General features: G+C 34.6%; 3 protein-coding genes across 3 annotated transcripts; 1 reads left to right on the forward strand and 2 right to left on the reverse strand.

Annotated features, from left to right (window-relative positions):
- Positions 1–4,165: 4,165 nt before the first annotated feature.
- Positions 4,166–26,247, reverse strand: LOC132544570 (uncharacterized). The gene is made up of 9 exons (XM_060208188.1): positions 26,158–26,247; positions 24,513–24,641; positions 22,701–22,796; positions 14,372–14,556; positions 9,414–9,460; positions 6,932–7,618; positions 6,212–6,386; positions 4,718–5,562; positions 4,166–4,378 (listed from the first exon to the last, which is right to left on the reverse strand). The coding sequence occupies exons 1-9, from the start codon at positions 26,245–26,247 to the stop codon at positions 4,194–4,196; spliced, it is 2,439 nt and encodes an 812-aa protein (XP_060064171.1). The 3' UTR covers positions 4,166–4,193.
- A 7,379-nt stretch (positions 26,248–33,626) lies between these two features.
- Positions 33,627–37,975, reverse strand: LOC132544550 (centrosomal protein 20-like). Its single transcript, XM_060208161.1, has 5 exons — positions 37,935–37,975; positions 37,215–37,412; positions 36,697–36,781; positions 35,167–35,285; positions 33,627–34,729 (listed from the first exon to the last, which is right to left on the reverse strand). The coding sequence occupies exons 1-5, from the start codon at positions 37,960–37,962 to the stop codon at positions 34,683–34,685; spliced, it is 477 nt and encodes a 158-aa protein (XP_060064144.1). The 5' UTR covers positions 37,963–37,975; the 3' UTR covers positions 33,627–34,682.
- A 277-nt stretch (positions 37,976–38,252) lies between these two features.
- On the forward strand, positions 38,253–52,343 carry LOC132544571 (transcription factor E4F1-like). Its single transcript, XM_060208189.1, has 14 exons — positions 38,253–38,307; positions 40,458–40,724; positions 41,129–41,234; positions 41,464–41,719; positions 42,187–42,313; positions 42,669–42,747; positions 43,865–44,156; positions 46,286–46,444; positions 46,788–46,864; positions 48,114–48,304; positions 49,088–49,305; positions 50,145–50,343; positions 50,728–50,867; positions 51,177–52,343. The coding sequence occupies exons 1-14, from the start codon at positions 38,253–38,255 to the stop codon at positions 51,672–51,674; spliced, it is 2,664 nt and encodes an 887-aa protein (XP_060064172.1). The 3' UTR covers positions 51,675–52,343.
- Positions 52,344–72,089: the final 19,746 nt, after the last annotated feature.

Below are 72,089 nucleotides of genomic sequence, written 5' to 3' on the forward strand. Positions count from 1 at the left end.
AACACAGGTAATGGATCTCGGGTGAAATATTTGGTTATTATAGAAATGACCATAACTGGCTTGCCATTGCCTTCATAAAGCAGCATCCTATTTTCTCTTAATAAAAGTTGGCAAATCAGGAACCTCCAATTTTTAAAAAAATCATGGACTTTTTGGCTTTTAATTTCACCTGTGACTTTGCAAGTGTGTCAATGGTCATTCATGTGAACAACTTTACCACATATAAGCATACTACATGCCTAATATCAGTATCCTGGCACATTTGGTATTAGGAAAAAGTTGCTTAAAGAATTAATAGGAAACTGACACACACCTGAACTTTTTAGATACATGGATAATTTCAATAATTTCAATCACTTGATCATGTCAGCACACACTTCATTCATAAAGTTATGTGGTCTTGTCACAACTTTTATTGTGTGTGAATGAGCCATGTTTGCTTACATCTCAATGAATCTAATGAATGACATGTAAAAAAAAATATATGTAATGTTACATAATATATGTATATACATATATATCTTTACAAAAAAAGTAAATGAAAACATCAATCTAATGACTTACTATTGGAACTATATTTTGTCACCAACCCATGAGGTGCCATTCACTACTTATTCAAAGTGTCATCTCAGTTGAAGCTGTCCTAAGCATTTGTAACGGGTAATTTGTTTCTACAAATTTTATGAGAATCTGTAATAATCAAATGAAAATATAAGGATTGTTACTTATTTGCTGTTCCTGCGTGGAAGCGAATTTACATTGAAGTAACTACACATTTACTCTCTGCATGTCAAACACCAAGCAATATATTCTTACTCCAATGTAAATACACTTATATAATATATAATAGATCTAAAATTTGTAAAAACATCGGAAAACCTATCAATTTTAATATGGCACAAAATATACACATACACAATCTATAGATTCAGTAGTAATAAGAACTGGTTAGGAGAATACCATCTCGAAAGACTTCACCAAATCCTTCATGATCAATTTTAAAGTAATGTACAAAAAACTGAATATTCAAATTTCAAAAGAACTCTAAATTTACAAAAGGGACGTTCAGTGCAAAACTATGCATAATGTAAATCATTCTTAAAACACAAGTCAAGAAGAAAGCCTGGTGTCTACCACTGAAAAACTTCAGTTCTCTTCTGAAAGTAAAGGAGTCAAACTGAAAATAAAAACAGCTTTGTCAGGCTGTATCAACTCAACTGAAATTCTGAGAAAAAAATCATAAAGGGAACTATGAATACCACATTAAATCATGATTGAGATGCAAAACATTTATTACTCCCTGTGGGAAAGAAATAAACTCCAGGACTTGTTTGGTTTGCTTTTTATACTATCTAACATTTTTTAACAGCTATGATAATTGAAGAATGGAAAAATGAGTGACTGAAAATAATGATTAGATCATTTTCAATACAGACAAAAATAATTTGATCATACCACCAACTAATTAACAAGGAAAAACATACCAATATAGTTTCACTATCTGAACTAGCACCAAAATGCATATTATGAATAACTACTTGACAATAAACTGTAATCATAGCATGTGTTGTTCAGCCAAACATATGTCCACAATACATAAACACAACAAATTTTGCTTTTGTTTCCATTTTCCACTTCTTAATAACATTCAAGAAAACATGTGATGTTAAGGACTGTGTGACTAAGTTAGGTTCATGTTTATCATGAAGACCCTAAGAGTAACAGCACATTATGTTTGTAACAAATTAAATTATAAAATTTTTATTCCAAATTCCCCAGCTTTGACCCACGTATCCAATCTTCTGATGCAACATGTAGCGGATGTCACAAATCTTCCTGCAAAAAATGAAGTTTATCACCAAGTGGCACCAGAATGGCCAAAACTGGCACCTACTCATCTTATACCTTCCATTTTATAAGGATCCATATATATATATAATGAATTTAATGCCCATCGAGCAATTGGGCATGAACTGTGCAACCAATTAATAATTCCATCTTCAACTGGAGTGTTTGCAATCAATGCTTCGTATTACAATATATAGTGTATCAATTTAATTTAAAAGATTTCATTTTTAAATTCTGGTATTTCTATCAATCATCAAAAGAGGAGAGACAGTACATGAGTATAAATGTTATGATACAAATACATCAACACTAGTCAAACTCTTATACAAGTGGATTACAAGAAGCAGCACAGTATATACTGTTTTTAGTCCAACTCCTATACAAGTGGATTACAAGAAGCAGCACAGTTTATACTGTTTTTAGTCCAACTCCTATACAAGTGGATTACAAGAAGCAGCACAGTATATACTGTTTTAGTCCAACTCCTATACAAGTGGATTACAAGAAGCAGCACAGTTTATACTGTTTTTAGTCCAACTCCTATACAAGTGGATTACAAGAAGCAGCACAGTATATACTGGTTTAGTCCAACTCCTATACAAGTGGATTACAAGATGCAGCACAGTTTATACTGTTTTTAGTTCAACTCCTATACAAGTGGATTACAAGATGCAGCACAGTATATACTGTTTTTAGTCCAACTCCTATACAAGTGGATTACAAGATGCAGCACAGTTTATACTGTTTTTAGTCCAACTCCTATACAAGTGGATTACAAGAAGCAGCACAGTTTATATTGTTTTTAGTCCAACTCCTATACAAGTGGATTACAAGATGCAGCACAGTTTATACTGTTTTTAGTCCAACTCCTATACAAGTGGATTACAAGAAGCAGCACAGAATATACTGTTTTTAGTCCAACTCCTATACAAGAGGATTACAAGATATAGCACAGTTTATACTGGTATGTCACCAGGAAGAGCAGTTAAAGGTTACAGTCATGCTTTATTGTTTAAAGTTACTAAAATGTCAAATGTATATCAAAGATATCGGTATGAAGGCAAAACAAATGTTAAATGTTTGCCTTGGTAATGCAATAGAAAGAAAGTAACAAAACAACCTATAATAAACATTCTATCTTTTAACACTCACATATCCACATTGATTTTACAAATGCAGTAGGTCTACATAACTGACAGTTTATTGAATTTTTCATATAGAAAGAAAAAAATTTACAGAACAATATCATAAATTCTTACCTAATGTTATGTCTGACTTTGACAATGAATAGGAATTAATAAAAATTTGTAAATTTTATCTTGGTATTAAATTTGGAGTGTATTGGGGAGACAACCATATTTTCTTTAAAAAAAGTCTAAGCCATAATTGCCTCCATTCCCATGCAAAAAGCATCTTTGTTTGATGAATTTGTGGAAGTTGTCAAATGTGTCCTTTTAACCTGTTAACATTCCCAAACATTAATGATCGCCGTGATATGTTCAGAGGTTCTCAAGACACTGATGCAATAGGATGGAATAGGATGGGATGGGATGCAACAGACAGACATGGGTAACACTGTATGCCTCCCCTAAAATGTTCGGGGCATAGAAACAAATTCAATGTTTTCCTTTGGTACCTTAAAGAAATGTTACTTAAAGGAGATATGTGGCATTTATCAATTTAACAAGAATTCTGCTGAATAATAAGTCTCAAAATATTTTTGACAAAAGGAACATTCAATACATTAAACCATTTTTTATCGAAGATGTATACAAAATTTCAAGCTAATTCAAAAACTTTTTTAAGACATCTTTCGTCCTGATTTAGCTTGTGCACCATGTATATAATGTTATGGAACCAAATGAAAAATTGGGTAGATGTGGTGCTTAAACAGCTCTTCTACCTGAGAAGTTCATAACCTATATGCAACTTTGTAAGATTGTTGAAAATTATGAAGTCCAACAAAGCAAAAATTCCCCATCCACACCATCTCCTTCCAATCTCTAACCCTCAAAATCATTCAAGTCAATATAAAAAATTATTTGATGAAGGAGTTCTAGACTGTTCTCAAAATCCATTAAATTTTCATGTCCACAAATAATATGAGACCTTGGGCCTAAACAATAACCTGTTATCAAGTTCCACCATTTACTTTTTATTTACTACACACTCTTTTACTTTTTTAATTTGGATTTGGCATAAAGTTAGAAAATTTGCCTTTTTTTCCTCATTTGTTATAATTAAAATCAGTCATCAATCATCCTTTTATATGTATGATAAACATTTATATTTAGTTAATTGATTCTGTTCACATTTATCACTGAAATTTAAAGAATACCCTTAATTTACAGGTCTAGTACCCTGCGTTTCCGCTTTGAGCTATGTAAGGTTTGATCAGTGTTGGAGCGCTGGTCAGGTGATGATGCTGGGCAGCTGGTATCACTGGAACTTTCACAGTGATATCTCTTCTTTGATGTTTCTCTTTTTCCTGTTTCTTTTTCAGAACTGCTTGATGCTGGTGATTTCAAAGCTGAAACACATATCAACTTTGATTATTTAACCAACCTGTTATCCAGTGAATTCACTCATGTAATATTTTTCCTTATGTCACTGGTGTAACGTACCAAGGAATAATCTTCGGCTGTGCCAGGTAGAAATTGAGAGAGCTGTTATTATATGGACATGATTTGAATTGAAACAGATTGGTATTTACTTATGAATGAGATTTGTATTTACTTATGGATGAACTCAAATTAGCATATCTAGGCCTGGATAGTCAGGGTATAATTTTTACTTTGAAATTGTTTTTTTCATGAAATTGAAATGAAAAAATCAAAATCTGACAAGTATTAAATGTAGTTGTTTTTACCTTTTGACATTCTATTCATCCTTCTTTGTTGGAAGCAGTTTTTGTAGAAGTGAAGAAGTACAGAAGACATGGTTTTCCTAGCTGGCGGATTTGCTGTGTATATATCAACTGTATAGCTGTCTTTTACTTCCTCCGGCACAAAGTCATCAACATCCTCAAACACTCCATTTACCATGTCTATGACAAATATGACAGGACTGTTGAGAGGTAGATGATTCAGAATACATTTGTGACAGAATTGTTTGTAGTTAACTATTTCAGTGTCCATCCTGCAAATACAAACAATGCATGTTTTGTTATTAGTTTCCTCTTCCTCTGTAGATGATTGGGCACTGTTTGTTATACACATCTGAAAATTTACCAAATCAGCAACAGATTGCACACTACCATCCAGCAGAAATGTCTCCTTTGGGTAGAGCAGCACCTGAGGCTGCTCTTTTAAAGTATTGTCTATCCAGCCTATGAGTTTTGAGGCCTCCTCATGCAGGTGAACAGATACAGCACTGAGTTGAGGTACTTTACCCGTCAACCTATGGAGGCAAATATTGGACATTTCTTCAATACCTAATGCTGATCGCAGTTTGTAATGTGGATCTATGTTATTGTCAATGCAAACTGCTATAGCTTCTATGTCATCATTTGTTGTAAGAAGCTGGCAAATCTGTTTGTTGTCAATTTTTTTTACTGTGTCAGCTATTGATTTCATGAGAGATCCCATCAAGATTTCAGCCATGTTCTTCTCCAATTTCTTGTGAAGATTCAAGGCATAGTTGTGTATCAAAAGACGTGAGGTAAGGTTGTTTTTATCTGTCAGCAACCCAATTAGGTCTGAAACACCATTATCACTGCAAGTAAATAGAAGTTATTTGTTAATCATGGACCTGTAATTGATTAGAAGGAATATATAATATCAAAGTGCTAGTATATTATGTGCAATTTCTACTAACACCTACATGAAATTTACTGAACCCAGACACAAAACTTGCAAATTTCAATTCCATCATTGGTCTAATGATGCATGTGTAACAAAAACTGTTTTATTACAGATCATATTTTCAATAAAATAGTTAAACCATCAAATGAAAAGCCTTATCATCTGCTGTGACTATAGTATGTTATATCAGATACAATTAGAAAGAATGAATTGTGCTTCATTAGATATACTTTACCTTAGAAAGCTGACAATGCATTTCATTAGATACCAATGAAAGTACAATTGATCACATACTATGCACGGTATAATGCTTTAACTAGTTCAGGGTATCGACACATAAGGGGGAGGGAGATCACACTGAAGAACAATAACATTAGCAGGACATACAACAGATATGGGCTTAGTGTAGTGTAACTATCATACTGAGAAGGCTACTGCTCAAGTGATACTGTGTCTACATGTGTACTGCGGCAGTAACACCTTAGAAGATTGAACTGATCCTCACTTTAGGTGTAACCTATAAATAGAAGATTTGTTTTATCACAGAAAACATAAAATACCTTAGAAAAGTGACAATGTCATTCATTAGATATGGCAAGTGCTCCTTGTTCAGGTCTGAGCAGACTTCCTCTTTGGGCCAAAATGCCACCCGACATGTAGCTCCAAGTTGTTTTACTATGTCATGTTTAGTTTTGTCTCCACATGGTAAGGAGTTGGTGATAACAAGTACACAATCTGTCATATAAATCAAGTTAAGTCAAAGAAAATGACATGCAGCAAAATGTTTTATGCAACTTTAAATAGCTTCATTACTTAATTACATTACTTAATTGCCCCTTTCTTTCCTTATTGTGCCCATCCCATGCTCTCCCTATTGGGCCCTGCCTCTTGTTTTCCCTAATGGACACTGTCCTTCGCTTCCCCAGTTGGAGAAAACATCTTTTTCTTTCTTTGAATTGGCACAGTGATGGAATGTATCAACATTTTCGTTTATAGCAGATGAATGCCTTTACATACCCAAATACTAGATCATCTATATCGGGCCACACTAACCTGATCTTTACCATAAATTTTAAAACATGTTCAACAATTTTCCAAGCTTCTAAGGAGGCATTAATGACTTTATTACCATGAAATACAACACCTAAATGCAAAACAGTTCACATAATAGATATTGATTATGTCAGGAAAGTGCATTAAAAAGCCAGTGAGAGTGATTAATGTTGATTTAAGTACATGTAAATTGTTTCATTACAAATAAATTAATGTTTTCTTCTTACCTGCATAATGTTTGCCAGTTGTAGGACTATCCTTGGGACTAAAAGAAATCAATCCAGGCTCATTACAATCCCTTTTCTTGGGTTGTTTCTTTGTTCTGCCTTTGTCTTCTCTTTCAGTGCCTTGTTCTGTGTTAACAGATTTCCCTTTATCCTTCCATCCATTTTTCTGACTGATCATTGCCTGTTCAACACTTTTTATACCTTTGATCAGGGATACCTTGCATTCTGTAAAGTTGGAATTGCTACCACTGTTGTTGTTATCACTTTGTGTATCCAAACATGTGAGGGCATTATGATTATCGTTAGTATCAGCAGTTGTATCAGAGAGTAATTTGGCTGGGCTAGAAAATTGAAACTTATTCTCTAATTTTTCACCATTGGTCAAGCTTTCTATGGACACAATTTCTGGCTGCCATTCAGCTGAGTTCATCTGAACAAGATGTTCAGGATCCTCTATTTCACTTTTACAGTCAATAGTACTTCCGCTGTAATTTTCATTGCTGTCCTGTTCATGTGCTTTGTCCTTGCTAAGAAATGGACTATGCAGTGTTGTCATCAGTATATTTGTTTGATCCAGGTCTGTTGTTTGATCAGATTCACTTTCATTCTCTTTACTATCATCGTCCTCATCAGATAGGTCATCACTATCACTACTTCCAGGACCTGACTGAGATTTGACCAGGTCTTCTATAAACATAGATGAAAATCAGACATTTAGAGAGTCAGGAAATATTTTAGCTTTAATGGTTTCATATAGAAGTGGATACAAATAGTCTGATGCAAGATCTAAAAACTAATTCAATTTTTAAAATCTAAACAAGCAAGAAAAAATTGCAAGCTACATATAGTAAAGAATGAACCACGATCCTTGTGCAAAAAGGAACATTTCGGTGATATTTTGTGGGTTTTTTTTATATCATGTCAAAATCTTTCAATACATTTATTGAAACTTCAGAAATGTTTATGGCATTTTTGGTTGAATTATTCATGTTGTTCCCAGTAAGATTATATCAAGAGTTACTTTTTGTAGGGCATGTTGTATTCACATTTTGGTTTACCATACATCTAACCAAAATAAGCTACAAACTTTAAGACACCTTGGTAATCTATGCATAACTTATTGTAAATGAATCAAACAGAAGCTTCTTAAATTTTTCTCTACCAACACCATAGTAGAATGTTACTGTTCTAACATGGTCATTCACACAATTGTGCATAAATTACAGGTAAACTGTTTACTGGCCACATGTACCAATCAAAGCCTTGATTAATTAATAATTCAAAAACGTTTTTAAATAAGGCATTCTCTCTTTTTAAATAAATTCATAATAAAAAATCTCATAATATCTGTGAGTAAGTGAGATAAAACTTGCACTCTTCATGTTTGGGGCTTGCAACATGTATGTAGCTTTGTTTAGAAATTCTCACCCACTTCTTATTAAATGAACAAATAAAAAAATCCAAATTGAGCAGGACCTCACATATACATACTCCCACTCCCCGATCTTGTTATTTTTTACTTATTTTGATGAGGTTTTTATGAGATGTCCTGGACGCAAGATTTAATTTTCAACATTCCTCTTGAACTGTAGGCTAGGGTCGTCATTTGTCAAAAGTATAAAGATCTACAGTGAGATACAGAGAGGGGAGATATAGTGAGGAGTCAATAGTGAGATAAAGAATTGGGAGACATTATAGTGATGAATTCTACAGTGAGATACAGAATGGGGAGATATAGTGAGATAAAGAATTGGGAGACATCATAGTGATGAATTCTACAGTGAGATACAGAATGGGGAGATATAATAAAGACTTTTAGAGTGAGATACAGAATAAGGGGGATACAGTGATGAATTCTATAGAAATGTGTTCTATAGTGGGATACAGAGTGGGAAAATATTGTGCACTGATCAATCTACACGCAAATCAAGAGTTCTGTACTCATAGAATTTTGATGGGACTAAGAGAATTTCTGGAAATACTTAGATTTCACATAGCATGACCAACTCGTCGTAGCAAGAAAATTGAAAAAGACTCATGAAAATGAATTGTAAACTGATCACTGATAGTGATAAGTTATATTAAGAGAAAAAACAGAATGGGGAGATATAGTAATGAGTTCCATAATGAGACACATGCTGAGAAGATACAGTGGTGAGTTTTACAATAAGATACAGAACGGAAAGATATAGTAATGAGTTCTATATTAGTTAGGTACACAGAATAGGGAAGGTATAGTAATGAGTTCTGTAAAGGGATACAGAAAGGAAATATATAGTAATGAATTCTATTATGAAATACAGATTGGGAAAATATAATCAGTGTTCTGTAATGAGATACAGAATTGGGAGATATACATTTGACATTAATTGACCAGCTATATTATAGTTAAGTGTTCAGGTTATGTTTAATGTGGATTGGATATTAATATGTTTGAGTGTGTTTGTGTCTTTAGTTCATATTTTAGCGCTTTACGACATACCTTTATGTTCTTTGAAATACTTTTCATGATCCTGACAGCAAAAGACTCTGCAATAAAATTAGAAACATTGCTATACTTGTGTAATATTGAAAATAATCCAAGCAGATTGAAAGAAACATTTTTTTAAAAATAACATACTTACAAGGTTTTTAAACAGGTTATGACAGTATATTTTAGATCAATGGTGAAAAACTTTGTGCACAAGTTAACAAAACCTTCAAATAGCCTCCATTCATCCAACACAATGGACAATGTTGTTAACTGATGTGACATGTGAATGATTAATTTGACCAACAACAACAACAACAAAGAAAAATTAGACAAATGACCTATTTCTCCCAAAGGCTTTGATTTGGAAGTAGGTGCACAATGCTTAAATTATTTTGACCAGTAATTTAAACCTGATCACAGTTTATCAGTCGAAAGATAAATTCTTATATCAACTAACTTAACATGTTTAACATGTAACTGGCTTTAACTTATAACCAAAAGCTAAAGCACAAAGGTCATAGTTAGCGGCAGCACAATGGTTTTGTTATCATGTCGTCCTTCTACCCCCCCCCCCCCAAAAAAAAAAGGGAAAAGTGGGTGCTGGTTGGTACTAGACTGTGATTGTGAAAAATATCAATATTTATCTCTTCTCAGTGATACTTATTTGAACAAAATTGGTGTACACAGTTTGTATTATAATATTAAACAATTGATTTATGCAAAAGTTTGAAAGGAAATTCTCATCACAGTAATTAGATGTATGTCATATGAATGATATCAATAAAAATAATAAAAATCAAATTACTAAAAGTATCGGCAATTAAGGTAATTTTCTCCAGAGGTGAAAAATCTTTACATCAAGAAATTATCAGTTTGTGAATACCAAAGCTAATATAATCACTCCAGATGTAAAATCTAGGCACCGAGTAATCAAAAGTTTGTGAGAGGAAAAAAAGCTATGGAATACGTAACGTATTTTCCGGATTATAAGCCGCGGCTTTTTCCACAGCTGCCGGGCCTATATACCGATGCGGCTTATATGTGGACAAAAATCGGCAGAATGGGGGTGGGGGAATGTAGGCCTAACGTATCAGTTCGATACGTCATAAACCTTTTTTTTCCGAGTACCACATGTTTGTGATTGACACATATCGCGAACAACCCATTGCAATCGTATACTTAATGATTTTCAGATTCCAATCGAATTAAATTCCCGCTGATTTAATTAGTCATATATGTCAATATGAAGCACAATATTATATTCTTGACTTTCGTGGTTTCTATACAGCAGTGTATGCAAACAAAGCGTAGCGGATGTTTACAGTCGACTATTGCATCCTGGGATCGATTGGTTGAGGGGCCCCCAACGGGGGCTACAAAAATAGACGTGTGTATAATTTTACTAAAACCGTTGAAAGTCTGTCGGCAGTTGCTGCGAGACTGTCGTCCTGCTTCTGATGGAGATGTTCTTCCGTCTCATGAACCGGGCACACCAGGAGGGTCCACCCACGAATTCGTCGATCTCATTCTCTTTGGCGATGGCCCGAGCTTTCAACCGAATTTGGATGGTGCTGACACTTCGACAGGCTGCTCTCTGCTCCAGTACCCACTCTTCAAGTTTGTCTTCCAGTTCCCCCCAGCGAGCACGACATCCTCGGTTGGCCTTTTTCGTCTTTTTGGTCAATAATAAAGATTCCTCTTGTTTTCTCCATTCTCGAACCTGCTTGTCATTTATTGAATAGTGACGTGCAGCAGCCCGACAGCCGTTCTCCTTTGAATATGTCAGGACCTCGATTTTAAAAGCGGCAGAGTAACTCTTCCGTGTTCGCATTATGTTTCGAAGTGATGATTTGTGTACATTCGAAATGTGCTTTTGAAAAGGATAATGTCCATTTGAGTAAACGAAGTATACTTATAGCACTTTAGCAACAAGCCGATCGAATTTTTAGTCTATCTCAACACAAGTTTTCATTGGTTGATAAATTTGTAACGAGCAGTCTGATAGGTCACACTATCCAGTTACCAATATATGTTTAGAAAACTAACTATGAGGGATTATGAAATTTTTGTCTGGATAGATCAAACCCAAGTCATTGACAACCTGTTGATGTTTGTTAAATCATGCCTAGCAGTATAGTTATTACAGCTGCTTTGGTACATCACAAGAATTTTAAGTATACCATTGCTGACTAATGAATTAGGAGTGAAGCTTGTGTGAAAATCCAAAGTAAAGAGAGAAGATCTCTATTGAATTATATCTCTATTTTAGGAATTTGATGCGATTTAATGAAATATTTTCAGTATTGTAAATATTGATGTTGATTCATGAAATCTCTGTTCTCAATTATTTTACGAGAAATTCAAAGTATCAATTTACCGGTATTTATAGCTCAATACTTCGTTCATAATTTATTTTTTTTTAAAGCCAAACACAGCACTTGCTATTTATGAAATAATGAAATAACTGGGCATCACCAGGCCCGCTTACACACTGATGCACTTTGCAATGTCTATTTCCACAATAACAGACACATACACCATCAATGAATGTGTAAATATGTGAACAGATTCCTTTATTTCATTGTTAAACTTACATGAGAGATAAGGACATGTTTCTAACATATCACAACATTATACAACAAAAAATTCATTCCTAGGTCATGGGGTGATGATATCAAATTCTAGAATGGGCGCCATTTTTGTTTACAATGGCTTTGATGCAGCTTACAAAAATTTATTACAGGGTTATAGGAACTTGATCAACATACGAAAGCCTTCGTTAATATTTAACAGTACAGACACTGGTGAAGAGGTTGTAATACTATCAGTCAGACCTTACCTGTGGTTGACAATCACTGTAGTCCCAAAACAAGTGTGACATCTTATAAATATTAAATGACCAGCATGATTTTAAAATACAACCATAAAATAAAGGATTATTTGTAAAATTCATCGGCAAAATGTTACAATGACGGTCTTCATAAACTGCTTCCCATTATCTGTTAACAGTTAACAGTAGTCATATCAAAGAAAGGGTGCAGCTTATAAGTAGATCAAATAAAAAATGGCTTATAGCATGGAGAATACTGTATATATATAGTCATTTTCAAGGTAACATCATCATTTTCATAATGGAGAACTATCAAGTGCAAGTCCAGTTTACTGCTAATAGACATGGTGGTTTGACTGCTGGTACATGGTGAAGAACAACTAGAGACACTACCTATTGAAGATGCTGTGTTCTGAAACTGTCTTGCAAAGATCAACACTACCGACATAGTTCCTGTGAAAGCTGGTCACCAACACAATCATCTACCCGATTATTCCAAGCGAGACATTCAGAAGATCATGAACAGCATAAAGAAGAACTCAAGCTCAAACCTGCCATCTACGAGCTCGCCAAACTATATACACATGCCAGGCAGCTGAGAGACAGCTGGTGGAACAGTATCCAACCTACACATTCTGCAAGACATTCCTCTACCACTCCAGAAGCAAGCTTGTACAAAAGCTACCAACACTCTGAACAGATCTCGTCTTGGAAGATGAATGGACCCTAACCAACAACAGCAACAAGTTTCTCCTATTTGATGACAACAGAGACGACTTCCTCATCCTGGCCTTTGTCACCAACATTAACCTCAGAGCCTTAGAAGCACACTAGACTGTGATGGGGTGTACTACACATGCCGTAAACTTTTCAATCAACTGTACACGATTTATGCCATGAACAACAACCAGATGTACCTGCTTGTATTCGCTCTTCTACCAAGGAAGTCAGAAGTCATCTACACGAGACTCCTGGAGAATCTGAAATCTGTGGAAAGCAACAACTACTACAGTTTTATCAGACTTTTGAGTCTGCTGTCCAGAGTGCCACCTTCACAAAGTGCATTTGGAGAAAACAACAAGGACTCCAGATCTACTACAGAGAGAACAAAGACTAATTCACCATGCTGCTGTACTCCCTCTCCTTCCTCCACATCATGTAGAAGACTGGTTCAACACACTGGATGATGTTGACCTACCCATCGACACCACAGTGCTCACCAACTATGTAACAAAACAATGGATAGCAAACTCCAGAAGAGAATCCCCACACTCACTCTAACATCTTCATTCAAGTACTGAAGGAAATCCAAACTGCGAATGACATCACACAGATTCAGCTTGATGCCAGAGGATTGCATGTGCCCATGAGAAGATCGTACTAATAAATAACTGCTTGATCCAACTGAAAACTCGGTTCGGAAACAAGAAGATTGACTACATCAACTAGCCAACCTATTTACTCCATATGGAATAGATAAATGCCGATAGAAAAAAGGCATTAAAATGGTTTAAAATATACGAGGAGTATTCTTAAATTTTTTGACATGTTATGATTTGTATTTCTGGAAGCATAACGTTTGAAATATTTAGGTATGTATGCAATTATTTCACTATAGATTCACTATAGTGCTTATGAATGATAGGTTTGAAATATTTTCTATGTAATGAAAATGTGGTGTAGGTCAAGAAATATATCAAAAATGTGTTGAAAGAATGATTGAAAATTTTTCAAATTTAAAATATATTTAAATGAAGATTAATAATTGTAGTTATTACTTGAATATCTCTGTTTATGTACAATACGCTTGTATGCAGTGTAGGTATAGGTTATTAGTATTGAGAATTTAAAATTTAATATTATCTAATTTAACTTTTATACTTGTCATGCCTTGACATATTCACCTGTACTTACCTGGATTTCTAATAAATAGTTTATAATGATCACCCTTTGTAATTACTTAATTTAATAATATAAACAAATCCTGTTTCTCCCAAGAATTTTTTACTTGGATTTTCAGTTTTGAGCCAAACAGGACTAACTAAACTGTTATTACCAAGTGATCGAAAGAAAATTTAGCAATTACTTATTGCTTGGCTAAGTATTGGAGATAACCAAACAAATCATTAAACTATACCTGTATAAAACTCTCTCTTCATCTGACAGTTTATAGCGAACCAGCATTCTCTTTGTAATGCATTTGTCACTTTTTTTGGCACAGTAATAATGGAAAGATTTTCGGCAAGTCTTGACAGCACATCCTGATGTTGCACGGTTGCATTTTCTTTTCCTAGTTTTGTCATTTTTACAAATGTGACATTTCTGAAATAAAGATTAAACAAAGAAAATATCTCACAAAATGTCAGTTATGAAATATTCATTTATACTTATTTTTTTTATCACATGGTATCTCCTTTAATATCTGAATAAGTAGGGGTTATTTCAGCAAGCTCTTGATGGAATCACAGAATTCATTTGCTACACTGTATTTTATACCAGATAAATCATATAATATGAAAAAGACAAAACCTAAAAACAGCATAGCTTTATGAATACCAAAACAGAGGAGTCAAACTGAAATGAGGCAAAATACTGTATTCATATACCTTGGACTAAATACTTTATACTCTACTTAATGAAATATCAGTTGGGAATATAGAAAATAAAAAGTGGGAATCATCCTGTGCTGACAAAAATGCTTGACTTATCAAAAGCTAACTTAGTATTAATTGGTTGATTTTTATAACATATTTTGGTCTGCATTGCTTTGTTGCAGTATTTGTTGATTTCTTTATTTATTTATGTCATTTATTATGACCTTTTGACCTTTCAGTGGACAACAAAACAATAGGAAAATAGTAGAGATGGAAAAGTATGAAGTGATGGGAGAGAGTGGGATAAAGAGATGAGGTAGATATGGGCAGTCTATATCACCTGGCATGTTCAACAAGCTTGTTGCATCAATAGGACCGAATTAGGGCAGCCATTATAAGTCTCATCCAACAGTCTGTGTTAGTATTTAATTGTAAGTAAGGTGCTGATGCTGATATAATTTTGGTATCAATACATAAATCTTCATTCCCTTTCTTTTCTGCCACTCTGTAAACAGCTCACTTGATCAATTACCACACTTTCTGTATTCCACACTGTTCCTGGCTTCACAAAACTGTTAACTTTCCAACATTTATATGTTTATGATTTGTGATCAAATGAGTTCTAGGGGATAACTTGAATTCTTTGCAATAAGGGGGTTGAAAGATAAGGAAGGAAGACTGTGGGTATGGTTATGGGATATAGGTCCTTCCAATATTTTGAAAGGGGTGGGGGTAGGGGATGTGGGTCCCCTTATGTTTATCTCTTCTCTCAAATGTGTTTGTCCAATTTTAACCTTTATAGCGGTCCTGTTGTGTTTATCTGACTGTAAGTATAGTGTATGCTTGTTGTTTGTGACATTAAAGTTCTTCACTTAAGATGGAATATAAAGGTGCAAAGGTGACAAGTCTGCTTCTCTATCAAGAGAGCAGTGAATCGACCCTTATCTGTAATGTTTGACCTTGAAGCCATTTCTCATATAACATTTAAAAAACTCCAAGCATAATCAAGAAAAGTACATAAAATCATTTCTCGAAGAATTTTCGAAGAGGCATGATGCATGACGTCGGACAAAGTGATCCCTAAGTGTCTGCCAGCTCTGCAGGCGACACAAAAATAAAGCAGAAAACTTCTCTTCTAGTATCAGAATAAAAAAAGAGTAGATTTACTTCTAAATTAGCATATATCTATTCTTTTAGTGATACAGTGTATACACCAGTTTGTTGTTTGTTATACAGTGTATACCCCTGTTTGTTGTTGGTGATACAGTGTATACCCCAGTTTGTTGTTTGTTATACAGTGTATACACCAGTTTGTTGTGTTATATAGTGTATACACCAGTTTGTTATTAGTGATACAGTGTATACACCAGTTTGTTATTAGTGATACAGTGTATACACCAGTTTGTTGTTTGTTATACAGTGTATACCCCAGTTTGTAGTTTGTTATATAGTGTATACCCCAGTTTGTTGTTTGTTATATAGTGTATACACCAGTTTGTTATTAGTGATACAGTGTATACACCAGTTTGTTGTTGGTGATACAGTGTATACACCAGTTTGTTGTTTGTTATACAGTATACCCCAGTTTGTTGTTGGTGATACAGTGTATACCCCAGTTTGTTGTTTGTTAGACAGTGTATACCCCAGTTTGTTATTAGTGATACAGTGTATACACCAGTTTGTTGTTTGTTATATAGTGTATACCCCAGTTTGTTGTTTGTTATACAGTATACCCCAGTTTGTTGTTGGTGATACAGTGTATACACCAGTTTGTTGTTTGTTATATAGTGTATACCCCAGTTTGTTGTTTGTTATATAGTGTATACACCAGTTTGTTGGTGGTGATACAGTGTATACACCAGTTTGTTGTTTGTTATACAGTATACACCAGTTTGTTGTTTGTTATATAGTGTATACCCCAGTTTGTTGTTTGTTATATAGTGTATACCCCAGTTTGTTGTTTGCTATACAGTATACCCCAGTTTGTTGTTAGTGATACAGTGTATACCCCAGTTTGTTGTTTGTTATACAGTGTATAACCCAGTTTGTTGTTTGTTATACAGTATACCCCAGTTTGTTGTTGGTGATACAGTGTATACCCCAGTTTGTTGTTGGTGATACAGTGTATACACCAGTTTGTTGTTGGTGATACAGTGTATACACCAGTTTGTTGTTTGTTATACAGTGTATACACCAGTTTGTTGTTTGTTATACAGTGTATACCCCAGTTTGTTGTTTGTTATACAGTGTATACACCAGTTTGTTGTTTGTTATACAGTGTATACACCAGTTTGTTGTTTGTTATACAGTGTATACACCAGTTTGTTGTTTGTTATACAGTGTATACCCCTGTTTGTTGTTTGTTATACAGTATACCCCAGTTTGTTGTTGGTGATACAGTGTATACCCCAGTTTGTTGTTTGTTATACAGTGTATACACCAGTTTGTTGTTGGTGATACAGTGTATACCCCAGTTTGTTGTTGGTGATACAGTGTATACACCAGTTTGTTGTTTGTTATATAGTGTATACCCCAGTTTGTTTTTGGTGATACAGTGTATACACCAGTTTGTTGTTGGTGATACAGTGTATACCCCAGTTTGTTGTTTGTTATACAGTGTATACACCAGTTTGTTGTTTGTTATACAGTGTATACCCCAGTTTGTTGTTTGTTATACAGTGTATACACCAGTTTGTTGTTTGTTATACAGTGTATACCCCAGTTTGTTGTTATACAGTGTATACACCAGTTTGTTGTTTGTTATATAGTGTATACCCCAGTTTGTTGTTTGTTACATAGTGTATACCCCAGTTTGTTGTTATACAGTGTATACACCAGTTTGTTGTTTGTTATACAGTGTATACCCCAGTTTGTTGTTTGTTATACAGTGTATACCCCAGATTGTTGTTGGTGATACAGTGTATACACCAGTTTGTTGTTTGTTATATAGTGTACACACCAGTTTGTTATTAGTGATACAGTGTATACACCAGTTTGTTGTTTGTTATATAGTGTATACACCAGTTTGTTGTTGGTTATACAGTGTATACCCCAGTTTGTTGTTGGTGATACAGTGTATACACCAGTTTGTTGTTTGTTATATAGTGTATACACCAGTTTGTTGTTGGTGATACAGTGTATACCCCAGTTTGTTGTTTGTTATATATTGTATACCCCAGTTTGTTGTTTGTTATATAGTGTATACCCCAGTTTGTTGTTGGTGATACAGTGTATACACCAGTTTGTTGTTTGTTATATAGTGTATACCCCAGTTTGTTATAAGTGATACAGTGTATACACCAGTTTGTTGTTTGTTATACAGTATACCCCAGTTTGTTGTTGGTGATACAGTGTATACACCAGTTTGTTGTTTGTTATATAGTGTATACCCCAGTTTGTTGTTTGTTATACAGTATACCCCAGTTTGTTGTTAGTGATACAGTGTATACCCCAGTTTGTTGTTTGTTATACAGTGTATACCCCAGTTTGTTGTTTGTTATACAGTATACCCCAGTTTGTTGTTGGTGATACAGTGTATACCCCAGTTTGTTGTTGGTGATACAGTGTATACACCATTTTGTTGTTTGTTATACAGTGTATACACCAGTTTGTTGTTGGTGATACAGTGTATACACCAGTTTGTTGTTTGTTATACAGTGTATACACCTGTTTGTTGTTTGTTATACAGTGTATACACCAGTTTGTTGTTTGTTATACAGTGTATACACCAGTTTGTTGTTTGTTATACAGTGTATACCCCTGTTTGTTGTTTGTTATACAGTGTATACACCAGTTTGTTGTTGGTGATACAGTGTATACACCAGTTTGTTGTTTGTTATACAGTGTATACACCAGTTTGTTGTTGGTGATACAGTGTATACCCCAGTTTGTTGTTGGTGATACAGTGTATACACCAGTTTGTTGTTTGTTATATAGTGTATACCCCAGTTTGTTTTTGGTGATACAGTGTATACACCAGTTTGTTGTTTGTTATACAGTGTATACACCAGTTTGTTTTTGGTGATACAGTGTATACACCAGTTTGTTGTTTGTTATATAGTGTATACCCCAGTTTGTTTTTGGTGATACAGTGTATACACCAGTTTGTTGTTTGTTATACAGTGTATACACCAGTTTGTTGTTTGTTATACAGTGTATACCCCTGTTTGTTGTTTGTTATACAGTATACCCCAGTTTGTTGTTGGTGATACAGTGTATACACCAGTTTGTTGTTTGTTATACAGTGTATACACCAGTTTGTTGTTGGTGATACAGTGTATACCCCAGTTTGTTGTTGGTGATACAGTGTATACACCAGTTTGTTGTTTGTTATATAGTGTATACCCCAGTTTGTTTTTGGTGATACAGTGTATACACCAGTTTGTTGTTGGTGATACAGTGTATACCCCAGTTTGTTGTTTGTTATACAGTGTATACACCAGTTTGTTGTTTGTTATACAGTGTATACCCCAGTTTGTTGTTTGTTATACAGTGTATACCCCAGTTTGTTGTTTGTTATACAGTGTATACACCAGTTTGTTGTTGGTGATACAGTGTATACCCCAGTTTGTTGTTTGTTATACAGTGTATACACCAGTTTGTTGTTTGTTATACAGTGTATACACCAGTTTGTTGTTGGTGATACAGTGTATACACCAGTTTGTTGTTGGTGATACAGTGTATACACCAGTTTGTTGTTGGTGATACAGTGTATACACCAGTTTGTTGTTTGTGATACAGTGTATACACCAGTTTGTTGTTTGTTATACAGTGTATACACCAGTTTGTTGTTTGTGATACAGTGTATACACCAGTTTGTTGTTTGTGATACAGTGTATACACCAGTTTGTTGTTTGTTATACAGTGTATACACCAGTTTGTTGTTTGTGATACAGTGTATACACCAGTTTGTTGTTTGTTATACAGTGTATACACCAGTTTGTTGTTGGTGATACAGTGTATACACCAGTTTGTTGTTGGTGATACAGTGTATACACCAGTTTGTTGTTGGTGATACAGTGTATACACCAGTTTGTTGTTGGTGATACAGTGTATACACCAGTTTGTTGTTTGTTATACAGTATATACACCAGTTTGTTATTAGTGATACAGTGTATACCCCAGTTTGTTGTTTGTTATACAGTGTATACACCAGTTTGTTGTTGGTGATACAGTGTATACACCAGTTTGTTGTTTGTTATACAGTATATACACCAGTTTGTTATTAGTGATACAGTGTATACCCCAGTTTGTTGTTTGTTATACAGTGTATACACCAGTTTGTTGTTGGTGATACAGTGTATACCCCAGTTTGTTGTTTGTTATACAGTGTATACACCAGTTTGTTATTAGTGATACAGTGTATACCCCAGTTTGTTGTTTGTTATACAGTGTATACACCAGTTTGTTGTTGGTGATACAGTGTATACCCCAGTTTGTTGTTTGTTATACAGTGTATACACCAGTTTGTTGTTTGTTATATAGTGTATACACCAGTTTGTTGTTTGTTATACAGTGTATACCCCAGTTTGTTGTTTGTTATATAGTGTATACCCCAGTTTGTTGTTATACAGTGTATACACCAGTTTGTTGTTTGTTATATAGTGTATACCCCAGTTTGTTATTAGTGATACAGTGTATACCCCAGTTTGTTATTAGTGATACAGTGTATACACCAGTTTGTTGTTGGTGATACAGTGTATACCCCAGTTTGTTGTTGGTGATACAGTGTATACACCAGTTTGTTGTTTGTTATAGAGTGTATACACCAGTTTGTTGTTTGTTATACAGTGTACACACCAGTTTGTTGTTTGTTATACAGTGTATACCCCAGTTTGTTGTTTGTTATATAGTGTATACACCAGTTTGTTGTTTGTTATATAGTGTATACCCCAGTTTGTTGTTGGTGATACAGTGTAGACACCAATTTGTTATTAGTGATACAGTGTTGCTTGATATGTGTTTTAATTCTATTTTATATTTTATAATTCTAATTATATTTCAATTAAGTGATGAATTATCAAAAATATTTCCAGGGCTCAGAGCTTCAGATTGACGGCGCACCCGGGGCAATCCCGCATAAATTTTGAAAATGATTCACCACTTTGTTTCCACAAGAGCCTGCTGGCGCATGGCAAATATATGCTAAAACGAAAGTAGTTTGCGTTCTGCAAGTTTTCTGCGAAACTGTAAGATCATACAACAGAACAACACATTTTGTGGGGAATATGTCAGATGGAATTGTGAGTTGTCATGGACAAACTCAAAAAAAAAGAATCAGTTAGTAAATACTTCGAATATAAGAAAGGTAGTGTTACTGTCGGTCACGTAATTGTAAAATAGAATGACATTTACATTACATCAATTTTTTTGGCTCGTCAACCCGGTCACAACAATAGAGAAATAGGTCAGTGGGTCTGGTGTAAAAATTGAAGTGTTAAACGGTTAATTACAATGAGTGTTGAATAAAAACAGTCTGTAATCAAAACAGAATCACATGACTGTAAATGTACATTGTCTTGTGCACAGGCTTGCTCTTGTGAGCAGCCAATGTACAGAAAAGTTTCCAACTTTGAAAGAGTTTTAACAGACACTTACTGACTTGTTTTATTATTTCAAACATGCATCTGCAAAAGTTCAAACTCTTGAAAATATCCAAAAGGTGCTAGAACTTCCAACACTGAAACTCATGGAAGTTCACCAGGTTTGATGGTTATCATTTTTTTAAGCACTTTCCTCTGTTCAAAGAAGTCTCCCTGCCCTGATCACATACTTCAAAGGAATTGATAAAAGGAAAGATCCGAAAGGTGAGGGCATGGCTAGGAAAAGTTGTACTTACAAATTTGAGTACCTCAACCATCTGATGTTGGATGTTCTAGCACCAATTATGATATTATCACAATCATTCCAGAAAAATAATCTTGATCCTGCAATGGTAGGTGTTTACCTGGAAAAATGTAAAGCTCAGGAAAATCCCTGAAGGTAAGCAGGACAATTCTTTTGTAAAACTGTTGGACAGTGATGTCGACAAAAATGACAAAACTTACAAAAACTGTAAGATTTCCATGACCAACTTGTCTTCAACACTTGTGTCAAAATTTGTTGAAAAACTAAATGAAAATCTGTCAGATAGATTCCCACAAACAGACATTCTAGCTGCGTATGGTTTGTTGAGCATGTGCCCAATTTCAAGTTTAGGCCAAGGGAAACAGTTAGGTGAGTGAGGAAATGAAAAATTGCAAGTGCTGATTGACCAGTTTGGAACAGAGAAGGTGCATGAGTGGACAGTGAATGATATGAATGAGAGAAAGGTAGTAGGACCCTATATAGAAGGAGAGGCAACGAAACAGGAATGGCAGGTATGCAAGCAAGTAGTACTAGCAGAAATTTTTCCAAAAGACATGATGGTGGATCTCTGGGCCCCCATCCATCAATACCACAAAGAAAAATTTCCAAATTTGATAAAATTAGCTGCCCTTGCACTCACCAGTCCCACATATACAGCTGATTGTGAAAGATCTTTTAGTGTTCAGAACTACATCCCCACAGCTAAAAGGGCAAGCATCTCCCCAGAGACATGTGACAAATTGATGCATGTTTGTGTGAGTGGGTCAGAGCTGGGGAAGTTTGATTTTGGATGGGCAGTCCAGCTGTGGAGGATTAAAAAACGAAGAACTATTTTCTCTGTTTGTAAAATGAATAAATGAAAAAAATATAGACAAAGGTTAAAATTATGTTTTTATTTATCATTCAGAATTGCTGGCCCATGGTTTTGAAAAATTACCCCTACTTTTTGGGCTAGATGGGCCCAATGACCCATGTAAATGCAAAATCGTCTGAAGCTCGGAGGGCTACAAATATATGTATACTTACAATGAAACCCCCTCTTTTGAGTTCACCCTGAACTTTATCAATCTTGAATCCACCAAAATGGTCAAATTTATATTGGACCAGGCCAGCTGAGTATTGCTGAAAATTCAATGGGAACAATGCAAATTAACAGTAAAGTATGTGGTATCATTATTCTAGCAATATGCAGATGGATTTCTTGCTGCAGTTACTTTCATGAGCTAAAAATGAACTTGTTTTCTCACTTCTAAATAGAAAATACTCTCATCAGAAGGGGAGTACTGGGCTCATATCATAGAGCAAGATATTACTTATTCTGTTGGGTGAAGAGATGCTCGGGGTGTAAAACTTTAAATCAAAAATATTTACAATTAGAACAGTTGAAGTCATAGAAAAGTTTCAGTTTGTAATATCATTTATAAGACACATTCAGATGAATAAGATAGCAATAAACATAAAGCAGATTTGAAACAAAGTTCTTATTTAAATTTCCATTACAATAAAAGATCAGTTTTTAAAGAGTTAAAATGATGCCACCTGATACACAATCTTAAAATAGGAAAGTTAAATCAAACATTTAATGGACCAAAATGGACGAGCTTATGGACTTATTTCAGGTTAAATAATAAACAAATATATATATCCATTAATTAATTATCAGATGGCCTGCTACAAAGGGAAGTCTTAAATTTTAAACATAGATTAGAGAATTAAACTTGAAATGTCAAAAACCAAAATGGCTTTTTCTTTTTCTTAATCAATCTGTAAACTGGCTACAGAACTGAAATTCAAATTTCTAGACTGATGAATTCAATTAATGTTATAACGAGAGCCCAGAGGGATCTAGGCGACCACCGTTGTTTGATCCTTATTTGCTCTTTTAAATTTGGATCTTTTCCTTTCTTTGCTCTTCTCTGTTTTTTTTCTTAATGATAAGACATTTGAACATTCCTTTGCAGAAATACTGATGATAATCTTTACCAGCCAAATCAAAAGTGGCTGTCTGGAAGCCATTTTGTTTCTTCAGATCAGTCTGAAAATCAAATGAGCATAAGGAGAGACCAAAGAGAGCACACATATGAAATTTGAGATATCCACTGGGTGCTTCTTAAGAAAAAGTGATAACAAACTTTTGAAGGCTATATCCAAAATGGCTACTTGTGGGCCATTCTGCTTTTTCTGATCGATCCCAAAATCAAATTGGCACAAATAGGGACCAAGGGAAACTTACATAGGAAATTTGAGAAAGATCCATCCTGTACCTTACAAGAAACAGCGATAGCAAACTTGCAAAGTCAAAATCCAAGATGACCACATGTCAGCCAATCGTTTTTCTTATCAGTCAAACAATTAAATGGGCACAACTAGGGTCAAAGTGGAACATATCCATGAAATTTAATCTACACAGCATTTCTTAAGAAATAGCGATAACAAACTGTCTAAGTAAAAATCCAAGAAGGACGTCTGTTGGGCGTTTTGCTTTTTTTGATCAGTACCAAAATCAAATGGGCATAACTATGGACAAAAGTGAAGCTACATACGAAATTTAAGAAAGGTCCATCCAATACTTCTCAAGAAACAGCAATAACAAAAATTATTTTACAGACAGACCACAGACACAGGGCGATTTGAAAAGTCCACCATCATCAGATCTACAGATCATGATATAATAGGTTTATACAGCATTTTTTATCAGAATATGCAATAAGATTTGTGTATGGAAGGACAGACCATGGGAGAATACATATGTAAATTTGAACAGCCTACAGTCTTATGATGATCAGTTGAAAAATCCTTATATAACCCAGCATAAGGAGTGAAAATATTTCTACTTACCATACACTTATGATGAGCTGCAACTATTTGACCATCACCAATCTTTTCAACATGTAGTTTGCCACATAATTGTGATGCTTCTTCATCACCTTGTCTGCAAAAATTGCAGACTGTTCCCAATTTGTTCATCTGTGAAGAGATTACTTATATATGCACATTGTATACAAAAAAATGTTATCCTTTTCAAACTTTGTAAATAATCATTGGAAACTTACTTTCATACTTAAAAAGAGGGATGCAAAACTACTGTTAGTTTTTGTCCACTTACCTTGGTTTAAATTAATATGAATCAGTTGAGCATGATAAAGTGAAACCCATGGTTAAGTGAACCTCAGTTCATTTCACCATTATGGTGAAATGAACCCCTAAATGGTAAAGAGAAGCCACTAGGCAAAACCGGAAGTGCATGAAGTAGCAAGAAATCGGCTTCTCCACTGGGATCCAACTTGGAAGAGTCCTTCAATGACGCATTGATGGAGGTATAGTATAACTGCAAGATAGGCTCGAAGAAAGCTAAGAAGTACATGAAGTGTGATCAATGCCTTTACTGCATCAGATGTCTGGATTTTTATTCAAAGAAATATGACAACCTATCAAAATCATATACAAAGTGGTTTTGTCCACCATGTAGAATGACAGTCAAAAAGAATATTCTCACGGACAGAAAAATAGAAGAGAGGGAATCAGGCAAGAATTTGAAGATAAAATTGCAGAACTTGAAAGAGAGGTAAAAGGGTTAATTGCTAAACTTGAAATGAACTTGAAATCTGAGAAATCTGCACCAAGTAAAGACGAAATAGTTGCTGAAATTAAAAAGCGAGCAGAGAGGGAAAACAACATAATTCTATTTGGAGTTCTAGAACAGTCCCATCACGACAGAAAGAAATGTATGGAAGAAGATGCTAAAGTTGTAGGAAATTTATTAGAAGTCTGTAGAGTGTCAAACAAAGATAGGCCTAGAAAAATTATATGATTGGGAAAGAGACCAGAGTCCAGTGACATAACCAATAACAGACAGCCTATTCTAGTTCGTTTTGAGTCACAACAACCAAAGAAAGGAATCTTTAAAAGTATTAGAAAAATAAGAAATCATAGTCAACTTTCCTCAAAGTGAATAAGAAATGACTTAACACATTGTGAAAGAGAAGCAGAGAAAGCATTATACAAGGAAGCAAAACAGAAAGAAAACAATGAAACGGAGGATTATGTATACTGTGTCCGTGGACCGCAATTGAGTAGAAAAATTGTGTGCCTTCCCAGGAACAATATATAAAGAGGAAACTTTAAATGTCATTTCAACTTGAAAATGGTGAAATGTTTTTACTATTTTAACACTTAATTGGCTATACATAAGTAATAAGTGAGAATCTTAAGAATTTTTATAGGAAACACCTCCTGGTCATCATATAACTTTAGATATGGATATAGAGGTATTTCTTTTGCCTGCGTCCATTGTTTACTTATTACCTCAGGATATTATACCGAACATAGGTCTAGGAGACCTCTCTATTCAGCTTCTTCTTTCTTATTGTTTTGGGTGGAGCAGCTCTATAGTCATAAATAAATCCTTTCCCCCGCCAGAACCTGTCGAGTCTAGACTCAAATATTTTGAGATTTGGAGCATTTGCAACATTTTCAGACAGACTATTCCAGGTGTTGATATATCGAGATATTTGCCAATGCCTTTCTTAGCTCTATGGACTGCTAGTTTATATTCGTGTGAGCTCCATACCATGTTAGCTTTATTAATTTTCTCCTGTATGTGATGTTCAAACGATAGGTTGCAGTCAATGCCATTGGCAATGGTTTACTCCTAACTAAGTCTGTTTCTCTATCAACTTGGCGTAGATTATTATTTACTTATGACAAAATAGTGTGCTGTGGTCCTCTCGAAAAGAGTAATCTATAAAAAGAACCGTTCACCGCTTATATGTTTATGATGGCGACAATTGTCTTATCTTTCAAGATGTTCGTCACTTACGTTACAGAAGTAGTAAAGTTGTATTGAAATTCATATACAGCGCTTCCTGGAGGTAGGTCATGTATAAACCAATAGTAGAATGTGAATTTGGTCGGATCTTCAAATCCGGATACGTTTATTACAGATTTTCCAATACGAAGTATCTCACAGGTCCTGAGATTCTGACGTATATTCAATGATTCAAAAATATGTTGTCACCTATCTTAATATCATAAACAATATATACGCAAGGGAATGTAGGTTTCATGTTAAATACAATACACGTAACGTGATACTACCCAAATCGATACCGTTCCCGAATTTAGACCTTTTACGGAAGTGTCCGTCGAGCATTGCGCATGAATTATACAGGAATTCACACTGATGAATTATCACGTGTGATATATACGTCTCTGCACTGATCATGTAAAAATAACAATATCTAAGTATTTGTTTAACGCTAATTTATTGTACAAAGCATCTACATTTCTCTGCAAGACCCTTGCGAAATGTGCAAAACTGTCAGAAAAGTTCCCATCACAAATCATACGGTCGTGCGACGGGTATTTTGATAACCCTTTTGGGTATTTTAAACATAACCAATGAATCTGTTACTATGTGATAAAATAAAAAAAAATCCAAAATTATCGCATTTGTGCGGTAAATATCTAAGTATTTATTCAGTGGTTCGATTTTGTATCGACGAGTCACGACTGTTGTCATCTCCGCCATCTTGTTTACACTGCTCTGCGCATGGCTCACTCGTCGAATGATAATACAATTTAACCCGAAAACTAACCTTTCAAATAGATCCAGGGACCTACATCTAGGCAGTCTCTGGTCAGAAGCTTTTTTTAATGTACAGTAGAGTTAAAGCCTTTTAAAACAAACAAGAATTTTATATGCACCATCGAATACCAGATAAACAAATGATTAAGATTTAGCATTACTTTATATTCTGTTGAAACTTTGTTTATTCTTATGTGAAGTTTTTATGTGTTTTATTTTTAAATGAGTATTTCATTGGAATAATTTACATACGTGTATATTTAAGATATACCTCTACATGACTTAATTCAATATAACAAGATTTAATGAAGGTTCCTATTTCTGATATACATTGGGATGCTTCTAAGCCAGTTGACCTTACCAGTAAAGGAAAACTCATCAGAAACATATACATGACTCCGACATCACACTTAGTGCAGTTTGATACAAAAATGTTTGAATTTTATTTAAGATTCTATTTTATTTTAAAGTATAAGTCATTCATCTCAATCTAAACTACAGTTTGTAGTAATCAATGCTATTAAATCACAAACTAAACAATAAAAAAACCGCAGCCAATGATAATGAAGAGCCATATGATTGTGGAATGTCAATCCAGGCACATTGTAACTAGCTGAGGATGAGCACCATGCTCAGATACACATGTTACACTCAGGGGACATCTTTGCTGCCAAGGTGGCCAAAATATGAAGTAATTCGTCGTTAGATAGTGAGGATTCTTTGCGAGTCATACCTCAAACCAGGGACTTACAAAACAGATAAACGTACTTCTCGAACTTAACAGCCAAGATATCTGTTATAGTTTGTGATTTGTATAATCTGCCAAGACAGAAAAAGCTTCCAGGTCATGTAATGGGTTTTCCCACAGAACAGTTGACATAAAAAGACTACCATTAACTGATAGGTTTTTACACATACAGTATCTAAATTCAAAATGTTGGAAACTTATACATCAAAGTCTATACACTGACAAACACTTAATAGATGGTATGCTTATTGATAATCTTCTAAACTTTTACTATATATAATAATTTAAGACAGATAAATAAGATAAAAAAAAACCTTCACTCAAATTCCACAATCTAATAACAGTTTTAGTCAAAAACACACTGAAATTAAAAATAAACAGATAACTTAATGAAAAACGAATCAATAATTCCTTACGGGTAGTTGTCTGCAGGAAATTGAAACGGAACTATATTGGAAGACCAACACTGAGCGTTATCCGTTTTACCAAACCTTTAATCATTTAAATAACAATAGCCTGTATGCATACCTTAAGTAAATATTCGTGATTGAAATTCTATAATTTTCTGAGTTATCCACAGGCGAATCATATATGCATACATTCCATGCCAGAAACTGGATAATTAATGCGTTACCCGATCTAAAAACCGTTAAACCGATACGTTTAAGGCGTTGAATCCTAACGCAATAAAACAGACCAACAGCTTTGGAAGTTTGTACTTGAAACTTGTTAAAATGACCTACTGAAGAAAATGAACAAATCGTTAAAAGCATGGTTAACGCGTTAATGCTAACGCGTTAGTTTAATCCACTTTTAATGTGAATTTTGGACAATTTTCAGATCGCTGTGGTCAAACGCGAAACTCGACTGCGGCTAAGCTACTTAACGGGAAATTTTCAATGATTCAATACAAGTTTATGTCATTGATTTTAACACCTGATTGTCTATAATTTTGTAAAATGTACAATAAGCATGTAAAATCACAACGTGGTATGTAATGTTTTGTAATAAATGTGTGATAATTATCATCTATTTGTGTGATAGAGCACGACTTTACCACTTATATAACTATTGTACGATGATGTTTTTTTTCTATTTAGATTTTATTTACAGTTCAAAATATACACAGTTATCACTGTGTATAAAACATGCACACACCACATTCTGTTACCACAAAACTTTTTAATTTCAAAAAACATTTTCCTTTTCAATTTCCTTATAATCAACTGCCAACCTCAATCGGATCAAGCCATATCATTTTCTTACTGATCTTTCTACTAATCTTAAAACAATTAACACCCACCTCACAGCCGACCAATGAATTTAAACTACTGGGTACTCCATTTGTCTTTCTGCCTAAAATGTTTCTCTCCCTACTATCAAAGATACACACACTGGATTCGTCGATTTACATTTACGTACGAGACTGAGTGTGGATGAGTATATTGGAACAGATGGTTGTTTACAGATGTCAAAAATGTTGTGGGTCTTGAAATTGTTGGATGTATGCTATTGAGAGTCAGAAGGGAGGTCAACTAAAATATCAGACTGCGGTTGTTGGTCTTTTGTTTTGTTTGTGTGCGAGGGTAAGGGGGGAGGAGGGGGGAGGTTGTTTATGTATGTGCTTTCATCGCTGAAGGTCGAATACTAATGGGTTGAAAGTCCGGCTGTGTCGAAGCGCACTGTGGATATTAAAAGTCGGGCATTGAAAAAGTTCATTCAGTGTTCAGACTAGTCAGGATGCATGCTAATTAAATAGTTTTTTTTTCGACGGGACCAGGCTTCGTAGGCTGAACTAAATCGTGAAACCCTGTCCATTATTTGAATATGAATATCAAGATACTTATGGATGCCGTTGAAAAGTATGCCAGAGAATGGTTGAAACGAGAACATATGCTGCAATGGTTCACTTTCTGAGTTAAGTCTATTCAGTTCATTATTCTTAAAATAAGTAAAATGAAAACAAAGCAAAGATCAGCATTCCCTGATCCTGATATTAAATCCACACTGCAAGATTTACACGACAGGTATGTTATTGTGCTTGCAGGTAAGGCATCAAATAACTCGATCCTTGTCTCCAAACATTATTACATTTCCTCAAACCGGGCTTTCTTGATAACGAAGGAAACCACACCTATACATAATGTTATATTTCTAAGGACAAAATACTGGCTAATCATGCTGCAGTATTGCAATAACTTAGATTGCTTAATAATGATGGGATGCGGACCTCTCTCGTTTATATTGGACTCCTATAAACTTCACAAGAATCTATGCAAACAACGTTTTATTGCTGACTTGTCTAGCTGTTCAACCAAGCCTTTGTCAAAACTACTAACCGCCATTCTAAATACTGTTTACTCAAGAAGTGAAATTGATAGTATGTGGATTTTAAAGAACTCAAAAAGTGCTTGACCAATTTTTAACACCTCTTTTCTAGAAACATTTCTTCTCTAAGGACATTTGATTTTCTACTCCGTACACCTCCATACATCATTATGGAAAGCAATATTACTGCATCCCCAACCTACGGTATTTACTTGTCGCAGTTGATTCGATATTCAAGGGCCCGTTTTTCATTATCACGATATTCGTGCAAGAAGTCGTAAGCTAACGGACAAACTCATAAGACAGGGTTTCAAAAGATCCAGAATGATTAAAACCATGGTGAAGTTTTATGGGCGTCATACTGATCTCATTGAGAAATACTCTATTTCAATGTGCGATATGAAGCTGGTGTTTCGTTCACGCTAGTTTGCCTGTTGGTCCCGTTAGGTTGTATACCTCATTCTCATGTTCAACCAGACATTATCCTGGCGAGTATCGTCGATGAAGCAGATGCTTGCTCTTCCGGAAAATATGGTCTTATCCCTCTTTTGCTGTTCAGGAGACACCGTTTAAATATTTCTTTTGTTAATTTCCCTAGTTTTATTGAATTTGAGTTTAGATTATGATTATGTTGACATTTTTTTTATTACTTAGCAAGTTTCAAATGTACCTGAAGGTAAGGATTTCGAGAATGAAGGCCAGTTGGTCTGTCGTTAATTTAACACGCTGTAGGATTGTAGGTCTGGTAGTGGAAATTTAGTCTGGAGGAGAAAGTGAAGTTAAGGTTATCAGGGATCAATGGTCAGCCTTTTAGAGGTAGGAGCCGTGTTTTACAATGCATGTGTTAAATTGTTAGTGTTAAATACTATGTCAGGGTTGATGTTCAGGTCATGGAATTAGAAAGACAGGCTGTGGATTAGGGTTGAAACACAGACAATGAAGGTTGGATAAAGTTGTTAAGTTTGGGTGTCGCAAGATATGATTCACTTCAGCTGTAATCAAATTTTGGCCCGATTGAGTATAAGTGAAGGCGTTGTTTCTTCTTTCAGGTAGCTTTATTATGTAAAAGCAGAGTCTGCCATAATTGTGAGAGATGGTGTTTCATTCTCCAGCGCTCCCCGGCCTTCTCTCCTAAACCCCAAAATCTCTCGTCTATTTAACACCCTGCCAAAATGACCGTTGTCACCCCCACTTAACCCATGTGTCTACGCTGATGTTAGCTAAATTATTGCTGACCAATACAATCCTTAAATCAATAGATATTGACTTTACATAGGAATATGTACATAGATAACACGTATATAGAAATAGATACACATACAATTGTATACTGCGTACTTTAATGAAAGGAAATCATCCTGGTCAGTTTGTAATCCTGCTTCCCCTATATTTAGTGTTTACTGTCCTGTCACATCAGCATAAATCTTATTAAGATATACTTCAAATGAAACCAATAGTTTTGTTTCTGCAATATTTTTTATTTTATAATTTGATGGAACACCATTTCCCTATAACCCATCTGGCTACAGAATAAATAAGTCATGCCTCTCTCTCTCTCTCTATATATATATATATACCTTTGAAATAACATCATGAAGAGTTTTATTATTGACACGTCTTAACTTCAAACTTACATTTCAATATAACATTTTTTACCTATATTTAGTCATTTTACTAGTTATTTTCAAGCACCTACATAATTAATTCGTAGAGAGCTATGTTTTGTAAGCATCAGCAAGGTTTCAAGCAGTGATTTGTGATATTTCAAAGGCTTTTGATTAAATTGAGTATAAATATTTGATGAAGTGAAAATTGTAAGGACTTTGCGGTAAACTTTATATCTGGTCAGAAAATTAATCATTTCGTAGATAACAGATATAAATAATTCTTACTCTCAGTTAGGTTTGAACTTAACTTTTTGAGGTTCCATTCTTGCCCTCTTGTTTTAAATATACATTATCAGCTGCTAGACCTTTCCTAGATGACACTTCTTTAATAAAGTCTTCTTCTTCATATCTTAAAATTCGAACAATCTTGAATAGGAATGCTGAGTCTGTATACTTCTGGTTTTAAACTTGATTATTAACATTTAATCTAGACAAAACAGAGGCAATATTTATTTCTAATTCTATCGAAATAGATGAAGGTATATAGTTGAACGTTGATGGAAAAGTTTTTATCACAAGGGTGGGGTGGGGGTCATATTAATTCCATAATCACAAGGGTGGGGTGGGGGTCATATTAATTAATATATTATATTCTGCTATATTATAGAGAAAATTCACGTCATACGAAGATGGAAATATTTGCTCTGTCGAAATAGTTTTTCCAAAATTTTTAAATTATTCATTTTTCCAGTTTAAGATTGTGCATACACACTAAACTGAAGCACAAATATGGTAATCTTAAAGACTGCATCTTGTCGTAGATCCAGTTTACAACTTTGGACATCCTTATGAGAATGCATGTCATATCTGAAAGGTGTCTTATTCTTCACAATTTGAACGATGTAGGTATAGACTTGTATTTAGAACTTCTTTTGTTTGGTAGTTCAGATTTTTCTGTGGACCTAAACTCCCATGTGTTCAGACATGTGCAAAATTTTAAAAAATCCAGCAATAGATTTTGAGAAATGTTTGTGTATTGATTTGCTTGTGTCTGTGTAGATTTTATATGTAAATGTGTCCATTTCATTGACGTCATTATGTCATTATATTTAAGACAAGTGATAGCGATTCGCCATATTGTATATATACGCCAACGTAAAAGAGGTATGAAACAAGAGTATCAGTGAACTACTGACGAATATTCTCCAAAACGTCTTTGTTGCACCAAAAATTCAATGAAGGGCAATAATTCTGTAATTAAAGGGTTTCATGCACTGAATTTTGTATACTGTACACCCTTTTAGTATAACCAAAGCAAAGTGATACTACGGACATGAATTTTTATATAAAGGTCACTAACTCTGTATTTAAGGGGGTGTGGGCCCTGAATTTGGTACAGTACATACCTGTTGTATGACACCAATTTGTTACTGAATTATAGAGATTTTGTATCTTCCCATCAAGCTTTGCCATTTCTTTTGACCACTTTGAATTTTCCTCAGTAACTTACCTTGCATAGTTTTACGATTAAGGCCCTTAGCATTAGTCATGTGATGCAGTTAAACTTTTATTTTAGTTTCACTCTATCTAAATCTAAATTCGTATTGAAAGGTGCTGTTCATTTGTCTTACTGTGCATAGTGAATGTAATTTGAATCTAATGAAATAATAGCAACAATCTAATACTTTTAACATTTTAATTTTAATTTTTTAAGCTACCTCTCACATACAGTTTACCTTTACCTTTCATACTTGTCTTGATGTAAATACACATAGAATGTACACCAACATAATGATACATTTTGCATGGAATGTGAGTTCCTAATTTATATCTAGTTTTCCTAAACTACTCTTAAAATAATGTGTAGTAGAACATAAAGCATTTAAACAAAATATGAGTCTTGTGTAGCTTGTTTTTCTGGGAAGGATTCTAATGTGTCTACCCTTATGATAAGATCCAATAACATGTATTGCATTTACATATACATTCTTGTATTACTTCATTATATAGATATCATAAACATGTACATGTTGTGTTTGAAATATTGATATCGATGCTTACAGAAATGTACAATTCTTAATAATGTAGTGAATTGTATATCTGGATGACATTTTCAACTTTTCAATACACAGATGATATGTGAAGTATTTAGAAGACAAAGATAAAAATAATTCACACTTGTGGCTTGACAAATATTATGATAGATTGTATAGGTGTATTTTTCACATTTTCAAAGGAACCAGAAATCTAGTAAAGCTAATTATTTTGTACAAACACTCTCGTACAATCATTCATCACTCCTCATTTTTGTATAAATATAAAGTATTACACAAATCTCTGGCAATTTCTAAAGCATGAATGCCTACAAATCTACTTGTGGAAACAATATGTTCTATACAGCAATAATCATAATAAAATATGATTATGAAATTGTACAACAAATATCATGTAAAGGTCTGACACCATATCAAAAGGACGGATTTGATATTGTTTTACATTTAACAGATTCAATACAGATCACCACTAGGGTTTACCTTCTAAAGTTTTTGTAACTAAAGATTTGCCATGCAGTGATATTAAATTTACTACATGTGCTTGGTGTTGAGGATGCATTCAACTATAAATCTTATTGAGAAATATACAATAATATCACACATACATCACACATTATTAGCACAGTTTATCTATCATGATGTTTCTGGCGATATAGTCAGCATCCCTATAATCCTATACCAATATCATCGTGCGCCACCTCTCACCAAAATACCCTTCTCGGTTTCCTCATCTGGAACAACAAAAAATGTTTAAATGTGTTGATACATTTTTTGCTTCACATCTTTGTCTCATTAGAACTATATCTAGATGTAATGGGTCATTTGATGAAACAAACAAATCAGGTATATACCAGTCCTCCCTCGATCTAATCACACTGTTGACTGAAAAGACAAGATAAAATGAAAAGAGAAGAGCCAAAAGCATTCAATAGGAATTAAAGATTGATTTTCATAACAGCACATAAAACCATGTTTTTTTTCATGTCTTTTTCACCAAACCGACATGGGTCTAAATTTGACTTATATATGAAGAGTATCAATTGGTTCCTTTCTATTTGGGCATACAAAGTCAAAACAATGGATCATGAAAGTGCTTCTTTTAGTTATGGTATGATATTTGAATATACACTTTATAAAAATATAGTAAAATATGTGTAACTTTGAATACCTTGGTCTCTGAAAGCTGATCCTATCTGAGGTGCCGATGATCTGTCCCTCACAGTTGATCTGGCTAATACAGATCTATTGTCTTTTATATAATGTGACACAATACTGTACAGCATTGGGCTTGAAAAAACAATAAGGATCAATTATAGAAATTACTTTTATAAGCTCTCCATAATGCATTCAGGCCACATGTACCATTACATTTCAAATGAGGATATGTTATAAGATTTTCAGATTATGACTGCAGATTGAAACAGACATATGAATTCAGTTATACATGAACACATATAGAATCTGTCTTCTTTGTAGTCAATCTGCATGGTAATAATCAACATCAGCCATTGTAAATCATACATACTTCAAAATTGTCTACAAGGTATAAGGATGATTTATTTATATATTACAGTATATACTGTTTCAAAAGCAAAAAGAATTTTCCAGTCTAATTAATCCAAAGTGGATAGCCATCTTTGATATTTGATCAATATACATGTACTGAAAATATGGTATGCATAACTAGAACCCAGACTGATACTTCTGATGGAGTTTCAAGAAATATCCCTTTCCTGGTCCTAGAGAAATAGTAACAAATGTAACAAGGGTATCAGTGAAACTGATAACTGCTCCCTGAAAATGATTTTATTGGACACATATTTTAAACAATGGACAATAATTCTTTAAGTAATGGGTTATAGCCTCTGCATTTGGTATACTGCACATTGTCTTTTTATGACCAATATATACACCAAATTTAATTATCCTAGTTTTAATGCAAGCAAAGTCATACTCATGACACATATCTTAAATATGGACAATAATTCTGTAACTAATGGGTTGCAGCCCCTGCATTTGGTATACTGCACATTGTCTTAGTATGACAAATGTATACACCAGGTTTCATGATCCTTGCTTATTTGTGGGCAAATTTATGCTTCAGACATGAAAGGACCGACAGACGAAGAAATAGACTAACCGGTGATTATATCCTCCCCTGAACATTTTCAGGGTGCATAAAAATCCAATCATGCTCGAAATACCACATGTACATCTAAGACCTATACTCTGTTTATGTTGATAAAATTTCAACAGAATCCCAATATGCATGCTTTCTTGAGATATAGCAATCACAAATTTAAAAATCAAATGCCAGATCTAAAATAGCTGCTGGCAGTTGTATAATATACTCAAAATGCAGGTGCAGAACTAGGACCCATACTAATTACATTGATTAGAGTTTCAAAGAAATCCTTTAAATAGTACTGGAGAAGGTATGATCACACAAAAACACTTATGAGATAGACTGCCAAATAAGCACAAGTAACTATGAATGAAAAGTGATTTGAAAAGCCTACCATTATCAAACAGTAAGCTGAAAAGGTAATGACTGTGAATATAACTGTTAGAAAACTCCAGTTTGGGATTCACATTTTTGTAATGTAAAGAAACTGAGGCAAAAATATCCTTTGTGGCACTAGGGAGTTCATAAGGTCCTGAATTGCCTCTCAAATTTTTCATTAGAACATACACTTACATTGAACTAGATGTGTGGTCTTCACGTATGTTTAACTCTCTGGCTAGAAACTCTCTGTTTAATGGTTCTTTGGGCTGACCTGATTCTGAAAATAGAATTTGGTTGGATATGGTTTAGAATTACATAAAAATTGTAAGTTAAGCTTGTAATACATGACTTACTTTACATCCAAATTATAATATTTTATGCAGTAGTTAAGTTCAGGAATACTGCATATGGATACTTGCGGCAATCCCTTGTGAAAAAAGCTATGATGTAGACCAAGGTACATCGAAAGTGCTAGAAGTTACAAAAGTGAGACATCAAGATTGCATCTCCGCTGCTATTGTTTTTTTTTTTATCTGAAAGCACTTTTTGGTTAACTTTTTAAGAAGAAAAATTTGCACGCATCTACATATTAGACAAATTTGAGTAAATGTACGAAAAATGAACTTGAATAAAAAAAGATTTCATTATATAGTTTTAATATCAGAATTTTTTAATACATGTTCATGTTCATTAAAAAAAACCATACATACCTGCTGTTAATACCGATGATGAATATTTGTATTTGTTAAACTCAAGATATTCTCGAATAAGTTCATTTATGATCATGTTTTCACTGCTCAGTTGAGGTTTTGTTTCCCCGTGGTCATCCAGGGAATTGAAAACTTCAGCTCTTATCCTAGCCTTAATCTGTCCCAGAGTTCCATGACTTTCTAAGGTTTCTTTGATCACTGAAAATAAAATAAACATTAAACAAACACTGCTTTTCAACCAAAATATGCAAAGCTTTCTTATGGTAAAGGATTTATTTATACTTTCGTGCGCTTATCTTTTCACGTATTCTTGAACGTGGTTAATTTCTTACGTATACATTTTCAGTATACTGTACAGCTAAACTGCACAAGTTCATCTCATCTACAACGTATAATCTTTAGAAAGTTTTACGATCTTTCTATAATAAAATATTAATGCACTGATCATGAATTACTTCTTGGTTATGATCGTTTAATAGTGTTGGTGGCACATAGAATACAAGCGAGTATAAATTGAAAGGGCCTTAAATTCCCCAATACATGTAACTCACACAGACAGGTGGGAACATGCACATCGGTCACATATTTCGTCAAAAAGTAGTTTTGTGGAAAACTTATCACATCTTACATAGTTCAAAACACAAAGAAATCGAATTGTAGCATATGCCGTTAACTGAATTAACACTAGAACTGTTGATGGCTTGTAGATTTGCTATTTACCGTCTTTTAACTCCTGTGTGGAAGTCATATCGAAGGAGCACTTGCGTGAAACGTCACGTTTTTGGTACATGCACAAGAAATGGTGACGTAATTATTGTTCATGGGTTTTCAATAAAATAATCGCTTGATGTTTTGTGTAAGGGCATCATTTTGCATCCTTAGAGAGATACATGAAGAAATCTTGAGACTCAGGATATAAGTAGATTGTAACTTTCAATTTTCTTTATTCATTTTGATCGTAATAAATACTCTTTGAGACGCCCCCCATTCTTTTACCGGATGTAAATGTAGGCCTTTTGTCGATAGTCGCAATCCGCCATGTCTGAAAAATCTAACGACACCACATCTGTCGTAAATACGTCTACAATAGAAGGTAAGCAGACGAAAAACCGTCGTAAGTGAAAATCTGCAACTTTTCCTTATCAATAACCTATTCAATTTCTTTGATTGTTTGTAAATCGCACCATGAATTTGAAGATACTACCTAATGGTCCGTTATTGTGAACATTGCAAATTAACCGTAAACAACACATAAAATGGTATATGGCACTACAGATGACTTACCATGTATGCATCAAGGGTTTCACAAGGCTTGCTAATCCATCTTCTTATCAAGTACCGCTTTGAGAAGCTAAAGACAGAAAATGAGCGTTTTTATCCACGGACAATATCATTGACAGTTTCAAACTATATCCTTCATGTCAAGTTGTTAATCCACATGCACGTGTCGGAGATGTAAACAAATCAAGTAAAACCCAGTCCACTATATATGCCCCATATATGATGCATGGTGGACTCATGAATGGAGGACTGGATTTTACTTAAGTTGTTTACATTCCATATACAGGTGCATGTGCCTTCTTATCTTCTTCGATTCCCCATTTAAATTTCGAGGAGAAAAGTTAGGTATATTGGGTCACCTCACAAACAAATAAGTTTTTTTTCCATGTACGCATTTCCTCCCATGGTACTTCCAGCCAGGGCAAAGAAAGGTTAACATAAGCTTTTAGCTTGTTTTGTGTTTTTGGTTAAATAATTTCCTGAAATGTGTTATATCATATGACCACTTCCAAGGCCAAGCGGTCATGTGCAATGTACCTGTTCTTTTTTCGGTACCAGTTGACATATATAGGACAAAGGGGATATGGGTTACTGGTAATGTACCCACTCCCTGAGTGAGACTTGCATTCCAATTCAATATGTTTACATTTCCTGACAACTCTCTGAAACAGAGCACCATACATACATCAGCCTTGTTGGATCCAGGTCTGGTGATGTTAAGATATCACAAATCTGTCATGGTATGTGAATGAATGCCAATGCTTCTATACTTTTTAGAAAAGTGAACACTAATTATAAATCAGGGAGGAAAAATCCATAAAAAAGTTATTTTAATTTAAAAAAGCAGATTGACTCCGTTTGTCAGGCATTCATCCAGAAACTCATCATGTTGTGAATATATTATTTTTAGTCACTAAAGCTTTGCAGTACAGGGCTCTCACACCCCATTTTGGGACTGGGGCCCAGGGCCCTTTGAATTGGGAAAAATAATGGTGTTTTCCTTAGAATTGAGAAAACTTGGGGTCTTAATTGGGATACTTTTTTGCATTCGGCCCCAAATCTGGCAGATCGAGAGCCCTGCAGTATGAGAAAAATGTTGCACTACATGATCTTTGGAAAGGTATGCTGTATAATTCATCAGTCACATATTGCATATTCCCTGTTAGAATATGGTCCAGTGTGCATGCAATTGTGACAGGGAACATGAACCTGTATACCCTGTTAATAATCAGTGTAACTTTTACCTAGCAGGCCTAGGGCATTCTCAGAAATAATTATATGTAACAAATCACAAATCTGAAGGGTCAAAATATATGTGAAATAGACTTACCCCTTCAAACTGAAAAATTAATGCTTTTTTAGAAGTGATTTTTGGGACTTGGATATTTGAGTTATGGGCTCATGCTCTGCTTGTAGGTCTCACTCAAGTTTTGAAAAATCACTATATCTCTTAGTATTGGGACTATCAAAATTTTTGAATTGGTGTTCTGGACTCATCAGAAAAAATACAAAAAATACTGTACTCTCTATAAAATTCCCAGTCTGGTAATTCATGTAAAGCATTGTTGGTTATATGTTTCTTATGTGTATGTGATATACATTGTACAATCAAGGTACAACATTAGTAACAACAATAAAACAACATTGTCATTTACTTTTTGGTATACTTACCAAAGTTTCCTCTGGCCTCATCATGAGATCTGAGACATTTTGACAGAAAGATGCCTGGTGTTATGCCTCAAGCATGGGGGTGGGAGGGGGGTTGGGGGTTGAGAAAAATCTCTAATTATCAAGGATAGCACAATGTCATTACACATTAATTGAAACCTAGCATTTAAAGTTGATATTGTTAAGTCACAATACCATTAGACTTGAGTTTTTTCTCTGAAAATTCCAAATCAAAGAAGTTAGTATTCCTACTACATAGTTCTGTAATAATGCTACTTGTTGATCTTTGTACAGGTTTTGAAACAGATAATGAGGGAGATGAAGATATCCACTTCTGTAAAAAATGTCGTATCATGTTCACAAGTCTGGAGGAATACCTACAGCACAAAGTCAAACATGATAACTTCAAAGTTACATTCTCGCGTTCCGGTCATGATAGACGAATGGTTGTCCCCAAGCTGATTCAAAAACAGACAGATACATCCACAGAGACTGATGGCAATCAGGCTGGAAGAGAAGGGGCAGAGAAAGAAAACAGTGGTACAAGAAAACAGAAAAGAGGTATAAATTTTTAATTATAATCTTACAGGTAGTATTACATGTACAAAGCAAATGTTGTCTTAGTTGATCACTTCAGGTGTGAGTGACCAGCAGATAAAGCTATAGCATAATACAAACATTAAAAAACATTATGAACTACATGTCAATTATAAATAATTTACTAGTATATATTTAAAAAAAGACCTTATCTCTTTTACTTTTAATATTTTCTGATCTGTTGAATTTGATCAATGACTGGTTGGAACAGATGATGATTTAGGTCATTTTTTTTGAGCCTAAGTTTATTCATGCATAATGAGGTAAGAACTTTAGGAAAAAACATGATGTTTAAATGCATTTGATTTCAAATAAAAAAAAACATAAAATATACAGATAATTATTTCCTATGATTAATCAATTTATAGGTCGGAAAAGAAAGAAAAAGGAAGATGTGGAAGAAGTAAACCAGGAATTAGTCATTACAGACAAGCCAGCTTACTACTGTCCTAAATGTGACATCAAATTTAACAGGTACAGTTAAAAATAGTTTTTGATTGAAGAGCATACAGTGTAACCCATGATGTTTATTCATGATCAGCAATAAGCTTAAAATCATGTTTGCTTCTTAGTCCTCACATTATCTATTGCTAGTTGTTGCTATGACTGTACCAACAAATGCTATTTTAATGCTAAATGTTAAATAAAGTGAGTAACAATGAGTCCTTTTGATTTAACTGATCTCTGCTTTGTTGTAAATCAGAGAGGCAACATTAAGGAGACATGTAGAGTATGTGCATGACTCCACTGGAGACTACACAACTAATGTAGGGGAGGAAGATGGGGAGGGGGAGGAAGTGGAAGCCAATATAGGACGTGTTGTCAAACGGGATGAACCAGAGCTTGAGGAAGAAAGCTGTGAGGACCCAGACTACAAACAAGTGAAAACCAGTCTACTGGTAGCAGACAATATTGAACGGCGATTTGAATGTCACATCTGTCAGAATAGATTTAAGGAGGTATGCTTACACCTTCATTGAGTGTACAGTTTTTACTTTTCTGAAAAGTTATTATGAACATTTAGAAATATGATTTTGGAATGCTTGGTTTTGTGTATCTGAGAAGGATTTTTTGAAAGTATTCACATACAAATGTCAGTGAGCATAGGAAGTTAGAAAAAGTGACCAACAATGTTTATAAGAAAACAAATTGAGCAAATATTTTGAAAAGTCCAATAGTGTATTTTACTGTATTGAAGTAAAGAATTAATGATGTGTATCCTGTAGGAAACAATCGATGCAGTTTTTTTCTGAGTTGGAAGAGAATGTTATTGCATGTTAAACTGTTGCCTGCTTACACAGTTATATATGTGATAACAGAAGCTGATTATCAAAACTTATTTCAAATGTTGCTATTGAGTTCAATTTCAATACATTCCTTATTTGATTGAAGAGATATAACATGTTTATTTTTCATAATATTTCAGATAAATATTTTGAAAAGTCATCTTTTGACACACAGTAATAAGAGAGATTTTCCTTGTGGTGTTGAGGGTTGTGTTTTTGCCTTCAAGACAAAGGGGTCCCTGAAGCGCCATATGAGGAGGCATACAGGTAATGGTTGTAACAGTTGCATAATTTTAGAATGGTTTAAAACATCATCAATGGTAGTTTATAAGAAACACCTTTAGCCAAGACATGTTAATGGAGCCGATAATGGTGTGGACCTTCGTTATTATCATACAGACTGAGTAATGAATTCCAATATTAAAGGGAAAACCAACTTTATTGCATTGGCATTTGTTGCAATATTATCCTGAAGATATGTTGTAAAAGCTGGCAAGAAATTGGGTCATATGAAAGAGATGATATAGTTAGTGTATACATTACAAGTCATTACAATTTTACATTCTTGTATATTCTCTAATACTTCGTATGATATTAAAGCAATGTGTTTATTTTCCCAAAGGAGAGCGACCATTTTCTTGTTCAGCATGTGGAAGATCATTTACTGAATCTGGGGCTCTGACTCGACACATGAAATCAAGGTAATTATTGGTTTTTATGTCAATATTTCATTACATGTACAGGTACTACCCTAATAATAGTTACATATTTTTGTGCCAGGCTAAATTTTGATTGTGACTGTTCATCTTGGAAATGCAAACTAAGAAGTGCTTGAATGATGTGTTACAAGTGTTGTGTACACTAAGGATTTTGTTTTGATATATGGATACAAATAGTTGAATATAGAAACACGAAGAGTTTGAATAGTAGAGTCTCCATGTGCAGTCCCAACATTACAGTCCTTTTTGGCACCTCTCTTTTAAATTGTTACACTGAATAAGAATTCTCTGTTATTTTAAGAAGACGGGAAAATTTTCAGAGGGAAGCATACAGTCACCACATTGTACATCCATCTATCTGTCCTTTTGTGTCCTGAGCTTAACTGCCCAGAGTTAAGCAAGGATCATGAAACTTGGTGTATACAAAAGTCATACAAAGGAGATGTGCATTGTACCATATTCAGGGACATTGACTCCCTCAATAAGAGAGTTATTGCCCTTTGTAAAAATGTTCTTGTGCAGAGCATAATTTTGCTTGCATTTAAGGTAGAATAATGAAACTTGGTGTACACATCATATGAAGACAATGTGCAGTGTACCAATGTTAGGGGCAGCAACCCCTTAGTTACAGTTATTGCCCTTTGTTGAAGTTTTGTGTCTGTAGCATTACTTTTGCCTGCAAATATACTAGGATATTGAAAGGTGATGTATACATCAGTCATACAAAATCAAAGTGCAGTGTAGCAAAGTCAGAGCCCATGAACCTTCAGTACAGAGTTAAAACCTTTGTTAAAATTTTGTATCATGAACATAACTTTGCTTGAATTAAAACTAAGATCATGACACTTGGTGTATACATTGATCATACTACAAAAATGCACTGTATATCAAATTAAGGGCCTTAGATCCCTTAATTACAGAATTATTGCCTTTTGGTAAAATCATGTTCAATAAAGTCATTTTCAAGAGAAAATTGTGTGTTTCACTGATACTCTTGTTTCATATTGTTCTTTAAATGATATGTGAAGGTGTCAGAAATCAGAAAAATGCAAGTTGTTTTCAAGTGAAATCCTAGGTGATTTTCCATGTACTTTTGCAGGATACCTTGTACTAGTAAAACTGACCAGGATCTACCTCGGTATGGGAAGCGATGGTCGTTTGTGGCTTCTCAGACCTCATCAGAAGAGGTCATTACTACAGTGGATGGGAGAGAGGCATGTGAACTAGAGGAGGGAGAGATATTGCCAGCTGATATTGCTAATATGGATGTAGGGACAGGTGAAATTATGGCAAATACACAGGATGTCTCCTGTTTTGAAGAAGTTGACCTCCCTGAAAAGGATACAACAGTTACAGAGACAGAAGAAAATGTTCCCTTGACGCAGTGTAAGGTAAAGTCTGTTTATTTTTTATACTTCCCAAAGGGAGAACATGTAATCACGGCTTTGTTCGTTCGTTCATCTATCTTTTTGTCCTTCTGTCCTGATTTTGTCTGAAGCACATTTCATAGGTAGATAGATCTCAGCAAGGAGAAGTGCAGTGCACAAGAACAATCACTCCCTTTTGCATAATTTCAGAGCTATTGACTTTAATTTTTCATACATAAATTGTCAGAAGTATTATTCTAAAGCTAAGTCAGGAATTAGCATGAAACTTTATAGGTAGAGAGAACAAGAACCGCAACTCACTTTTGTATGATTTAGGAGTTATTACCTTTGTTATTTTTCATATGTAAATTTTGTCCCTTTTGTGGAGCATTACATCAAAACTATACAAGATATCAACTTGAAAATTAATAGGTGGATAGATGTTCACAAGAAGAAGGGCAGTGCACTGTAACTCTCTTTTGTACAATTTAGGAGTTATTACTTATGCTGATTACTGTGTTATACATGTTCTATAAATTTTGTAGTCAGATTATTATGTAATTGTGAAGCGCATTAGAGTATTTTTTTCGAAATAGATAGTGCGCTATATAAATGTTGTATATTATTATTATTATTATTACCCTTTGTTATTTTTCATACATAAATTTTGTCCTATTCATAACCAATCTCTGATGAGTCTTGTATTACAAGACTACTACAATGACTGCTGTCAGAAAGCTGTCACATAAAGTAACAGGAAGCAGTTAATGAGCCTTTTTCTGAAGTTATAAATTTCAATAAATTTTAGCTAGGAACTGCTTCTTGTCATGAACACCTTACAGGAAATTTCACTTCTTGATGTGTAGACACAGATTTGAGACTTTCCATTTAGTATCCTCCAGTATAGTACCTACAAAGATCTTGTTCTGATGAATATGAAGGCCCCACATTATTTAGTTAAACCTGACTAGATCAATATCAGTGAAGACTTATATTTTTAATTTTAATAAAAGCCCTTATAATGGAGTAATCTAATAAACAAAACAATCACCTTGATATTGTTTACTGAGACCTAAAGTACATGTACAATACATATGTTACCTTAACTCTTGCTAAGTGGATAATTCATTATGAATATTTAGATGCATGGGAAGGAACTACGTCATGATATAATGCCAACAGGTAGCTTCTCTATATTTAATGAAGAATTAGAGCATTGTAAAACATACAATGCTCTTACTCTTTTTAAAGGTGACTTTTTCTGATAATACAAAAGGCTAGAATCTGAATATAAGATGGTAGATTTCTTAAATGAATCCTAACAAAGAGCATGAAGAAATAAAGATCTTGACCAAAATCCATAGTCAGAGGGGTTAAAGTTGTTAAAACCTTCAAATGACTTCTTCTTAACAACCAAAAAGCCTGGATTCTTGATATTTGGCTGGTAGATTCCAGGAATGCATACAAAAAAAATTGCAAAATTTGCAAAACCCCCTTGACCCATGTCTACAAGATCACGCAGGTCAAATTTGTTGAAACCTTTTAATTTACTTCTTTTTATAAAATAACCAGAAAGTTTAGAACACTGTATAATGATATTTTTTTTGATGTAGGTTCCTAGTTCGAAGCCCTAAATTATTTGCAGAAAAGGTGTTAGAGGTCAGATTTGTTAAAACCTTCATATGGCTTCTTCCCAATGACCCAAAGGTCCAGACATAGATATTTGACTGGTAGATATAAGTTCTTATTGACAATATGATAAAAAACATTATTCATAAAACATACTTTCATAGAGGAAGCAGCCTGGCCTTTATAGGCAGTTAGCCATTATATTGTGGTCAGTCACAATGAAAAATGCTCTGTATAAAACACAATCAAGTAGTCTAGATAAAATTGTTATACACATATGTATAATGTAGTGATTTTAGTGACTCAGAGTCCTGGATTCTGTCAAGTCTCTTAGTACATGTATTGGGACACATCAAAATTGTGGAATTGGTGTTCTTAACTTACCTTAAAAATCCTATAAAATTACTAATAACAGTGGCATTTAAAGCTGATTTGACTTCCTCAGATAACAAGATATCATGGATATCCATTCATGGTTTTTGTTTGTAGTTTAAAGGAAATATTGACATCTCTATGTTTAACAGGTGTGCAATGTAGATTTGACAAGTGTTAATGGTCTGAGGATACATCTGAGGACCCATCTGGCAGACATGTCTCTCCGCTGTGCATTGTGTCACTATGTCACAGAGAAACGAACAGATCTAACAAATCACATGTGGAGTATGCACAAAAGTCAGGTCAAGGTAAGTTGCTCACATTAACGTGGACTGCTCCAATGAATCACTTTATACGTTGTGCCTCATTTTTGTGTCCCTTGTAGGAAATATTACTTGTTTCATGGGTAATCGTAGGGGAAAATGCATTTGCAATTTAGCTTGTATTTATTTGTAACAATTCACTTTGCATAGTGTTCAGGTACCAGGTATCAAGTTACAATCATGGTATATATATTTCAATGCTGAATATGTCTATTTGTGGAAGTTCAGTTTATTCATGATGTGATTAAATTTTCAGGATTTCATGAATATTGCTATTTCCTCTAATTCCAAGTTTGTGTCAAAAATGCTTTCATGTTATATTTGCCAGCGCACCAAACCACCAGAGTCTGTATTTCCTATTAGCAGTTGGCCAGAAAGCAGATTGGACAAGGAAAAACAGTCACGGTAAGACGAAGGGACTTTTGTAAAGTAAACAAAATTATAGGAACTTTTAAGAAATTGAAATCATTTTGAAACCAAATTGGTTTTAAGGTGTCTGAAACAAAAATGGGTAGTTTGGAGGCATTGGTTTATTATGTATGTGCCTGACAATTTTCTGTGGATTATGCAGTCATAGCCTTGTCTGACTCTCCTTTCGTGTCCAGAACATAATTTTTCTGTTTCAGTTAAACAAGGATCATGAAAGTTTATGTATACATTGGTTATACTAAGGCAATGTGCTGTCTACCAAATGCAGGGCCCTTGACCCCTAAATTACAGTCATTTTCTTTGTTAAAATTTTGTGCCATGAACATAGCTTTGTTTGCACTATAACTAGAATCTTGAAACTTGGTGTATACATTGGTCATACTAAGATAATATGTAGTGTACCAAATTTATGGCCTGCAACCATTTGATTACAGAATTATTGCCCTTGGTTAAAATTTTTGTCCAATAAAGTCGTTTTTGTAGAGTATTCATCAGTTTCTCTGATACTATTGTTGATGGATGGAAAATGTTTCATATCTTTAGCTCTCCATAATCATCTCCCCCATCTTCCTGTTTAAATACTGTTTTTAAGTCACCTAAGACAAAGTCTCAAGTGACTTGTGGCGACTGCCGTTTGTCCGTCATCATGCATCATGCGCTGTACATCTCCCGCCAGAAGCAATTTACATTTTTGACTCCTTCTCACTAACTGAAAGGCCCAAATTTCTGATATTGGGACTGTAGCATGCTTGGATGAAGAGCTTACAAATTTGTTCCAGTGAATGAACTTGACCCATTTTCAAGGTTGCAAGGGTCAAATGTTTTAGTATTAGTATTAATTTTCTGTTGGAATTACACATCAGGTTGGATTTTCATTGTCAAGGAGGTTCGGTATTTTGGAAACTTTACTGCAGAGTCTTAAGAGTTGAATATGGTCACATTTCTGCAATTTCCTTTAAATCAACACTTACTACAAGCAATACTTTGCAGGTTTTAATATGTACGCTAGATATTGGATAAGGCTGTTTTTCTAAGTTTGTGCTTGTCATTTGTTAAAGACAAAAATTCAGCTCAGGTGACTGTTAAAGCCTATGGGCCTCTTGTTATAACAAATAATGTATTCTGTATTGATGACAAATATGTAAATACAAAATATTTATCGTTAAAGCAAATCAATGAATTCAGATTATATCTATTTATTCATGTATTTTCTGTTTATATATAGAAATGCAAAAACAGCAATCCGACAGATGTTACAACTGCCAGCAGATGAAAGCCTGGTTGGTGGTGGTGGCGATGCAACGACCACTGAAATAGAGACAACTGACATTATTAAGTCTGTGTACAAGTGTGCTGTCTGTAACAAGGCATTCAGAGCTAACTCCAACCTCAAATTACACATGAAGTCACATGTAGGTTAGTAATGACTGCAAATGATGCTACGATGCAATATTTTTTTTAGTGCAAGACAATAGTTCCTTTTCCAATGGTGAACCTCAAAAATGTTCGGGGAAAAAGGAAACTAATATTACTGAACCTGTTTGAATTATGTGAAATGTTACTTGTGATAATAAACTTAAATTTGAACTTTCTTTGTTAACATTCTGCAAAATCACTTCCAAGATTTTTGAAATGTGCAAGTAAGGTATGTTACTTATGCTTACATGGAAAAGATGTTTTATGACAAAAGGTTTTCATTGTCACATGTATCCATGTTTGATGTTGATTTGCCAGACGCATAATGATCACTATATATTGTTGAGTTTTCACTTTGAAACACTACTGCTAGATAAAATACTTGACATAAATGTAAAGGTCTAAAATCAACATCTTTTTCGAAACACTTGTGGTTAACTAAGTGGTTAGCAGATTATGAAATATTCTATCTCTCTAGTACTATAAAAAGGTGAATTATGCTGAAAATGAAAGCAATTCATTCTTAAAGATATTAGACTGAGGTAATTTTCGGAATGAGATTCATCAGTTTGGTATAACTGTATCTAAGAACATTAACTCAGTGCTTGATAAAAGAAACAGATGTTTCAAAAACTCACAAATATACAGTTTTTTGAATCCTTGTTTGTGTAGAGCTTATCAGTTTGTATCACGGAGTGTTTCAGTGAGCAAATGTTTACCAGTATTACACATATCATGTCCAGACAATTTATAAATATTTGACTCCCTTTTTCTGTGTTTTAGGTGACCGCCCCCATAAATGTCCACATTGTGACAAGTGTTTTGTGACCAAAGACACATTGTGTAAACATCTTAGTGTCCACAGTGAGGAGAGACAGTACAAGTGTGGGGAGTGTGGCAAACTCTTCAAACGTATCTCCCATGTACGAGAGCACCTTAAAATTCACAGCTCTGACCGACCCTTTCCCTGTGCCCTGTGTGACAAGTCCTTTAAAACAGGTGTAAGTAATAATTCAGTAATATTTTCACATGTATTACAAAGTACATAGAAGCATCATGATTGATCCTTCCCATTCTCTTAGCTTTTAGTGTGCCATATCAGATAATTAGCATGGACAATAATTTTCATACACTGACAACCATAATGTATGACCTTGGAATAGTTCTTGTTGTTATTGTTTCTCAAGATTAATTTATTAGAAAAAAGCAGCGAAAACACAGGTGTCAGAATAAAAGAAGGCATAGGATTTTTTTGTCTGTTTACCTGACCTTTATCTGACCTCAGATGGTGTCTTAGTTGGATTTTGTATCTCACGAGATCATCGAATGTGGCTACTTGGCAGAGTGGTATATTTCTATCATATTCTTAAAAGACCTTGGTTCCGTTTTGATGACATATGCATTACAACACTACAAAATATATTGTCATGTCAAGACTCATTATACAAAAGCATTCAGATATATTCATGATGCCTAATAGGAGAAAATGTTTTAGAGCTAGTTGTTGTGATTATAATGGATGGAATGTTTTAGATTTCTTTTTAATTTGAATTTAACATTGTATGGATCATATATCATGATAGAACAAACTTTGATAATCCCTTACAGTCTACATAAGTTAAAAGAAAAAAATTGACACTTTGCTGCTGAATATAACTGCTATACCATTGAAAAGCTTATAATTTATGTGTCATAAAAACCGTATATTGGTGTAAGTTGCTACTCTGCAAATAATATTGTCCAGTTTGCACAAAGCACAGCGCAAAGGGCTGTTTCTGCAGATGTTGCCTGGTTATGACAGCCTTGCTGATATTTGTTATTGTTTTTTAAAATTTCACAGAATGCAATGAAAGTACACATGAGAACACATACCAATGTAATGCCATATGTGTGTCCATATTGTCGTCGACACTTCAGAGAAAAAGGCTCTCTCAATCGTCATGTTCGAATGCATACTGGAGAGAAACCATATGTATGTAAACACTGTGGAAAATCATTCTCAGAGCATGGTACACTCAACAGACATCTCAGGGCTAAAGGTTAGTATACACACTTTGTAGTTACAAATCAAGCTTTTCTTCAGCTCAAAATATCTGCAAATTTCACAGTTTTCTTAACATAAAGAACAGAATATTTTGTCCCATGAGAGTACTGAGGACATTTCAGTGATGGCTTTACAATGAATGCTAAATGTATCAAATTTGTTGCCATTTTTTGTTTTACTTGAAGAAACATATTACAGTTTTCATCATGCTGACTTTGTTGTCTAAAAATTGATAGTCTTGTTCATATCCTAAGTTCTCTGTTAATTGAAGTTAGGAAATAAAGTAATCTGTGGTATATTTTCCAATATTTATGCCTTTTTACAATTTTCTTCACTAATGATGACCTAAATAGTCTACAATTTTGTATGTTTGTTGCAGTGCCATGTTCTCGCCAGGTAAACATTGATGATCAGGATGGATCTAAGACCACGTACCCCACAGTGCTTGCAGAGTTCTCATCAGTAGCAGACACACAGCAATACATCTCCACTCAGGATGAGGGAGAGGAAGAGCAACAGGTAAGTGGCAAGGCTGTTACATAATGCATAACACAGGAAGATTTTTTTTATCCTGTTAGAGCAGTTATGATGGATATGTTTTGATGATACTGTCAACACTTAATAAATGTTTTAGGTGCTATATATTTTAGGCACTGTTGTTTGTTGCTCATTTGCAGATATTGATTACATTTTTGTCAGTGAAATGTTGGAATTTATCAAAAAAATATTATTAAAGAAAATATTTCTGAATTTTGATAGTTTCTGGTTTCTGGTTTGATATATATTTTTGTCATACAAGTGAAATTTACCTTGTTTGTTGTTTAGCAGGTGGAGAGTCAGACAGAGTTTGAGAATCAGACTGAGTATGTAGTTTTACAGACAGATCTGAGGGATGAAAATCTACACAATGTGGAAATTGTCACAGAAGGTGAAGTGGACACTACCATGCTGGAAGGAATGCAAGTCACAGACGATTACATTGTTGTTACTGATAGTGACCAGGGAATGAAAATCCTCGATTCAAAAACAGGGGAGACAATTGCCATGATGCCACTGTCATCACTTACTGATGGAGACAGTCAGCTCATAACTATGACTTCTGAAAATGAAATTGAAGCTGTTGCTATGGCCCCTGGTTCAACATTGGACTTATCAGATTCTATTGTGGAGCAGGCAATGATGGTAGCAAATGTAGAGGAACAGGTTGAAACCACAGAAACTGCAATACAAAGTATTGTTGATGGTAGTATATCAAGCATTGTTACAGAAGAAATGATTATAACATCTGAGGCTGCAACAGGCATCACAGAAAATGTTATTCAATGATAGACTGCTTACTGAAAAATACTATAATATACAAGCCAATGAAGTGTTTACCAAGTAATGTTTGTGCAGTCAAATGAATTGTACTCTGCAAAAAGAATTTATGAATGAGTCTGCAAATTTCTATTATTACCATGTAAGTTAATGTTATTTCTGCATAAACACAAAATTAAGTCTTTAATAATGATTTATTTACAAACCTATGAATACAAGCAATTTTTACACACTCAGTTTGTGATTTTCGTTGCAAGCATACAGTAATCTTCACTCTGTTGCCTCACTTGACACATCAGATGAAATATTCTGCGTGTAATTTTACTAAACAGCCATTTGAAGTTTAATAAAAACGGAATAGAAAAACAAATTTAAGATGATCTTTTCTTGATGACCAATGTATATTATATGTCATTCCTTTACAGCTGTTTAAAGATGAGATTATTAATCCAGTCCATGAAAGTATGGTTGTCTTGGTACTTAGCCAATAATTTTAGGTCCCACTTTAGGAGAAATTATAACTTGGTTTTAAGGAATATTTCTAGATAGTCATTAGGTGTTGTCATGTTACATACATTTTTTTTATTGTGTGCCTTTATCTTTTAACAGACTTTTAAAGAATGACTATGCTGTTGTCACCTTGAAGTAATCGATCAAGTGATACTCATTTGGCTGTTTATGAACACTATATATGTCAATATATCTGCATAAAAAGAGATTGAAAAAACTTAAACTTGTTATTTGTGTGTAAATGTTAATTTGATAACCAAACATTATGTTCAACACCATCTACGATTCTTGTTTTATATGCCCCTACCATTTTATAGGGATGGAGTAAGAGGAGGCATATATTACATTGTTTTACCTGTGTCTGTCCCATTCTATCACTTAGTGTCCCATTTTGAATCAATCTCATAACTTGTATTGAGTTGGAAATCTCTCAACATATTTGATTCATATTTATGTCTTAGGATAACGTCAAGTTCTACACCTTATCCATTTATAGGTGGTCATGGTCAAAGTTAGAGGGTCAAAGAACCTAGTTGCCAACTAGTTGCATACATTGGAGGTTTGGCATTCACATCTTTCATTATCTAGTTTTCATTTTCTACTCTCCATCGTCTTGTGTTATTTCTCCATCAGATTGATGGCGTAACTTTCATTATATCTGGTTCTGATCATTCAGCCGTGGTTTGATTGACCTGTCAAAGTCAGTGTTAGAACATGAAGATTGTTTTCCTGTCAGTATCACCAGTGTATAAAACTTATCGGGGTATTAAATATAATGGTGATAAAAAACCTAGACAGTAAATAATTAGTCTTCCATCAAAGAAGAAATATCAGATAGTTTATGTTGGTTATACATATATTCTCTGTGGGGCTCTTGTACAAGGACATATGAAACAGCATGCAGATAAGGAAATGAATAAATCAAGATATATACTTTATCAATATGTTTCTCCTACTCTACAAAACGCCCCTGGAATCAAAACTTATTTGATCTTAGAAACGCAAATATCAAGAAACTGTAGGTAATGAGGTAAGTTTAAATGCTTAATCCATTTGTTTAAACAGACTGGTTGAGGTCGTGGCTCTAGCATATCACAAGGAGTTCTCTACGTCCCTAGACGTTAAAAAATCTTCACAATTAACTTGAATCAAGACCATATTCCTTCATTTATTTGCAATCGTATCATTAATTCCATTGTCACACACAAATCGAAAATTACGAGCGTTGACTCACACGTGTCCAACGTTCCTGGGCAGTGATTGGTTTATATTTTCAAACGACTAAAATATGAAAGTGTACAGGAAAAACGGAGAGTTGGTGACAAAGGGTAACCAATCAATAGAAATACCAGTAAGTACACTACATGATGCATATTTATTGATAAAAACAACTTTGTATCGTGGATGAAATAAAATTCGGAAAAAATTACTTTCTTCCCTCCAATCTGAAAACATTACCAATATATGTATAACTAACGTGTTTTGTACATGTATCATATACCCTGTTGGTTTTGATTTTCTTCAGGACATGCTCTATGTGATGGAACAAGAGCAGTTTGAAGCATCTTGCATGCAGCGTTTGTCATGCTTTCCTTTTTGAATTTTTTTTTCAAACAAATTAACTTCGTATTCTTTTCTGTTTCCAGACACTCCGACGTGATTTTGAGATAAAACTTATTCATACCACAAAAATATGTTGACCGGCTTTTGAACATCGATAGCTATATTGTAAAGCCTAAAAAGGCACAACTCTAAAAGTTCAACAACATTAAGACGCAGGAAAAAAAAAAGAAAAAACGCAGGCAAATTAACATGTGTTAATAAGGAAAGCAAACAACGGAGTTACGTACATCACTTATAACTAACACGCCGTTTACGCATGTCATGTTTTCACACGACTGGGTGTATATCCAAAGGGTTACTTGCATAAATATTAATGTGAGAACTCTGTTCTCACATTAGCCTTTTCTTTAATGTTACCGCAAGATAATATGTTTCGTGTCTTCTTTCTCGGTAGTGTCACGAAGTTGTGACTGTTACATCTTTTAATGTTTACCAATGAAAACCTCGCAATTAAGGAATTTTCGCGAAAAAAAGTCCATAACTTCTTTGAGCTAGATGTTCCGGAATGAAGGGTATCGGTTACTACATGTACATCAAAAACGCTATTCATTATGATCTGGACATTATAATGTTATTTTGAAGAAATTATGTATTATTAAATTCGGCCGATTGTCAAATGAGACAATTTCAGTCTCAATATACTTTTTAAAGTACAAGGGACATTGCGCCCTTGCAACATATGTATTCGGTTTAATATATATGAATACTGATTTGTCCTTTTAAAAATTATGTCTTGATCCGATTTTCACAAACAATTTAGCTTTAAACGTTTGCACTAATCCCAGATTAGTGTTGCTGATTAATTATTCTTTTACAAAACCAGACATTAAAGTACAAGACTGGTATTATAAATACAATGACTTGAAATTTAAATACATTTTGTATGTGTGAACAAAACAACGTTTCAAACTTTCTGCGGATGATCAACCGCTTGAATAATCAGCTACTGATTCTAGTATGTGATCAGTTATATAGGATACCAACACATTGAAATAGTCTCTATTAAATTTACTGAATTGAAGACACAGCACCGCTATCAACACTACTGAATTGAAGACACAGCACCGCTATCAACATGACTGAATTGAAGACACAGCACCGCTATCAACATTACTGAATTGAAGACACAGCACCGCTATCAACATTACTGAATTGAAGACACAGCTATCAACATGACTGAATTGAAGACACAGCACCGCTATCAACACTACTGAATTGAAGACACAGCACCGCTATCAACACTACTGAATTGAAGACACAGCACCGCTATCAACATTACTGAATTGAAGACACAGCACCGCTATCAACACTACTGAATTGAAGACACAGCACCGCTATCAACATTACTGAATTTAAGACACAGAATCATCTATCTGCATTACTGAATTGATGAAACCATCTCGGAGATTGGGAATGCTTCTGGAAAAACTTCAGATAATGAAAAAAAGTATTGTGTAATATGTTGCAAAGGAGAAGAGTAAGTTTAATTACATTTTAGCAGTGGTGGACACGGTACAGCGTAGCGCCGACGATTTACGGAGGTGTTGTCACCAATATGTCATCAGGATTACCAAGCGATGTAAAGTCATCCTCCAAGTCTGGCGGTGTAGGACTGGAAGGCCCGTTCACCACACTGGAGGAAGAGATATTCGATAAAAACATATATTCTGACGAGCAAACAAGGAAAAGTGATGATGATTCGGTGGGTACAGTAATTACAAACGATTCAATTACAGAGAGCGGGGAAAGTGAGAATGATGCCCTCGCTCCAAGGTTGGAGGCTGTTTGTGCGTCCGTAATCCAACAAAAGGAAAACAGGCAGAAAAACGCAAGTATTTTTGTGGAAAAGTTACAGCGCTTGAAAACAAGAATCTCTCTTTTAGATACGTCTCGACTGGGAAGGTTAGGTGCAGAAGGTACGCTACTAGACATGGACACAGGGGAGAAACGGAGTTCCTCTAGTGATTTCCTGACACCTCGGTCTATTCATGTTGTTCTGAAAAATGACACAGATGATAATGCCGCATCGGAAAATCCTCATATAGCAACAGAGAAGGGTACCAATTCTGGCTCAGAAAATATCAGCAATTCTAAGTTAGTTGAAAGCGTGAATGCTGAAGTCGAAATTTTAAATTCCATAAAGAGTAAACAAACGAAAAAACAAAGAGTGTCTTTAAAGGTTGGACTAAATACAAGAGGTAGAGGTACAAAAGGAAAACTGAACAATAAACATTCCAGTAAAAAGAAATAGTGATTATTAGAATGCGTCTGATCATACAGAACTACATCATTCGGTAATCAATGTTTGCTGAAAGGAAGAATATTCCATTAGTCAAAAGCAAAATAGTGAGTTTATAGCGATATTGCGATATTGAGTTTTATTGATCAATGTGTCTGGATATTTCTATTCATATTTCACATTTTATTAAATAACATATATTGTCGATTATTGGTTACTAAGTAGAATGCAATAAACATGTTTTCAGCTTTTGTGTTTTCAAGGAAACGTACACGTTTTTTAAATTTCTTTAAAGTAACTGCTTCCCACGCAGGGAACTGTTTGCAGTCAAATTTGGTATGCTCAGTAATAACAAGGATTAGTACATCAAGTTAATTGCTTTAAAAGAATCGCTCGTGCGTATTTACGCGGAGTTGATTATTATTTTCCTGACTAGTGATATAGATTCTCAGTAACAACTGCTGTGTCATAAATTACCTGATTGTAAAATATAGCATGGCCAAAGTTATATAGAATCAACATCAGGACTCTGATGTTTTGCATATTATTGTCACTTGATTAAAAGGGTTTTTTTTCATAGTAAATATGATTAGTTTTTATTTTTGGCAAAACCCAGACTTTCTGGCCAGTTCTATCTTAATTATGAATGTAAATGTGTTACTTTAGTAATTCGGCTTCTCAAATATAAACTTTTTATAAACGCGTTAAATATGCACTCTAATGCCATTGAAATCTCATCCTCAATAAGCCAGGGGTTCCGATCACATTCGCTCTCTGCACCCCTGGAACATGTTATGGGAAAATTGAAGGCACAAGCGAAGTAATTTGATTGGTTCTGGGAGAAGAAAAACAAGATGTGTGTATGAAACACTGTGCCACCGGTTACAACAAAATTCTGAAGTAGGGCATTAAAATTGTACTGTGTAAGGCATGTGCTAATTGCAGGTTCGCTTTGTGAAACATTAATGTCTTTATCATGGTGCTGATGTTTTCCCTTCAAGTGTTGGTCAGAGGTCACGGTCAAGGTCACATGATGAAAATTTTCGATACCACCAGAAAGGTCTTGCCAAAAGGAACAGCATACTTGCCAAATATGAAAGCCCTACCTTGTACGGTTTAATAGTTATAGACAAGGTTGAAATTGACAACAGACAAACATGGAGCACAAAACAATATGCTCCCAATCTTTTGAACTGGATGCTTAAAAACTGATCAATCAATGGCTAATACGTTCCTTTTGAAGATTACAGAGGAGCGACACGCGACTTCAAAGTCATCAAAAATATACAGTTATGCGAACTCCAGTTTCCATTGATGTACATAAGAGGATAAAACCAGTCTTTTCGTTTTGTCCACAAGGTGTCGCACATGGAACCTTCAGCTTTGTCATGACATCTTCCAGGGCTGTAGACAGTGATTGTAATCCCTGGAGTATCGAGGATGTTGAAATCTGTGCATACGTAAACTAGATATATTTTCTGTATGTAATTGTTTATTTTTTATTAGGCTATACAATGCAAGTTCCTCTAACGGTTTCCGTGCATGCAACTAATATTTGTCTTTTCGATTCCAACTCAAATTACCTGGACCTTTTCTTAAATGGAATCAGCCAGTCAAATTCGTGACGTTCCCGTCAATATTTAATTTTCAAAGAATACTTTACAAAGCCGAAGTTATCGTGAAAAAATACTGACATGTCAGCAAATCGAAAATTGATAAACGAGCACTATCTTTGAGCAAAGGAAAGATTTACACGGACTCCATCGAAAAAATACTAACATCGTCTATGCCTTCCAGTCATTCAATCTGGGCTATTTCGAGCAATTGTCTCAAAATGAGGAACCAAGATAGTACCAATTAAATACATACTAAGGAATACCGAACATAGTTTAACGTTTGTGATAAAATTCTTCATAATATTTCAAAATGCGCATGCCCAAGTGACAGTGGATGTTTTTACTATTGAACTCTATATGATGTAATTGCTTATTTTGCCATTCAAAGCGCTGCATTGCGGTTCCTCTGTTGTGATAAAGGATCAGAAAACATCGTCTTTGATACCAATCTATATGCATTATCTGCCATAATCTTTAATTTGTCTCCAACTTGCTTGTTACATGCATATTCATAAAACTTTCTTTAAATCATGTCTCTTCATGTCTATATTTGGCACGTGTTTGTGAAAATGGATAACAAAGATGTCGCTAACACATTCATTGCTGCTATTGTCCTATATCAAGAGTTGTCTTTCGTATGCCATTTTTAGTTTAGAGGTTTGGCAAATACATTTTGTATACCGTCATTTAGCTTTGATGAAGCTTACATTAGTCGGGAACAGTAGTCAGCAGGACGAGTACAGACACAATGATACGTGTTATGATAACATATTTTTCTTCCAAAACCCGCGAAGGAAGCCCGATTTGTTAGGGGCCGTATTAATGGCAAATGTATAATGGGGTTGTTAGTTCGGTGCGCTGCTTTTCATTTTTCAATAATTATGTACTTTGACAGACAGGACGTGTGAAATCTGTCGCTGTTCGATAGAGATGTTGTGTACTTTCCGATGGTTACTAATCCAACGAGAGATCTCTAAACATCATTGTACGAAGCCATTCTCAGGGAAAAATAAAGCTTGATAAAATATTCGATAGGGCTGTTACATTGATTACCTCATTACAATAAATAAAACAGTCAACATTTGTTTCTTTTGTTTAAATACTAGAATAATAACAAACGTCAAGATCAAACACTTGTTGTTGGTGTGGTCTGATTTAACACTGCATCGATGTTGTAATTATCACCAGCACCAAGCAGACGTCACATTTACTGGTGTGATCTGCACACTAATGCTTCATTAAACATGTATGACCAGAACGCGTTGATGTATGTGGAGTAACATTACCGTCACAATAAATATCAAAATTGGCTTTTAACAGCTAAACAAGGACAGCAATAGAACCCAGTCTAATACCAAATATTGTCACGCCTGATAACTGATCGCTATTTGTTTACAAGCTGTTTCAGTTGACTTCAATGGTAGTAGGATCAATTGAATTATCAGCATAACACATAAATGAATCCGGTTATTATCAATTATATACTTTTTACAAATAGATATCTTTTTAATATTTTCCACAATATTAAACTGTTTTGAATTGAATGTGCGCTTTAAAGACCATTTTGTTACAACAGTTCAGAAGTGCATCCAGACAGGGTCGATTGGTCGGGTTGCAATGGTAACACCCAGCCACCTGTCACCAAGACAATCGTAATAGTGAGGGATCACTTGCTCTAGGTGTACAACGGTTTCTTCCAACTATTAGACACTTCAATCAGAACCAACAAGTATCAATATATGTTGAAATAACATTTCACCATATGTTCCAGATTACCGCATATGAGGATTTGACTCCCCCTCGACACCTGAATTTCACATTTCTCCCATATAGATATGAATACATTGTTAGGGGTACCCGCAGTTTCACAAGGCAAGAGAACGCTGAAATTTCACTCTTGTAGTAAAACGGAAAGCTTCAGCTTTTCTCTTATTAGGATATATATACACTGAAATTTAAACTGTACAGACGGTGATAAGTACACTTCTTTGTATCTCCATTCTTTATCTTTTCATTTCCTCCAGATCAAAATGCAATCTTCAGATGGTGGCTAATGGAAGGCAGGAATTGATTTTTGCATCTCCCAGAGGTACTATTTTGTGAATTTTTAGTTGGATGTTATCGGTAAACATCTGCCAAATGGAATTAAGTAATTTGTGGTGAAAGCAGGTTGAGGCCATACACCACTTCTTTGCGTCTGATGACCTCTTCATACTAGAAAATCAACGAGGCATATGCAAAGAATTATTCAAAAGAGAAACAAGAGTGAATTAAATTGCACCATGCCGCCGTTTCGTCATTCTAGGACTCGTCAGTGATGCATAATGCTAAAGGCTAACATTTTTGAAACCTTGTATTCATGCATCATTTCCTGAATAAATATCACTTGATTATTACAAATTAGAAACCTAATACTGAGCAGAGAAGCACGCTCATCCCGCGGTAGTCATTCTCTGTTTTTTGGAAATCGTGGTCCATTTTGTATATCGATTAAATAGATGCTAATATTAGGAGCGATCATTTAACGCTGAAAAAATTTATTGTGCAAATTAGTGCTGATGTAATTGGTCTATGTAAATTAGTATCTAGTACTCATGGTGACATAATTAACTTTCTTCACGACAATGGTTCAACAGGTAGTTTATTAACTAATTTAAATTTTGCACATAGTTATATAAATGTTGTTTGTTGTTTAATTTTGTTTCTGGCTTTACTTTTTCTATCCACTGTGTCATTTACAGTCTTTCTGAATCTTTATAATCTATTCTTTTATGTTTTTCTTTCCAAATATCTTTACGTTTTTGCATTCTGGATCTCTCGGGATCATATGTTATTATGATTATAGTGGCCCGGTTCAAAATAAACACATGTACTGGATGTTCTTCTAAAATTATCAGATATATGGACATCCCTAGATTTATTGAATTATAGGGCTGGTGACCCTTCCAATCTAGAGTCTGGCATTTCATTTGATCACTTTGGAATTTCCTCAGTCGCCTCCTACGTTTAACATTTAGGCCCTTGGCATCACTGAAGAGTCTAGATCTTAGAAGAATGAAACAACTGCATGATGCAATTTAATTAATTATTTGGCCCTACCCTATCTCATCTAAATTTGTATTCAAATGTGCTATTCACTTGTGTGTCATTTGTACAATTCTATATTATGTAACACCATAAATGTTTGTTATGAATGACTTAAAACCCCTCCGAAACTACTGTAAAGCTGAATGAATATAAATCTTTAAAGAAAAGATGCCTTTATCACAAGTATATTTCCTATAGTATACTGTATTCCATAATAAGTTTATGTGAAAACTTCTATATCGATCAATAATATAACAAACAAAACAAAAAATAAACACAATTTCATGTAACAGACCTTACATACATTACAACGATTGATTTCTACCCACATGTACTACACAAAGAGTCAAAGCGCATGGCATTTCATCCTCACGTCCACAGATATACAATACCTACACCAGTTTGATACATTGCCTACAAAAAGTGTGGCTTTGTTATATGAAATGAGTTTCACCCTATACAACATCCTCGGCCAAACCGACCTATGACAGATCAATACCTCGAGTTTACCAGCCTCCCCAGTCATAGACAGTCAAATTGAATCCGACTGTTGTGTGTGCCAGTTTATTGTAATGCCGACTAATATTAATACTACAACCAAACGATTCTGACAGATTACTTATACAACAGGTGAATATTGCCTATATTGTTGCTACGTTTTACACACGCCTTCTACTTGTGTACAATAATTGAGATTTCTCGTTCAGATGAAATGTATAGAAGTTAAACAACCCTAAACCTAGTTATTCACAGCGATGGTGAGCATACATCTACGCGAAACGGGGCAATTTCCGGGAAGTGGTTAGGCGGTCGTGTAAACATCTGAAATAAGTGTAATCGAGTCCTAAAGAACAGTAATACATTTATATAGAATTACATAACCGAAGCTGACGTGCGTCAAAGGTTTATGCTTCTTGTGTCGAATAAACAACAAAATAAAACTAGCAGTATTGTGTTATTTATACCATCTCGATTTTAACATTTCTATCGATCACTATGGATTTTCCTTATTCGCCTCCTTAGGTTTAATATCTAGACCTTTAGCATCTCTGACCGAAACAGGACAAAACAACAGTATGACGCAGTTTAATTCATTGTTTGGTTCTACTGTTTCTCACTATTTTTTTTTTTATTAATTGATGCTATTCACTTGTGTTTTTTTAAACAACCTTTATAAATCATAGCCTGTCTAATCCGGACCTCTAACTTTATCCGGTTTAGTATTTTATTCTTTAATCCCAATAAATATCACATGTAAGAACATCTTAAGTTGTTATTATGCCTATATTTTGATATAAATCCACTCTCGTGCATTATGTAACAAGCCTTTTTGTTTGCTTTGTGTCATATGCTTTTGGAAAATAAAAGTTTCACTTTTAATCCTTTTTGTCTCATTTTACACAATATTCCTACATTCATGTTACATAATGCTAACCCGTTTCACCTACAACGCTCTTTAGCCATGAATGTTCAGGAACATATATATATACATCATGATTTGCTTCATGACAAACATTATTATCATACGTAGAACACATAACTACAAAGTATGTCCATGCACTGTCAATATTTAAACACTTCTTCTACAGTATTGAGCGTTAGCATTAAACTTATGATATTAAGATAGCATAACATACTGTAAAATTTAAATTACATCCAATAAAATGATATTCTTTGAACGCAAAATCAATAGATATGACTAATCTTGCAGATAGTGACTGCTGTAAGATATAACTTTATAGTGAAAAAAAATGTTTTTGTTCATTATGTAGTTTTGATATCTACCTACATTTGCTATATTGTTTTCAGGTTTCTATTTGTTTTCTCTGTGACTAAACAATGAAACATTCATTGACAATGTTAATGAATCTGGTAAACGAAAGGTTTCAAAGCACCATGTTTAAAGATAAACCAGTCGGTCCTGAACCGCTGTCGCAAGTCCTGTTGTTTCGTGACAAATCTGTCTGTGTAACAACGCTGTGATTTGTCAGGTTCCGTACTGGTGTCTGAAGTAACAACACTTCGGTAAACATCGCGAACCCTGCAACACGGAGACGTGTCAACGAAAGAAGCAAATCTCTGGGATTGATACGGCACCACAGTAAACCTAGGCACGGCAGTGGCGGCATCAACAGTTTGTAGTGTTGCTGTGTTGCACGGATCAGATCATCCGTCCCGTGGAATCCTTCAATACAATTAATGTATTGAGTTCTGACAATTCATTATACCATATTGATGAGCCTACTTTAACTGCTGCTCAGTGGAACTGCGCATCACCACTATACTTGGTCCGTGGCGGCAAGCACGCGCGACTCGGCTGTCGTCTGCTCATCTGCTGTACCACTTAGAGAAGCCAAGGGGTATCACACAGTACTAGTTGGAAGCGCAGTATAACACTGGAATATTTAGAGAAGGCTACACCGACGTCTCATCTCTAGCTTAACCACCAAGGTAAGTACACGAAGAAATACTATTTATGGAAAATTGCGATAGATCAATACCACTCAATAAATATATTTAAACATACACAACAACATCTATTTGAAATATGGTTGCTTCACATTATGGCATTTCAATGTATTTACCCTCTTAGACTGTAAATCTATAGCAATTTCAATAGCCGATAGTGTGGTGGTGCATCGCTGTTACCCATCAGCTGATCTCCAGTTGTCTTGTTTTCGCCATTTTATAATCGTTTCACTTACTCTGCTTCCTGGCAACACTCCCAGGTTGTCACTTTACCTGTTAAGATGATTGGAAAGTGGAAAAGCAATTGTACTTGTCTATTTGTGGCATGTCTCGATCAACGTGCATTTTGCATTACATTGATTTTTGTTTGAGCTGTAGTATTTTTTTACCCAGAAATTACTATGATAAAACTACTATTGCTATTAAGCACCTGGAAACATTTAGAACATATAAGGAAATTACAAGTTATGTCAATCTTGGAAATGAAATTTGAAACTGTAACATTATTATCTAAGACGAAAGCAAACGTTTCTAAGAATAATCTGAACTTCCATTCCGCCGCGGTGCAAACCGAAATGTTATCATTCATCTGTGCAATCTTATAATTTACTGAAAATGCCTTTAACATTTAAAAAAAGTTAAATATAGATATTACATGTAAAAAACAAGTTTGAAAAACTTCTTAGTGTGATTTAATGGAAAATACGAGGATTTGTATTCACTGTAAATGAATCTTATCTTTAAGATGTGCGATTGAATTCCAACATTTTTGAATGTTGTAAGAAACGTAACATATAAATTTGCGTTTTCTACAACACGAGATATGTGTATATGTAGTTACTACGGGGTCTCTAGATAAGTAATACGATACAAATAAACAAATTCCAGGTGCTTGTTGATATACCTGAACTTCTAATTCAAATAAGGAAACAAGAAAAGTCTAAATAAAATCCAATTTTCCTGTGAAATGTATAATGCATACATATTTGTACAGAAATATGTATATTTCAATACTTCTCACTTAGGTTATAAATACATACCTACAAATAGGGTTTGATCTATTTCCTAAAAATTAACAAATTAGAAATCTTTGCAAAAAGTTTGTACAACAATAAGGTAGACTTATTTTGGTAATTACATCATACAATATTCCTTTATTAAGTGTTAGACATGTAGAGCGAATTCGAACTATCATTGCTGAAATTTACGATGCAAAGTAAAAACTTCAAGGGACCATTTTGGTTTTAATGGTAATATGTACTTTTAAACATTTTTTTCTGGGCGAAAAAGAATACACTAACGTAAATTATTCAATACCGTGACGGCAAGTCTTGGCGGACTGTTCAGGTGAAACGTTCAAGTAAGTGCAAGTTACTGGAATCTGGTAATAAAATGCTTGCAGCAAATAATTACCAAAGCCAAAGGTATAAAACGACTTGGCTGATTCATGAAAGGGTGTGCCGCTAGAAAGCACACACGGGAGGAAAGTCTACCTGAACTGACAATGAGCTCCCAGAAACAAATTTTTCACGAGAAAACAAAAGAAGTAAACTGAAATACATGCACAAAAATCGATTCTTATCTTTGAAAAATTAATTCAAGCATGTACCAAAGGGGATTGAATTTTAAAATGAGTTATTCTACAAGTCTCGGAACAGTGAAACAGGTATAGTATTGGGACTAATATCAATGTCATTTATCATATTATGACAAATTTAGTATTAATCTAGGCATTATATGATACATTATTGATTGAATGACACAGAATCGATAGAAAATTCAGGAGTTAGATATACAAGTTGAGTAACGCGAACTGTTGTGTAATGACGATATACGGATTATACACATCTATGTACAAAAGGTACACAAAGGAGAAGCACATTATGATATAAATTTAGAATGAAAATACAATGTTACCAAATAATGAATTAAACAGCACCGTACAGCTTTTTCGTCCTTCTAGGACTCGTCAGTGATGATAAGAACCTAGATTTTGAAGCCTATGAGGCGAGTGAGGAATTTTCATAGTGATGGAAATAAGAGTCAAAATCTAGATAGGGAGGAGCACTAACCTGTTAGTTCAATTGCTTTTCTAATTTTCATATATCTGATACTTTCAGAAGGGCAAGTACATGTGTGTATTCTGAACTGTCACTATTCGAATGTATCAAAACGTGGCATGCAGGTCACAGCAAAGCTCGGGAACTAAAAGTCCAGCAGTAGTGTCTTCCACCTGCAATCTCGAAGATTATAAAAATGATACCAATGAATAGCACATTTTAATACATATTTTGATGCAAGAAATTATTTTTAATGAACAAGTTACTGAATATTTAAAACAGATATATGTTGTTATACATCAACCTGGCAACGTCTGCTATTTCTTTTCTTGTTAAGGAATCTCTGAAATAAACAAAGACATGAAGGACAAGAAATTGATTGAAATGTATGACTAAAGAGACCGGAATGGAAAGCTTGTATTATATTGATTTATCATTTTCATCACATTTTATATAATGCTCTCAGTTTTAAAAAAATGCTGTTCAGAAAGACACATTTTATAAATGTACTTGTACATTTGTATGTTAATCTGTAAGCAAAACTTTATATGTATTGTGCTTTTGCTTTTTCATTGTTTTTTTTCACTTTCCACATCGAGGCACGAATGCTTCCAGAATGATTTTTAAATCTGCAGCACCTTATCTCTTTGCGTGCTTTTCTTTCTGTCTATCTTATTTTGTTCCAATATACCAAAAAAATAGCGAATACCTCGCCTTTTGTGGTACGAAGTCCATATCATTCGTGCATTTGTACTTACCTTTCCTTTCTTTAAGCTCAACATTAAATTGGTGCCGGCAACGACTTGCCAACATTATAAAGTATACCTACAACTGTTGATTTAATATGTAGTAAAGATTCTCACCAAACAAAACATAAACTAACACGAAGTTAAATAGAATATAAATATGCAACTTAGTTGAAGTTACCGTAATATGGAAATCATCATATATTTAGTTCTACTGTTATGATAGCAGTTCATCGTGGTTTAACCACCGAAGAACCAGTTCAGGATGTGTTGTATATGACTTCACAAAGTGTGCTCAACAGAAACCAGAAATAGAGCTGACATTAGCACTGGAACTGGAATGAATTGGAATCTGAAAACACCTTACCTATAGCCTGTTGATTAAAAGCTGCTTTGAGAGTAAGATTCAAATACAAACTTTTTCTTAATCTTAGTCACACCAGTCACGTGACTTTTTATTTTCTTAGCTCCAGGCATGTCCTGTCCGTCTGTGGAACTTCAGGTGTCGATGCATCATTCTGGTGTTAATGTAACGATAGAAGAACAGAAAGATGTTATCACATATCGATAGGCAAACATTGATTTGAGGATTTAAGGTGGCTATGTAGAATCAACTGAAGCCGTGTTTGGAATATAGCATTGCAGTTTTACATCCATTTACCATATACCAAAAGTAGGTGTGTCTAACAAAATTAACGGAAGTAGTGTGCAGTCAATATCCTGTTTTTAAATTGTGATATAACATTATTATCATTTTGCTGATAGACGGCGATCTCGTAACTTGTATGATGAGATAAAAACTTTTCAAATATAAGTGACTGAATCGAAATCTTCAAAACTGACAAAATACCAAATCCGTATTCTCATTGAGAATATTGTTCTGGTCTCTGAGATGACTCTGTCAATTCTATATACATACTATCCTTCCTCGACACAATAAATAACATGTGTTGTAACAGATAATCCTATCTCAACGACAGTGATATTCTGGCCTTGGCTTGCGGATTTACCGCCTCCGTGTCCTTGGGACTTGTGATACTGCTTCATGACGAATGGAGGGAACCGTCAAAGCACCAAGAGATAGAAATGTGACGCTTATGGGAACGAGATATAGAAGGTCAGGGTCGTTTATTTTCTTGCAACCGTGAATCAAATGCCAATAAACAATTTCCCAAGAAATCGTAGCCCTGATTACATTTTTACACTGAGACGGTGTTTTATACAAAACCAGGTGACAAGCTTGCACTTATTTGAAAACAAAATGTGATACTTGAACGATATATAAGGAATTCTAGCAATGAGGAAATCAGAAAAGCAAAAATACGTAAAGGCTTTATAATCCAAACAACAGGAAAGATAACACGAACCCCCAAGAAAACAACTGATTTTCACGTGATGAAATGTTTCCAGATATCCTACCTACCGTCTTTCACAAGAGCCGCTGAAGGGTGGTGCAAAATCCGTAACCTCGTTATAGAAACTAACAGTTAATTTTTTTTGCTTTTATATTGTTGACAATGATTTAAAAGCACTTTCCGCAGTTCTGGCAGTTTTCGCGGAGTCGCTTTATTAGAATTTATGTTACATTTTAATTGCAACGGATATTTTCACCTATTTCTAAATTCATTTTTGCTAAAATGTCAGTTTCAATAATTTTGTCTGCTTGCTAGTTAGCTCAACGCGCATTGGAACTGCACCAGATAAAATATACAGATAACCAGTATTTGATTAGCAAACAATGGATAACGTAAACGAAGTAACATTACTAAAATATCCTTCTTCACAAATGTAGAAATAGGTATATATTCATCCAACTAGGTCAAGTCCTCTGACAAAATGCCGTGCTAATTACTGTGCTGTGATCATTAAGCTGGTTTACCTATTTATGAAGTTATGTAATAATTTATGAAGCATGAAACCTGTACAGAACATATTTTATCAATTTTAACCATTGTAATTAAAACGAAATAAATGATCGTTTTCTACATTTTTTACAGATTTTTTTCTAGGTATGACATATTTGTACGTAATATCTACAATCAACAAGTTTCCAGAATATCTTAACCTGGGATAAAAATTCTTAAAGAAACCTTGTAATTGAAAAATCGTCCTCTCATCTGTTTAAGATTTATAAATGTTAAGGATATTTAGTTTCAGAAATCTTTGGAGAAGCTCCCATTGCGTGGGCATGTCATTAAGTTTCATTAATAGGTTTCCTTAAAGTGTTCATATGAAATTCGAATTCATTGTTGCATAAGTATAAATGAAATCCAAAACCTCAGAAATTTACTCGATCGATATGTCTTTATCAACGAATTATGGTCAAATAACATCATTACATATGTCTTTACCGTAGAATTCTCATTACAAAATGAAGCAGATAGTTCAGATAAGAAGTCTCCTCACAAAGTGACACAGATAATACACCTAGTTCAGATCAGAGGTCTCGTCACAAATTGACACAGATATTACCCTTAGTTCAGATTAAAATTCTGATTACAAATTACTACAGTCAAAAATGCGTCTTCACGTTTGGTTTCTGATCACAAAGTGATACAGCTAATATCATGTGTCTTCATCTCAGAACTCTGATCACAAAATGATACAACTAATATCATGTGTCTTCATCTCAGACCTCTGATCACAAAATGATACAGCTCATATCATGTGTCTTCATCTCAGACCTCTGATCACAACATGATACAGCTCATATCATGTGTCTTCATCTCAGACCTCTGATCACAAAATGATACAGCTAAAATCACGTGTCTTCATCTCAGACCTCCGATCACAAAATGATACAACTAATATCATGCGTCTTCCTCTCGAATTTTTGTTACAAAATAACCAGCGTCTTCATCTCAAAGCTCTAACCACAAATTGACACAACTCAATAATACGCGTCTACATCTCGAGTCACGTATTATACGCCTTAAAGCCGGACTACTCGTAACTGAGCGACAAAGTCTAAAGCATGCGTCTTTAGCGTCGGAATTCTGATCACTCTTGTGCCCAAATCATTGTCATGTGTCTTTCTTGTAAATGACGACTTTGGTAAAAACGTGTGCTCATTAATTGTCACAATAACGGTTACATAGTGATAAACTCAACACCATACGTCTTAACATCCTATTTGTCGAATGACGCATTAAGTTAATTCAAGTGGTTAACTTTTGCGATTGAGCATTGTGTTGTTTTCGACACCAGTGACTTATAATCAAAGTTATTTTATTGTTACATTCTCTACTGGTAAAATATTATTCATTTTTGCTAAACCGTTTGCATTCTTTCACATCCCTCCTTGCGTTATTCCCTCTTTATCGACAAGAGCATGTCTTCCCTCTCGTCACTGTCGTAGCCGGCTCATTATTCCTGTGTGTTAGCAGGTATCGACCGTCTCTGCCGCGCCCCTGTTTCCTCCTACCGTTGGTCATCTTTTACTTGTGTATCAATTTTACCCTGTCTTATCAATCATTACTTATCAGGCGTGTTCTCGGATAATAACGTGTTAGCTTGCACAGGGACCGTGATGTGAAGTATGTTGGCTCATGGACAGATCAATAGGAAGTAAAAGGGTGATAGATGACTACCACCAACCGTATGGTCAAGCCAGACGCGCAAGACTGACCGCAATGGTCATAGCTCATTCGTAGGTTTTGTTGATTAACGTCGAAACGTGATAAGATAGATTTAGGCGTTCATTCCCCGGAATACATCACTTGAAACGCTAATGTTACTATAGGAACGCGATGATGTGCGATGTTTCAAAGAAGACCAAAGCTGCTAGGGAAGTGGTGATTTAAACAAGACACTGTAAATGACGTATTGACGAACATAACACTAGAGCAGGAAAAACTAAAAAAATAATATGTACTCTTTATTTTCTACAGAAATTCTAAGCAATAATTGGACGCATAACGGTCTTACCATTGAAATGCCATTTGAAGTCAGAAATTACTGTTTTCATAATTGTGACGAAATTGACAAATTACCATCATTGAATCATATATTTAGATTAATGTAGTGTTAAGCATGACTATTATGTAGTGAAAAGTACAACGTAAATCCCATTGGTGTTCTTTGCGTTATTGATCGATATAACAAAAATAGAACGAATTGGTCGCGTTGTTGTGGACATTAAAATAAAATGATAGCTTTAACAACAAGGTGCGTGGCGAAAAATATTTTTCTTCTTTCTAGCAACTGTTTGATTTATGAAAATTCCGTGAGCCGGTAATATGGTATTAAACTTTTAGTGGAAGCAGCCTTGATGAGATGTGGACTTTGAACTCTTGTAATTTAGCAGCTATGCTCCAGCTGTGTTGATAGAGGTTACTTTGAGCTTTTGACACCATTCTTTTGTAGTTCATACGAGGAGAATCGTATTCATTCCTCCTTTAGGTACAAAAACGGAATGTTAATCATTTCTTCAAGTGACAAATGAGGCATGTTGTTATGGGAACGAAATCTCTGTTGCTATGTAGTTGCGTTATGATAATTTTGATAACCATTGAACGTCGGGAAAGTAGCCCTTCCAAGAGTCCTTAATTAGAAATTGAGATAATAAGAACATTGTTCAGCCATTAACCACAGTTTTTATCAATATGTCATTGATAAAATAACGTCTTTATATTATGTTGTTTTGTCATTTACCACTAATTACGGGATCTGAATGTTGTTACTTTTAAAGTGTATCAAATATGTCGTTATTTCCGGATATAGTAATTTGTACCTTTCCTCAACTAATTCATAGACTACCGTCTTCATGCCAGGTAAGTGCCGCCTTTCAAGCAATCAGCGTTTGCACTACTTAACCTGTCGGTGTAATCGTTTAAGTAAATTAAGTCTGTATTACCAACCAGAAACGTTCTACTGGTTTCTTGGTGCGAAGCTCTTTTGGAAATGGGATTCTTGTCACATCGTGTAGCACATGCCTTAGGATACTAATACTGTTAGATTTTGCTGCATTTCCACTTGTTATTCGCACGTGCTAACACAAAGTATTTGGAAATAGATTACGGAAATACTATTTTTCGGCATATTTGTATTCTATCATGAAAGTTTTCGTGTCCGAGTGTGTTTTGAGTCAATTACATAACGCGATATCCACGTTTGAACATAATGTTTGTGTAGAACATAATCAATACATGACTAATAGAACTATGTAGAATTATTTATTGTTTTTATATCGCATCCTGCTGGTTTCAAAGCGAACTTACAATCACATTTTCAATATTTTATAACCTTCTAGACATTGCCACGCAGGTATTTCATACAGACGGCCACGCGCATCCTGCTGATAGAGATGCCATGTATGAGTGAAGCTCTTCTCAATACTTCTTACTTTGTGTGTTGTCATTTCCACAATTCTTTTCTCACCAAATTCTAGAAATATTTATATATATAAGTACAAGGTATTCTGAAATGTACTCCAATCACCTCCAAAATACGACCAAGCTATAGATTCATGCCCGCAAAAGTCCCCGTGCTGTTGCTTCTTCTTTATGGTCGATTTTTAGTTAGTGTTTCACACCAGGACCCGTTAAGGCCGGTGTTTTGCCCCCCTACATTGTGCGGGTAATTAGGTCAATCCCGTAATTGTGCTTCACGTGCACGCACCGGTGGCATAAAATTGAATTATTGATGATCTTCCCACAAAAGGTGAGAATTGCACACAAAGGCGATCCTGTTGTCTTAATGTTTGCGTCAGACACTTCTTTGACAATGATGTGTATGATTTGTATTGGTTCATATTGGTGAGGACCCTTGTGGTACAAGGATATTCATCATGTGATCAACTAAGAAATGGCTTGCATGTCTCACCTTATGTGTTTTTACTCCTAAATACATGCGAAGAATAAAATATGAATATAACCATCAATTCACAGAATCCATCTGTTCTTTATCTATAATGTCCGTATACAACCCCCTCCCCATAAAAAGAAAAACAACAAAATAAAAAAAATACCAACACGTCAATGTAACATTAATCCAAACTCAGATTCGATAAAAGAAGGATAACATATTAACAAATGTAAGATTTACACGGAGAATCATGAAAAAGTATCAGGTGT

Source organism: Ylistrum balloti, unplaced genomic scaffold (genome assembly GCF_031769215.1).
Source record: "Ylistrum balloti isolate Yb309-2 unplaced genomic scaffold, AGI_CSIRO_Ybal_v1 Utg369802, whole genome shotgun sequence".
Taxonomy (NCBI): domain Eukaryota; kingdom Metazoa; phylum Mollusca; class Bivalvia; order Pectinida; family Pectinidae; genus Ylistrum; species Ylistrum balloti.

Excerpts from the sequence above, each read along its gene's own strand:
- LOC132544570 (XM_060208188.1), bottom strand. The coding sequence starts at position 26,247 with ATGGTATGGAGCTCACACGAATATAAACTAGCAGTCCATAGAGCTAAG. Across the intron at positions 9,461-14,371 it reads GAAGAGAGAGTTTTATACAG|AGTCTTTTGCTGTCAGGATC; the intron begins GTATAGTTTAAT and ends ATTTTATTGCAG. Across the intron at positions 7,619-9,413 it reads GTATTTCAAAGAACATAAAG|AAGACCTGGTCAAATCTCAG; the intron begins GTATGTCGTAAA and ends CTATGTTTATAG.
- LOC132544550 (XM_060208161.1), bottom strand. The coding sequence starts at position 37,962 with ATGACTTCCACACAGGAGTTAAAAGACG. Across the intron at positions 37,413-37,934 it reads CACACAGGAGTTAAAAGACG|TGATCAAAGAAACCTTAGAA; the intron begins GTAAATAGCAAA and ends TTTTATTTTCAG. Across the intron at positions 34,730-35,166 it reads ATCAGCTTTCAGAGACCAAG|ATGAGGAAACCGAGAAGGGT; the intron begins GTATTCAAAGTT and ends TTGTTGTTCCAG.
- LOC132544571 (XM_060208189.1), top strand. The coding sequence starts at position 38,253 with ATGTCTGAAAAATCTAACGACACCACATCTGTCGTAAATACGTCTACA. Across the intron at positions 40,725-41,128 it reads TACAAGAAAACAGAAAAGAG|GTCGGAAAAGAAAGAAAAAG; the intron begins GTATAAATTTTT and ends ATCAATTTATAG. Across the intron at positions 48,305-49,087 it reads ACACATGAAGTCACATGTAG|GTGACCGCCCCCATAAATGT; the intron begins GTTAGTAATGAC and ends TCTGTGTTTTAG.